Source organism: Indicator indicator, chromosome 6, assembly GCF_027791375.1.
Source record: "Indicator indicator isolate 239-I01 chromosome 6, UM_Iind_1.1, whole genome shotgun sequence".
NCBI lineage: Eukaryota > Metazoa > Chordata > Aves > Piciformes > Indicatoridae > Indicator > Indicator indicator.
In genome coordinates this window covers 32,593,666-32,665,754 of record NC_072015.1, presented here as the reverse complement: position 1 = coordinate 32,665,754, position 72,089 = coordinate 32,593,666, and the positions used below count along the sequence as shown (strand labels likewise).

The following is a 72,089-nucleotide window of genomic DNA, read 5'->3' as shown; positions in this document are numbered from 1 at the left end:
TTTGGGAGAGCACAGTGTTGTTAGCAGCAGTGACTTGAATAGATCAGAGGGAAAAAGTTATGAACTTGGTGGCCAGAGATGACTCTGTAGTAACTGAAAGATAGAAAAGAATGGTTGTCTTCAAGCGAAGAGGAGAGAAAGGACAGGAGGAGGCACTTGAGCTTGTACAGGAATGTCCTGGTAAACAAGGAGACAGTGAGCAGGGACTAAAGATGTCCAAGTAAGGGAGAGCCCAAAAGAAGGAATTAGTCATGAAGGGCCCAAACAGGTTTGAGAGGAGAAGGAGGTCAGGGTGCCTCTGGAAGAAGCAGAAGGATTGGGGAAAACTGAGGTAGCAGGGCTGAAGAGCAAGAAGACAGAAAAGGGAAGAATGGGGCAGAGAAGTGGCCTTTAAACTGTGTCTGTGGGATAATAATGGTCAAGAAGGACTGCATGCCTGGCAGCTCCCTGCAGGTGATCCAGAAGGGATCTGACAGGCTGGCTGTGTGTGTGTATAGCTGGGGCTTGGAGGCATGGTGGTGATGGAGGTGGGGTGGAGCTGGGTAGGAGAATGGAAGGAAGGAGGTCAGTGCCTCAGGACTGGTGTGGCTGTGAGTGGGATGGATGGGGACATGGGCTGTGGCAGAAGATGAAGTGACGCGTATACACTAATGACAGTGTGTTGAGTTCTCTGTTGTGAGGAGCATGTGAGAGAGGAGGATGTTGGTGTGTATAGACCCTTTTCTTTGAAAGGAAAAATGAAGTCTAACTATAGTATTTGGTAATGCAAACAGATTTATATTCTTTGTGTGTGTAATTGATGTTTGTATTACAAGGTGATAGATTTGTCTTGCAAGTTGTAGTGTATGGAAGAATAAACAAACGGGCAACGGCTTGTGCAGCAGACCTTTCTTTCTTGCAGACTTGTTTGTTTGCTATCCAATGAGAGAGAATTTCAGGGGCTTTGCTTTGGTTTGTTTTTAAGTAGTTGCTCAGCATTTGTGTGCTGAGGCTGTACAAGAGTTTCTGAGCAAAGCACAGGTTTTGTTCCTTCGCTTTTTTTCTGCTCTTAGTTCTACCTTCTTGTTCCCAAGGCAGCAATGAGATCATTTATGTTTTTGGCGATGGATGTCCATCCAGGTGCTTCTCTTTCATGGAGGTTGTAACACAAAATAATTTTCTGCACTTGGGGAAATTTCTGCCTGCCTTTGGATTTTTGGGGAAACGACTTGTTCGCTGTAGGTGAGGGATTGGCCCAAAGGTTCAAAGTCTCTGGTTAAATGGCAAGGGGAGGGGAAACTACATGTACTTGTTTGTAAAGAAGGTGCAGTAGTTCTGAACAGAGTCGTCAGGGTTTATCCAGTGATATCCACAATGTCCTGACCTGCCAAAATCTGAAGCATTGTGTTGTAATGAGAGCGAAGTTAACAGGGTTGGTAAAATGTGCCTTGAAATCACATTTCTAAGCAGTGGATAGAATATTTGTCTCCTTAGATGATACGTTGCAGTGATGTTGCACAGAGACAGTTCAGCACTTCATACCAAAATAAGCCAGACCAACTGACAGCTGAAAGATTTGATTTGGGGGTTTAGTTTCTCTTCTGTTGGCTGGAAGCTTTGAAATGCAGAGTAAGTGATCTATTGCTTCGTATTAATTTGGTAGACAAGACTATTGCTTTCTTTCCTTTGTGTTAAAAAAAGTAAATAAATAAAAAGAGGAGAAAAACAGTTACCTTACTGTGTAAGTCAGTTCATACTTTAAGGTAATGTCACTTTTGGTGCACTGGCTGTACCTGTTTGGTATGGCAAAACAGTGATGGGCCAGTACAAGATTCATTATCTGTCAAAGTTGGATTTATCACATGTACTGGAATTGGCTTTTAACGATGAGAACTACAGAAAACTCTGAAATGAGTGAATGGAGTAATGAAGCAACAACAGACATCTCATCTTTAAAACTGATGGTGAACTTAGAAATTTGTGATTCTTCACTTAAACTATCAGTGATCTGTCTTTTTGCTAAGTGGAAGATAAGCACGTTATTAGAAATCAGGTTTGTGGATGTTCAGGGGTTCTATGTACCTTAATGAAAAGAAAGTGAAATTAAGATATTTCTGAGACACTGGCTATCTGCAGATTGGCCTCCAGCCCTCTGTCCTGTGCTGATTTGGGTCTGGTGGCACCAAGCCAAACCTGTGTGCAGTTCAAGCAGCACAGTGGGTCCTGAGTCTCAGCTAGTGCAAAATGAGCTTGGCCTTTGCTAGTTTGGGATCTGTGATGTGCAGATCAACACTTCGACCTGAACATAGTCTGCATGCTTGACATTCAGCAATGTTGCAGAGAGTGGAAAAACTGTGATTGAAAGTCTTAATTACCTGCTCAAGTTCTTAAACGTTTAAGAAAGCTTCCTAAAATAGAGCTTGTCTTTGCTATTTTGTGCTTTGCTTTGCAAGAGCATACAGTGGAATACTTGTATGTATAATACATAAAAATAAGTAACCCAACAACTGAAACTGAGATTTTGGTGGTGTGTTTTGTGAGTTCCTTGTGCCTTCTCAGTGCTAAACAGTGCTTTCTGAGAAGGTAATGTTTAACAGAATGCTTTTATGGCTTATTGCATATGATTATCCCTCCTTGTATTTCAGGGCACACTTCCTCTCCCTTTTGCCCCTCTGCCCTTTTTCTTCCCCTCTCTTTTTGATTCTTCTTTTTTTCCTGTTCTTTATGTTTTGTTTTGTTTTGTTTTTTTTTTTTTTAATGTAATCTTTGTACTCTTAAGAAGTGCTTTTGAAAGGAGATGAGGAAGTATAGCCCAAAAACTTGATTCAGTGCTTCACAATTCCTTCATAATACTGGGGAGGGGGAAGTAAGCAAACAGCTTGCCAGTGTTGCTTCAGAAATATTTTTTTATTACAGTAAGGCTTTAATAGTTAAACAACAATGCTGTAATTCTAAATCTGTTAACAGGTTAATGCTTGGCAACACTTATATTTATAAGGTAATGATTTTACTATAGCAGTTTGAACAGTAGGATATATTAGGTATAAGAGAAACAAATTTATTACCTTGAATTTCTTAGTTCTCCACACGGCTTATTTCTTGTCAATGTACCGTAGAAATAATCTTTACCTTCCACTGACCTGCTGAACAAATAACTCTGGCTAGTAAATTTGCTTGGTATTAAACCTACAACATTTTGCATTTGAAGTATGCTGTGGCCAAGTCACCATACTGCTGTGTGAATGTACTGAAGCACTGAAGTTTGTTCCTCACTGGTGTAATTGTTAGTTGTGACAGAGAGGAATTTGGGCACATAGAACAACATTGCTCGGTGTAACCTTTGCTGGGGTAGGAGATTCACAATTCAAAATGTTTACTTTTAATTATGCTCATGTTTTTCTTCCATTCAGGTCTTCATTTACGCAGCACAAAGGCATGCTGGTTTTAGCCAGGGGTATAGCTTCTCATTTGATACAAATTGATCTCATGGCACTGTGTGTGCTTATGGCAGCTGAGGATGTGGTTTGTGTGCAACTTGTATTGACGGTGCAGATGAAAGGGGCGGTAAAAGGGGGTGGGAGCATATGTGTGAGATGTACTGTGGTCTAATCTTCTATATCAGCTGACAATCCAGTCTTCATTCTTCTGTAGGTGATGTGAAAATAATAAAACTAAGTATTTGCTTGTCATGACACTGCAAATAAAAACATTTTGAGGTGCACAGTGAGCAGAACGTAACGGAGGATATTAGCAGGAAAATGCCCTGTCCATACAGTGTGAAATCAGCCCCTATGCTGTGGATTTAAAATGGCCACGTTACAACTCCATGTGAATTGGTTTGTGGTGGAAACCCTAACAAGATCATTAAATATAAAAGCACTGTTGGATGTTGGGAAAATACAGTGCTGCCCATGTATATGTGCATCTCCGCAGACATGCATGAGTAGACAGTGTCAATGCCATTGATTTGAATAAGGAGGTAATGTACAGTATTGAGGTGACTCTGCTTGAATTTGTAACAGTTATTTTGTTGGTTTGATACTATAAAAATGTGGATGTTGCTTCCACTTTTAATTTTTAATACCTGAGAATATCAGGATGCTAAGTAACTCACTTGATGGGTGTGGCCAAATAGGAAAACATTACTGTTATGTAGAAGTAAAATTGAGAGGGTTTTTTGTTTGTCCTTCAAAGATATTTTTTTTAACCTTAGATGATGCTCATATTCAGAATTGGTGATACTCTGTGAAAATAAGGGCTTTTGACTTTCCAACATATTCCATTAATGACCTTAGGAAAAAAAAAAATCAGATCTGCCCTAGTGCAGTTCTTTTCTTTTCTAGGACTGATCAATAATCACATTGTGTATTCATTCCCCCTCCCCCCTGAACTCTTCGAGGTCAACTTTAACTACTAGTCTTTATATTTCAGAAAAAGAACATAGACTTCCTTATGCATTAATATTATTTGTCTCAGTATTTCCTTTGGATCTAATCTACCATTACCTACAAAAATATTAGTTAACTTTTTTTTTTCTCTCTTATTTTTTTTAATGTAAATACTATATTTGTCATTTTACAGGAGAGCTTTTCTCCTGTCTTCTGGTGCTTTGTTGAGGTGCTGTGTTAAGATGTCTAGGCAGGAACTGGACAGAGGATTCTGAGTTTTGTGAGGGTTGTGCTATTTAAATGGATCCTCTCTTGATTGTATGGTAGCACGTGACAGTGACAATGGGAGAACAACAATTTCAGGGCCTCATGTTTGGATGGTAACACAGCTGCTGCAATAAAGTCCTGTTATGGTTGACCGGTTGGTCACATTTGGACAGTTATTTCTAATTAGAAGTTCTTATTTATGTTGCATTAGAAGAAAATAGTTTGACGCAAACTGGTAGATAGTGTGCTTGAAGTTTGTTCATTCTCTCCTCCTTGCCTTGAAAGATTAATGTTACTTTTTTTGGTTTTGTCCTGCAGTCAGAATAAATAGTCTCAAAAGAACATTGCTTTAAAAATAAGCTTTAAAAAAAAAATCACTGTAATATAATGGTCAGCAGCAACTGCTGTAAAATAAAGGATTATTGTGGGTAGCTCTGTCAGTGTTAGACAACACCACTAGTTTAAGTCGTGTGATGGTGGAATTTTGTGATTTCTACATTGTTGTGTTTTTTTTTTTTTCATGAAAGTACTGGTGATACTGGTTCCCTTTTATTCATTTCTTCATATTAGAGGGGAAATGTAGTTTGTTCATAATGGATTATTGATTGGTCTGCAAACAGCAGAAGCCCCAAGGCCTTGTCATCAATGGTACTTACTCTCCCAATAGTGAATGCATCGCTTCATGCAGCTATTTGCAACCCCAGTCTGTAGAATATAAGCCTGTAATTGTTACTCTTGTGCAGTGCAGTTTTTAGGGAGAGGAACTCTTCATTGTCATTATGGGATTTTCCCCCTCAATTTGTTCAAAGAATAGTCCCTTTGTTTTGGTAGCAAGATAAAGCTTGTCCTGGATGTTAATGATATATTTCAATTCATTGCCTAGAATACTACAGTGTAACTAATAAAGTACATTTCTTTGTCTCCCTGAAGACAAACATGCACAGTATGCTAAAACACAAAATATGTACTGAGTGGGTGACAGCTCTGTGTTTCTCAGCACGCCCCGTAGCAGTGCAAAAGCAAACAACCCCCTCCTTGCTCCTGAACTCTTTCTTGAAGAGCCACAGAAAAATCTTTGAGAGAGATCCCTTTGCTGCAAATGCCTACCTCCAGCTTTCCCAGCATTAGTGTCTTTATAATTTTTTCAGTGTATTCTTTCCCCTGCTACAAGGGTGTGGCACGGGTTGAGAAAGGCCTGACTCTGCTCTCCCAGCCTTGGCTGCTGCTCTGAAGCCTGCTGCAAAGTGTCATTAGCTCATGGAGGGAGAAAGACAGAAAAACATATGATGTATTTGGAGAAGCTCAAAATAATATCTCAGGGTTCAGACAGCAAACTTTTTAAATGGGAAGAGCTTCCCCAGCTGCAGGGAAAGGCTGGTTTAAAATAATTAAACAAAAAAATAGTATTGCAAAATGCTGCTGAGGGATTTTACAAAGCCTAAATGGAAATAGATTACTAGAAATTCCTTGTTTGTTTTTTTCCAAGAGCTTTCTATTTCTCCTTTCCAGTCCTGTCAGTTTTGGCAGGCTTAAACCAACTTCAGGAGGTCTGTTGTCAAGATTGTCACTTTTAATAGGGGAATACATTTGAAAATCTTGACAGTCTTCTACAACTGACTCAGGATTTTTGGGTAGCATTCTACTGGATTAATTTGGATTGCTCTCAGAAAATCAGTTTACAGCTGTGCTACCTTGACCTAATGGCAGGCTTAGTCTATAGGTTGCAGAATGCTGGGATTTCCTCCAAACTATGGGTGTACTATTTAAAGACAGAGATTGCTCTTCTACCCTCTGGTGTAGTCTGAAGGATGCTATCAGCCTAAGGCACTAGAGGAATTTGGGTGGGACTGGTGCTTAAAAGAGGACAGCAGGATCAAACCTTGAATCAGAGTGGTGGACTCTGATCCCGATGGGATCCAGGCTTTCAGAAGAACCCATGTCCCCTCACAAAGCAAGGAGAAGGATGTGTAGGTAGAGCAAGGCTGATGTATGTAGAAGATGGTGTCTGCAGCCTGGGAAGAAGACAGGGAGGAGAAGAAAAATCTCCATGGTTCAATGAGCATGAAGGCTGGTGAGGCAGTTATAAAAACTTCTGTCTTTTTGTCCTCCTTTTTCCCACATTTTGTTCTCTTCTGGTGTCTTCATTCTGAGCAGCAAAGTCCAGCTCTGGGACTACCAGATCCTTCTCAGAAGAAGAGACATCAGCTCTCTAGGTTGCCATTCTTTGAAAGCTGCAGCTTTTCTCAAGTACACCTAGATCATGTGCTTTGTCCTATCGTTTCATCATCGAGAAGGAATTTCAATAAGATATTTTTTCCACAAGATCATGTCTCACAGTGTTTGTTTTGTTTTGTTTTGTTTTAAGTCATTGTAGCTTTTGGCAGAAGAACATGGTGGAATGATTACAGTGTATATTCAAAATCTTGGAGATTAGAAAAGTGATATTTTTCCAGCGCATTTGTCTTTCAGATGGGACTTGAAATACTCACAGCCAAACTGAAAGCAGTTTGTTCTAAAATACACACTGGGCTATTTGAACAGGCCTGTGTAGCTTCCCAGATTGTATGTTCTTGTTCATTACTTACTGAAGAGTTCTCTCTTCTTCATCTACAGCCCATGCAATAGGATTTTTAAAGTCAAGTTTAACTGAAGATAAAGTAAAAAAAAATGTATAGTCTTCTGTATGATTAAATGGGAATAATACTCTGCAGCTCAGTCTGCACTGCACAGGATATTTGTATGTAAGAAACGATTTTTCAGATACTTTTTCAGTGTGGAATCACATTCTCTTTTCCAATTTTCTTGTGTTGCTTATTTTCAATTCCTTTTTTATTACTTGTTTTCCAAGAGGCACAAAAGATCCTTAAGAGTGCCTATCTCACCCTGTGGGGAGTCCTCACAGCATACCTCATTCTCTTCCAATGCATCCAGGTTGCAGGAAGAGAAGAGTAGTAGGTTCTCCTTTTCTATTTGAAGTGCTGTTGCAAGTACTTGGTATGCCTGCTTCGCTTCAAGACTATGTGAAGGTCTTGCAGAAGTTGTGAGGATGATGCAGTCATGCCACTGGTCTACCTGCTGCACTGCAGGGCTACCATGGCCTTGCTGGTGAAGCTGTGCCTTATGCTGGGTAAGGTCCCTCGGCTCTGTGGTGAGAGCAGGTTGCTTTGACCAAACATGTTTTCTCTTAAGCAGAGAACTCAAACGTCTGTTGTTTTAAAACAGGAGAAGTTTTGATGCCTAAATGTTTGAATTAGAGTTGACTGACAAATATGTGGTTTAATCTTGCAGGAAAGCTTGATTTCCCTCCTCAAGGGGGGGATAAAAAAATTTGTTTGTATTTGTTCCCATGTGGGTCAAGGCAAAGACCTGTGTGAGACAGTGGGTGGAGGAACAAGCCTTACAACTGAAATAATTGACTAAACAAAGGCATTTCTTGGCATGCCATCCCTCCTGGTTTGAGTCTTTGTTCATGTTTCTCTTGCACCTTGCTTTATATAGCAAACCTAGTTGTAAACAGTGATGATGTTAAGTGCCTCAGTGTATTTTAGAGCGGCTGAAAATGCTTCCTGGACACTGACAAGTAACTTCTTACATGAATTTGAATACTTTCAAATTTGTCACTTTGTCAAAATACAAACATTTTTATCATTGCAGTCAGCCAGAAGGAAGTAAAAATAGCTAGGGCAAGATTTTACTCGCACCAGAAGAGCTATCAGTATAGTTTGATTTACCAGTTGGCATCTTCCATCCTTTGCACCATCTTTGATGTTGAAATTGTTTAACAATTAATACTAAGGAGAAAGTTATTAAGCCAAAATATTATTTTCTGTTGATGGGATTCTTGACAAGTGTCATTTTCCTCATTTTGCATGTTCAGTCTTCTGAATTGAATCTCTTTTCAGTTATACTTTTTGGGTTTGCTGCTTCTTTCTGATGAACACTGGTTTTGCTGTTCTGCGAAAAGCCCCTATAAGCCCCTATAATACAAGAACTGTGTTTTTAAGTAGTACTCAAATGATGTGAGAAGGAAGTTCTAAGTTGTTTGTGTATGTTTGTGTCAGTCAATTTACCAAAGCCTAAGGGAGACCTGCACGCACTGTGTAAAGCAAACTCAGATTGGGTGAGGATGTGTCTTCCCCTTGGAATTTCTGTCTGTGGAAAATCAGACTTGAAATTTTGTGACTCTTGCATGTGTATGAATTCAAATAATTCAAACCTGGCAATACTTTATGTAAACTTTTAAAGCTGCAAATTGCAGTGCATTGACCAAGCTAATGTAATAAAGATGAAGCAATTTTCCTCAGAATATTTTGGCAAAGATGATAACACTTCCATTAAGTATTTTAGACTAATAAAATAATTTGGTAATTTTTTAACTCTTGACATTTCCCCCTTCAGGCCTAATTTAATACAGGACTGAGGGGATCTTCTGTGAGTGGCTAATACCCCCCTTCTAAGTAATGCTTTCTTTGTATCCTCATTTTCATAACTAAGTTTCATTAATGAAAATGTTATAAATAGTTAAAGTGGAATATGTCAAGACTAAGCACAGGGAAGCTGTGGCCAAGTAAACAAAGGGACTGTGAAGTTTTGGGTTTATATGTGCCTGAACTATTCTTTTGAACTTTCAGAGAGGAAACACTGTAGAAAGTTGAGTTAAAATGGAACTTACATCTTAAAAAAAACCCCAAGTTAGTCTACCAATAAGCAGTATTCTCACTGCTACAAACTGTAGAAAGTGCAAAACGTGGAAAACATTGTATAAAATACCTGGAAAAATCTGTTCCCAAAGCTTGCTATCTTTTTTTTACAGTGGTGCAAAACATTTCAGAAGAAGCTGTTTGTAAGTGTTAAATGCAAGAAGTTATCCTGGTGTTTCTTTTTATGATGTAATGAGTTTTAGAGTAAGTCTTTGATTGTAAGACAATGTGGGTTGTTACTTGGCAGATTTAGATTATGGGCCAAAAAAGCAGAATATTTCTCTAAATTGTTTCATCCATCAGTATGCAGCGTAAACTACATTTATATCTGCTGGTTTGGCTTGTTCATACCTTCTGGTACAGCCACAGCTTCTAGTGGATGCCGTTCTTTATATACTCAAGGGAGTTTCTTACACTGCCCCTCAAATTGGTTTTAAATGACTAATTTCAGAGACTAATTTAGATACTCTTGTTTGTAAACTTCCTGCTTCTATGTACTTCTGAATTTGCGATCTGATACTTTTTTTTTTAATCATCGTAAATTAGTCATAAAAATGCTTCATTCAAGAAAATAAATTACATTTGTAATGTATCCCTTAGGTATTATTGTCAGCTCTCTGAGGAAAAGGTAGTTTGGCTAAATGCTGTTGATAAGTCTTAATGTGCTGAATGGATATTAGAGATGCAGAAAATTAAACCCAGGTCTTGTAGTATATAAGAGGGCTAGATTAACTAAAACATAATGAAGTTATTTTATAGTGTGTAACTGAGATGAGCACTGCATCAGCTTTACCTTGTGTTTTGTTCAGCTCATGCTGGTGATGTGGTTAGACTGTTTATTTACATACCAAAGGGATCTGAGAAACCTTAAAATTTGCAGCTGTAGATACCTATTTCTATTTATTGAGTCGTAGATGTCAAGTGATGGATGTGTGAATGTACGGTCTTGTTATTGCTCTGCGTATTTTTAGCTGTGTTTTAGAAGCTGATGTTTTCTTAATGAAGTAATAGATTGGTTCTCTTTATTAGAGGATACACTATTCTTTGATCTTAGTCATGTGGTGTTTGTAGTACTTAAAGAGGATAGGAAGTGGGGGGAGATTTTTGTTTTACAGTGTAGTCATTGGAAAAGGAACAGGCTGTGGAGATCTTAACCATTGGCTTTTACTGTGTTCAAGGTGAAGAATTGCTGCTGTGTTGCATCTTGCATTGTTGAGGCAAATATTGACTCTTAGATTTAATCATGACAAAATACAAAAGCCTTTAAACTTTTATGAATGATTTTGTTAAGCAAAGTTGTTTCTTGTTTTGTTTGTTTGTTTATGGTTAAGACTCTGTTTCATTGAGGTGGGTGGGGCTGTGGTTTCCCCTCTATCTTGTTGACATAAATGACTCCCTTTTAAGATCATTTGATACTTAGACACATTATTGTTACTTTGTTAGATTGAGACTAAATACTATACTTCAAGGGCCTTTTTCTTTGTTGTCCATCAGGAAATAACTTTTAGTTTTCCTGAATGCTTTTCTCAGGCGTTGGATGCTTGTTTTCTTTCTAATCAAAGTACTGAGCGTCCTCAGCCTCTGCGCCTGCTCTGTGCATGCCACATCAAGCACAGCAGAGCTGTCTGAGATGCAAAGTAATGCAGTTGCCAGCAGGAATATGATACTTGCTAAAGTCTTTAGGAGAGCCTTTTATCTTTGGCAAGTAAGTATTTTACATGAAATTACACATGCTGGTAAAGCCACAGATTTAAAGTGTAATAACCCCCTCAAGAAATGTCTTTCTCATTTAAGATATATTTTTAGCCACTTCTGTCTGGTTTTGAAACAAAAAATATTTTTAAAGTTTGCACTTTTTAAAAGCCACTGTGATGTCAGTTTATGGAAATGAATGTTTGCTCTTTTGGGGATTTTACTTGTTTATTAATGATGCTTGCCGTTGAAGTCAGCAAAAGGAGAAGCTGCTGCTTTTTGGTGCAGCAATCTGTAGTATGGTATGCTTCTGAGTGCAGAGTGAGTGATGGAAGCTGTTGAATTAAAAATATGAATAGTTTTAAATATATTTAAGAATCTGTATTTAAGAATCTATTTACACAATTCCTGTACATTTGTGTGATTTTGTTCTTGTTTCAGGTGATGTATGCCAGCCGCTTACAGAGCACAGAGAAATAAATCAGTGCTTTGGACTCTGTCGAGCAGGTGAAAGGAGAAACATTACCCCAAGAATGAAGCAATAAAACATCTCTCTGCAAAACCGTATGATTGAGAACGCGGTCCTGCCCTCTTCTGCTGCCGGACATACTTTTGTCCTCCTGCCCCTCTCGCCCAATGTTGCTGTAATACGGATGGATCGTACTAGAGAGGCAGCAATGGAGTTGCGGAGATCCTCCAGCCCAGGCAGGCTAAGCAAGAGTGACATGGATACTGAGAAGACCATGTGCCACAGCTGCTGCATCTGCGGTAAAAGTTTCCCTTTTCAGAGCTCCTTGTCGCAGCACATGAGGAAGCACACGGGTGAGAAACCCTACAAATGCCCATACTGTGATCACAGAGCGTCTCAAAAGGGCAACCTGAAGATCCACATCCGTAGTCACAGAACAGGCACTTTAAGTCAAGGGCATGAGGCAGAGATGGGAGAGGCACAGCTAGGGGAGATGGGTGTTTCGGAGGGCCTTGGTGGGTGCACCAGCCCCACTAAAAGTACATCCGCCTGCAACAAGATCTTGAACGGTACTGCTCAGGTGGATAGCAGCAAGATCTTGTTGAGAAGCAGCAAGAAGGAGGTCATGGAGATGGTGCCAGCTGAGGAGGGTGGCAAGCTGACCTCTTACCAGTGCACATTCTGCAAAAACAAATTTGAAAGGAAGAAGGATCTGGAGCAGCACCTGCATCAGGTCCACAAGCCATTCAAGTGCAGGTTGTGTAGCTATATGACTCTGAGGGAGGAGTCACTGTTAAGCCACATAGAGAAGGACCATATAACAGCTCAGGTCCCAAATGGGGAGGCCTACACTGAGAACTGCAAGAGTGAGCTGAGCGCAGGCGAGTTTCCCTGTGAAGTCTGTGGTCAGGCCTTTAGTCAAACCTGGTTCCTGAAAGCTCACATGAAAAAGCACAGGGGGTCATTTGATCACGGGTGCCACATTTGTGGTAGGAGATTCAAAGAGCCCTGGTTTCTCAAAAACCACATGAAGTCACATGGTCCCAAGACTGGGAGCAAAAACAAACCAAAAAATGATTTGGAGCTGATAGCCACTATCAATGATGTGATACAGGAGGAGATGATTGTGACAGGCCTGTCTCTGTATGAAGTTTGCACCAAGTGTGGGAATCTGTTTACAAATATGGAAAGCCTGAAAGCACATAACGCTGTTCACTACCGGGCACAGCGCGGCAGTGCTGGGGATAAAGCCGAGGGCTTAACTGATGGGAGCCTAAGCTCCTCGGTAACGAAGCAGTTTTTCTTGCAGTGTCTCAATCTGAGGCCATCTATGGGGCCGGATAGAGTTACTAGAGGACAGCCTGGGAAAAGAGTAGCTGAGCTGGATCCAGTCAGTAGCTACCAAGCTTGGCAGCTGGCTACCAAAGGAAAAGTTGTAGAGCCTTCAGAGTACGTGAAATATCTGGGATGGGATGAGGCCTTGGCAGATGCGGATGTGACTTATGACAAGGATAAGAAAGAGTACATCCTCGTCAACCAAGAGAAGCGCAAACGAGACCAGGACTCACCCAGCTCCTCCAGTAACCCCAAGAAGAAGAGCTGCAGCAGCGGGCGCCCAGAGAAAACTGCGGTCGCCCCACCAGGGGAGAGCTGCCCACTCCCCCAGGGAGACCTGGACTACCGCCCTGCCTCACGGCAGAGCCGGCGAGGCACCCAGAACAAGTCCACCGAATGCTTTGAGTGCGGGAAGATCTTCCGCACCTACCACCAAATGGTGCTGCATTCCCGGGTGCACCGCAAGGAGCGGAGGAGCTGCAGCGAGGGCGGGGCGGCCACCCAGCCTGACCGCTATGGCTCCAGCAGCGAGGAAGGAGACTCAGGGTCTGTCAGCGGGCCCAGCACACCTGGCTCTGCGTCTGCCCCAGAGGATTCAGCCACCTCTGGCCTAGGAGAGGAGGCAGCTGAGGAGAGCTCAGAAGAGGGAGCAGCTAACCCCTCACTAGGTAAGATTGCTCCTAGCCTTGCCCTTGTCACTATCACTTCTCTCTGCATCTTCTCTTGTGGGACATGGTGATGAGGTCGGGGGAGAGAGATGTGAAAGCACATGAGAGCTTTAAAGGTGATGTAGATGGGGTCCTGTGCCCACTGAGCACTGCTGCTTGTCTCAGCATCGTGACTCATTTCTGGTGCAGGTAACAAAAATAAGGTCAGAGGACATCTTTATAAGGTGCAGGGTGTCTGTGAAGGACACCTGGGAAGTATTTTAGTTGTCTATAGCAATGCTTTAGGGTAAGGTAGTGTTTTCTCTGGACATTTCAGGGGTTTTCCTCAGTTTATGGGTGTCCTGGTACTGTTCTGCCATTGGTGTGCACGTGTAGCAGGGGCAGGACCTGTGTGTTGTAGCCCTGAAGCATGTAAACTTGTTCACTGGCAGTGTTAGAGGTGTCTCTCTTCCTCTCTTCTCTGCTTCACTTCCCAAATTGTGTTTATAACTCCAAAGGTTATAATTAATCTCTCTGGAATAAAGCAGTCCTTTGAGCCCAACACTGCTAAATGGAACAAATTATTCTCCGAATAGAAGCAAAGTAAATATTTAAAAGAACACTGTTAAGCACTTCTGTACCTTCCCCCCCCCCACACAAATGCTTTATTTTTGTTGTTCACCATTATTTGTTTTAATACCCTTTTAGAAATGTGAGATTAACCATTCTTGCCTCACTAGCCTTGCACTGGGTTTTTTTGTTTGTCTTGTGTTTGGCAAACAATAATGTTTTCCTCTCAGTTCTATTCTTTTGTTCTGAGGAACATAGAGTTAAACTAATTTTCAAGACCTGCAGCATTGTGGAAGAGGGTGGGTTTATTCTATTAGCTGTGTTCTTTCGGGGTTTTATATGATGTTACACTTTGTCCTGGCTACAGACCTTGTAGCAGAAAGCAAAATTTCCCAGGTTTGTGTATTGGTAGTTACATGTTTTTCATAAAGTTTTGGAGCAGTGCTGGATACATTCTTTTTTTGTCATTAAGCATCTTTCCTGAAAGTCCCATAGTTTGGGGACACATAAACTTGGGGTTTACACTGCTTGGCAGTATAGTTTTCAAAATACAAGGCACAGAGGGAAGAGAGCTCTGAAGGACTGAAATAGTAAAAAAATTACACCCATCTGTTTGTCCTTAAACCTACAAGAATGGTCCTAAACTGGATTTTGCTACAACTTGGATCAAGTCCTTGATGGGCAAATTGAGTACACACTAGAACGTTAAACCAAAAACTCAATTTTTAATTTTTTTTCATGCTTTCTTGCCCTTTCAATAAACCACAACTCCAGAAAGTTCTAACTACAAGCTGACCTAAATATTTTCACTATGATGATTTGCTCATTTAAAAGACTCAGAATTTGGCTTTCATATCTGCTGTTGAGTTTTGACACTGGAAGTTCCTTATGGGAGTGTACTTACTGACTTTTGTGTGCAAATCCATCAGCTGCTCCCAGAAACACCTTGATACAGTCGATACAAGATGATAAGTGATAAGACTGCACCTTTGCCTGGACTTAAATGGGGCTGCCATGTTTTACCAGAGTAATGTACAGTGCCCTTGTGGGAACTGCTGTAATGGAAAACCATCTCTCTGGAGAAAGGCTAAAAACACCAAAACACATTTTCACATGATGTTCAAATAGGAAAGCTGTTCTTATGCCCTTTCTGTATTAAGCACTTTATTGTTAACAAGAGGAGCCATCTCATCTCTCTGCATATCCTACTTCTTAACTCAAGCTTTGAGCCCTTGTTGCAGGAGTGAAAGGTGAGAGTTAAAGTCACAGTGTTTTCTGTGACAGGAATTAAGGTGACTGGCTGAAATGATTTCACTAGCCAACACTTGGAAACTTTTTTTTGGGTACATGAATTGGTCCTGCTTCAGCTGTAAGAAGCAAACTGATGGGGCCTAAATAAAAGTCCATCTTGGAAAAGGGATGTGTTTGCACTGATGGGCTGGGAGGGTGGCTGCTGCATTTTGTATTCGCTAACATCACAGCTGAAGAGCTCATCAGGTATTTAACTGGCTAAAAAAATTACTTATGGACATGAAATATGTTAGCCTTGTTTCTGATAGAGTTTGTTTAAATAAAATCACTGTGTTAATGAAGCCAACATTTCACACAAGTTTGGTTTTAGAAGAAAGTTGGATTTTTATTTGTTTGTTTCTGTTGTTGTTCCTTCATTTTTGTTGTTTTAAGGAGCTTTCATAGGTCAACGTTCAAGACATGGTTCTGAATTTTCTCTTTTTGCTATGCAGATTTACTTACACTGCCCTTATATTGTTTTCTAAGAGACTGGGATCCTTCTGTCAAGCAGGCTGTAGGATTAGATTCTACTCTTCTGTAGATTGCTGCTTTAATTTGAGAGGCTTTCTTTCCTTCTCCTACAAGCAGAAACTTAAAGTATACAGAATATAGACTGAATTCCACCCTCCTATATGCTCATGCTAGTATCAGGTGGTTTGGTATGTCCTTGAAGCACATTTTGTCCTGGAATCCCTGCAGTTTGCTATGCTCTACTGTGGCTTTTTGTAATTACTCTTGCAGGTGAAGTTTTTCTGTTGAGAGCTGTGCTCCAGCCCCACGGATGGTATCCCTCCCCAGTGGAGGTGGCCAAGTAGAGCTCTTGATTCCCGTTCCTGACATGCCTTCTGTCGTGTTATTTTTACGCAGGAAGTAGTCAGGAAAATAAGGTTATACAATAGCTGTATATTTTTGGTTTTAAACTTTCATATCTTTACTGGTTTTCCTCTCTTTGACACATTAATATGTTATCCTAGGTCAGAAAAAGGCCTTGAGACTGACAGGTATTGAGTGTTGTGGCCTTGGCTTAGCTGAAAATACTTCTTTGTGCATTTGATTGTTAATAATCTGAGTAGTCTTGTTGACACAAAGTGCCTTCTTGCAGCAGGGAGGTTGGCAGTGCACCTCTGTGGTCACTTAGGGCCAACAGATGTTGGAGCTGGGTGTGATGGGGACGGGGAAGCACTGATAGGGCTTATTGAAAGAAGAGCAAGAATTGCACCTTGCATGTGAAATAGGGTTGAGAGCCTCCAGGGTAGTAATTTCTTTGCTCTTAACACAAAGGTAATTTGTCTCTGCTGTTTACGAAGAGTAACACAGTGATTTCTCAAGCATGGGGTAGTGTTTGCAAACCCAACTTGTCAGCTGCCAGAGGGTAAGATAGTGGGTTACAAAGTGGTTTCCATCTTGTTGGAATGGGACTGAAAATTAGTTTCCTAGAGTTACACACCGTGTGCTGTGTGATACCTGTCATACAAAGATGTATGCAGGAGCTGTATGTGCCTTGTGTGACAGCCATATGTGCCTTATGTGACAGCCATGTGGGAAGGAGTGGCCCAGAGTATATTCGCTGTGTTAAGATACATCATAGTATAACCTGGCAGGCAGCTAAACACTACACAGCTGCTTGCTCACTAACTCCCCACCTCGTAGTAGGGGAGGGAAGTGAAATGGAGGGAAAAAAAAAAAAAAGTATTTATGGGTTGAGATAAAAGCAGTTTTAAAAGGACAGAAAAGGAGGGGAAAATAATAATTAAAACAATAATGATGAAAGAATTAGAATATAAAAGTGAGGGATACACAACACAGTTGTTTGCCACCCACTGACCAATGCCCACTGACCAATGCCCACTGATCAGTTCCTCAGCAACAGCCCCCTGCCAGCTTTCCTCCATGTTTATATACTGAGCATGATGCCATAGGGTATGGGATATCCCTTTGGCCAGTTTTAGTCAAATGTTTCTTCTTGTTGCCCTCTCCCCCTCAGCCTACTCATTGATAAGTTGGTATGAGAAGCTAAAAAGTCCTTGACTTAGTGTGAACGCTGCTTAGCAACAACTAAAACATCAATGTATTATCAACATTATTTTCATCCTAAGTCTCAAACAGCAGTGTACCAGCTACTAGGAAGAATAACTCCATGCTGGCAAAATCAGGATGTTATCTACACCTTATCCTATACCATTTACATCATGCCTAGGTCCCACACTCTTCAATACATCCAATCGATGACTACAACGTTTCCTGTCTTTTAATATATACACACAAGTATCATTCCCTTAGTCTATGGGCCATCCCTCTGAAATATCCATTGAGTTCATTTAGTCCATGATTTTGGGCTCCATCTGTCATAACAGTCTTCGAGGGCAGGAGAGATGCTCTGTAGTGTTGGATTGTTGAATGCAGCAGTCAGATCTGGTTCCATCACTGCTGTGCTTGTCTGCTTCTGTCAACACTCAAAATTCATTCTTCACCAGTCTGGGTAATTTTTACTGTAATATCATGACTACGGTATATGGCAACCATAGCAGTGGTGATACAAAGTACTATATAGCAATTAGCATCATACAATTCAGATCATTGGCTATTCTCATCCTCAGTCAGATCCCCTTGAGGAACACATTAGATTTTCCCATCTTTTTGCATTACCCAAGTCCTTGAGCAAAAGCAATCCCATGGATGGCTTTACCTTTTCCTGAAGGAAGAATAACTCAGGTTGTCTTCCCCAGCATATTTTTTATGTGCATGACAGAGACTTTATCCCCTTCTCTAGTACATTAAAGTTTTGTTGGGACAGGGCTGGCTGGACTGCCAGATCCCCTAGTGCTGACTAGCCAGGTGGCTTTTGCTAACTGTGTATCCCAGTATTCAAAGGGCCCACCTCTCAATACTCTCAGTGTAGTCTTCAACTGTCCATATCATCATGGCTGGTGCCTCTGGATGATGGGGAATGTGATATACCTGCTCAGTGCCATGCTCCTTGGCACAGGTGTCTATGAGGTTGGTCTGGAAATGAGTCCTGTTGTCTGACTCTATTTTTAATGGGATGTCTTGTCACCACGGGAGTTGTATTCTGGGCAGTGACATGGGGCATGGAATATATTTCCAGTTATCTGGTGATTGCTTCACCATTGTAAACACATGGTGCGTGCCTCGATGGGATTGTGGGAGCGTGGTATCAATCTGCCAGGCCCTTCCATATTCATATTCAGCCATTATCCTTCCTATCACAGAGGCTCTAACTGCTTGGCTTGCTTGCTTGATGCCTATTTTACATTTATGGATAAACTGTGCAGTAGTATCCGTGGTCAAGTCCACCCCTTGATCACAAGCCCATCTGTCTTCCTTGATGACCTGAAGTATCATGGGCTCGCTGGCCTATAAATAATTGACCCTTATGTTACCAGTCCAAATCTACCTGAGCCACTTCAGTCTTAGCAGCCTGATCCACTCTTTGGTTGTTTTGCTGTTTCTCAGTGTCCTGACTTTTGGGTATGTGAGCATCTAAGTGATACACTTTTAGAACAAGGACCTCTACCCAAGAAGCAATATCTTGCCATAATTTAGCAACCCAGGTGAGTTTACCTCTGTGCTGCCAGTTGGTCTGTTTCCATTGCTGCAGCCACCCCCACAGGGCATTTGCCACCATCCAGTCCTTGCATGCTGGGTATCTTGCACTGAAGCTATGAGGTCTCCTGAAGCTCTGCACTGGAAGGTGGGTAACTTCAAGTGGATTTCCATGTGAAAAGCAGAAGATCTGAGCAGTCACAGGAATGGGAGACAGCAGCAGAAGCTTGCCTTTTCCACGCTTGCCAGTTGACCCACTGACTTCTTACTGAACTGCTGTTTTGGAGCTCTTTGTATTTGTTTCATTATAAAAACACTTAGAAATTAATGGACAGACATTAATTTAGCATCTTTTATCAGTAAATTGAAGGAAAAGAGACTGCTGGCTGTGGATTGCAAGTTATACGAACTAGAAGATGTAACATAAACTGTTTATCCCAGGTATGGTGTAAGAAAATCCTATATGTAAATTTGAATGCTGGAATGGAAACATAAGGACATCAATAATTTTTGTGAAAGAAGAATGGGAGACATTTGTGAACCATAAATTTGGACCTTTTTTTTTTTTTTCCTCAGATACAAATTAAATCCAAGAGCTGGAGCTTTTAACAAAAAGTGCCCAATTTCACAAGGCTTTTGAATTCAAACAAATAAAATGTAGATATTGTCCAAAGTTGCTTTAATTTTCCAGTAAAATGGTGAGGCTGTAAGTCGAGGGAGGAGAGGAACAGTAGGAATAAAATAGCTAATCAAGTGAAAACAGAAAAACAAATATATATAGTAACGCCAAAAAGAGCTAATCCTGGTAAATGTTTTCTGATGCCAAACTGAGTGCATGAAACACAGCTGCCACCATCCACTACCAAGATTTCATTGTTCTTCATATACAAAAGTATGTCCCTCTGTGTGCAAGGGAAGTCCTCTCCACTGTTTAAAAAATCTATAGATCTTAATCAAATAATTACACTTTAGATACTTTTCATAGCAGACTCTCACTTACTGTAAATCTCACAATATGATAGCACTGAAGGCAGTGCTGTTGGGGCATTTTTACACCAAGTGAAGATCTTGTTCTCTGTGTACAGGCTTAAGAATGCTGAAGTTACTTTAAGCATGCAAGAAATTGGAGAATGTCTCAGTGCTGGACAGTCGCTAACTGCTACCCGAGGCTTCCAAGAAATGAGGTAGTTTCAAGGAAGAACAGTGTCTCAGTGGCTTCTGTTAGATCCCTGCCATGAAGATAAAAACAGTACACTGTGATTACACACAGTTAATTTTGGCATCTCCGTGGAGTTGGTGTTGGAATATAAAACCCTCTCAACTTTACAACCCAGACTAATTGTTTTGGTTGTTATTGCCAGTGGGATTAATGCCAGGACTGTCAAATACAGCAAGCTGATATTTTAAACCATAGGGGAAGTTGGACAGGGGCAAGGACCCTGTGCCTGTAGAAGTAAGATCCATTAGGTGTTTGGGATTTTGTGAAGTTCAAACTGTTCTTTAAAGCAAATTCAGTAAACAAAACAGTTATCTAGTTTGGATGTGCCTCATAAGGCCATTCAGAAATTTCTTCTTTAAGTGTGCTTTTTTTTTATAATGCACATAGTCAAATCCCAATGTGTGTAGCAAAGCCACATGGGGTGTGGTGTTTTCACATGATCTGAAGTTTCTCTGCAAAGCACTGCAGGTTGAAGCATAATTTTTTACCAGTATAGGCCTGTGTGTATCTCCACAGCAGCACTTTGTTACCTCTTGCCTCTCCTTTGGACTCTTGTATGTTCCTCTGGACTGCAGAGGATATCTCCTATTCCTGTGGTGCTGCCATCAGCAGCAGCTTTTTTGCTTTCGTGTGTCTTTACCTGTGGGTTGACGTGAATGGGAAGAAGTAGTGAAGGAATAGAACAAAATAGAAATTATGCTGATTGTTCCAAGGACATGGATAACAAGAAAAATGCTGGCAGTCCCAATCACTAAGGTGTGTATCGATGGGAAAGGAAGAAGGAGGAGTTCCAGGACATCTAGAGATGCGACTAAAACCTCCCTTGGCATGTGCACCTCACACACCTGACATTGTTTGGCCCTTCTTTGAGGCTGATTATGGGAGCTGTGCTTCAAGAAGCTCAAGCAAAAAGTGTTGGAACAGGACAGCCAGACTGGAACAGGACAGCAGTTCTATAGGATAATGTAATCTGTACCCTTTAATGCTATACATTTACCCTGACATCATACCAACTAAAGAACGTTTAATGATTGCCCTGTAGGCATTTTGAGTAATTTTGACTGTGCTCCTGATTACCACACTATGCGCTACTACGCTCTGTTTTACTTGGTCTCATGTAATGTGGGTGGCCAGCAGGAGTGTTAAACAGTAATTCCAGTTCCTCTTGCAACAGATCAGGGTGATGAGAAACAGATAACACATAGTTAGCTCAAGTCAGAACTAAGGCTTGCTGGCTGAGCTGTAAATGCTTCAATAGATGAATGACTTCTCATGACAGAGATTGTATTTTTTGTTGCTCAGAGACAACTTCTTTTGCAGCATTTTGAAGTTACTAATCCAGATGTTGCACTGCTTTTATTCCTTACAAGCATTTCAGTCGTGAGTCTTGCTTAAGTACAAAAAAATTTTGTGCAGAGCATTTTGATACAGCATATCAAAGATAATTCTGCTGTCTTTAGTTTTAATTGTTACTGTTCATTTTTTGCAGGTTACTATATACAATAACAAAGCACACAATTATTTTAGTTGTGGGTCTGGGGTACGAGTGACCAAGGCATAGGTCAGCTTGGAAGAACATTTGTACCAAGATGCTAAGGGAGAGATAGGTTTACCCAGCCTTTATTTTGTTAGTTAGAGAGCTAGAAAGTGAGTGTGGTTTCTTGACAGGTGGAGATAGTAGGATAAACTTTGCCCTGAAGCTCATGTAAGATGCATTATACTTATTCCACAGCTTTTGGAAATGTTATCTCAAGAGATGCTTCTAAGGATTGCTTGTATCTATGTTTAGTCCTTCCTGAATTGCCAATCTCCATTTCATGCTTACCAAATACTAGCATTAAAAAAAAAAAATACTTGCAAGGGTGTGAAAAAGTGTCAGCAGGGTTTCCAGCTTTTGTAGTAGGCTTTTATTTCTTAGTCAACAAGTATTATAGACAGCTGCATATATGGACGTGAGCTTGGGAATCCATCTGTACAGTAACTCAGCTTTCTCTAAACCCTCACTTCTTAACACATACCCTGGCCTTGCTGTCTTGTAAAAGACAATTTATCAGTTTGGGTATTTCCTTGTACAGGATGTTTCTATAACATCAAGGTATGGCATGTGAAATACTGCTTTGTGACATTTATAGACGTAAGATCACGTTGTGTAGTGCTTTGACTTTCTAGCAGTTTCTGATTAGTAAGCGAGGACTCCCTTTCCCTCCAGCTAATAAAACAGGAATCAGGCAATGAAAATTGCAATGGTAGTGTTTTTAATCTGATTTCCAAATATTTCAGTAGCACTGCAGCTGTGTTTACTGTGCTATAAACGACTGCTAACCAAGGGACTTTTGTAGCTATCTTTGATGTTAAATCTATTTTCTGGTTTGGTTTTTGCTGTTTTGTTTTGTTTTTTTTCTGCTCTTAACATGGTTCACAGTTTGCCCTTCATCCATCTTAAACTGAGTCACATTTTCTTCGTTAATGCATTGCATTTGGCAGTAGATGCTCTCAGTGGATATGGTTGGTTAAATTCTGCAGGAGCTGAAACCTGGAGGAGTCCCAGGGCTGCACAGGATATAAAAGTAATGCGCAGTTTGGCCTAGTGTTGGTAGATAATTTGTTTTCTGCAGGTGCATTTTACAAATACAAGTTTTACTAGGTCTCACTTGATTTCACTTTATTACTTTTTAACCCAGTAGTCTCATTCAAGCACTGGATTGCTTTATCTTGAATGTGCCTGACTGTGGTACCAGTCATACCAGTAAAAGTCAAGAGCAACTTAGCTACAGTCAAGGGAACCCTTTACAGTGGGAGCATCAATAACTCCTTTTTATTCTCAGTTTTCTTTTGATTGCCTACAAGATTTACCAGCAGCAAACCTGGATTTTTAGGGAGTTAAAAAGCATATAGTGAATTTTATGGAACTGTGGAGAAAAAAAAAATTGAGTTTTTCATTATAGTTTTCAATGCCTTAGTCCTCGAATGAGACTTCTGGATCCTTCTTTCACTTGGCATATGACTGCTACTGTGTCATATTTTTGTGACCAATATCTGGATATTATTTTCAATGCCTGGATGGATTTGTAAATGTGTAGGGAACTTATTTTTATGGTGAATTTGTTTTCCGTGTTTATAGACAGGATGGATTTGAACTGGCAAATTGCTGAATGCTTTGTCCCTGATCCAGCAAAACACCATATCTGCTGGCTTGATTTAAAGCATATGAGCAGTCAGGTTAGAATCATTGTTAACTGCTTTGTTTGAACTTAACACTTGGCACCTAGTAGCTTAAGGTTAGGGAAGAATAGAGAAGTCTTTCTTTTCTGTTATCAATGCCAGTGTAGATTGCATATCCTGAAATGCACTGTAGTGTACAAACTTTACATGGGGTAAGACTAGGGGAGGAGCAAGTCTCAGAACTGTCTTTTGTGGATACTCTGTTAATGGATTTGGTTACGCTTTAGTGATGCTAAGGGCAAAAATCCAGCACTTAGTTCTTTTAAAGTGCAGAAGCTCTATTGAGACAGTGTCCATGTGACAAAAGTACTCTCTCAGTTGATGCTTATTGTAACTTGGATATGGCTACTTACTTAACATGGATTTAGAGCTTAATATATTCCTTATACAGAACTCATGGGCTAAGATTTGCCCTGCAGCTTTTTAGACCTTTGTTTTCCTAGTTGTTAATATCAGACCTCAGCTATTACCTCATTATTTCTATTATTTCAAATAACAGAAAAATATGTAGCCATTGCAATATTGGTGTGTTTTGTTTGTTTGTTTGTTTGTTTTTTAATTTGGTCATACCACAGCTATGGTTTTAGTCATCTTTAGGGTCTGCAAGTTAGAAGGTAGTTACTCTGAGTCACATCTCTTTTCTCCTTTTTTTTTTTTTCCCTGAAATGATACAAAATCCACTGGTTTTATTTATTTTTTTAAGATTAAATTTGGGGTTATTGTGTAATATAAGACACTCCCAAACCTTGTGTTTCTTTGAGATAACAAATTCATCAGGCAGTTGAAGGCATCAGCTACACCTAACAGCACTTCAGAGGTGTGTGTTATCTCAGGATAGCATATGTCTTGTGATGTCTTACTGCTTAAAAAGCATTTCAGGCAAGCTGTTGTCAGCAAAAAGTAAATATTTTGGGGGTGTGTCGAAAACCAGCATAACCACAAGGGAAATACATGGGTTCTTCTGGAAATGTGAACCTCAAGTCTAAACATCTTTTCTTTTCGACCCCACTCCTCCTCCATTTTTTGTGTATTTTGACAACAGAGGTTGGATGTCAATGTTGTGATGGTGACAAACTGAGTGCAGTGAATCGGGATGATGATGGGATGTTAAAGACTTCCTCTTTTCCCATCCCTGATGTACCCCAAGGTAGTGGAGCAGATACTGCACTTGCTGTTTGCCATTTGCATGTTTTTCTAGGTGTTTAGCATCATTGAAACAAAGGTTTGTTCAGTTTTTCTGTGATTTAGCCTTTATTTAGTAGGTAGTAAAGCCTTTTTTACTAGATAATGAAGCAAATAGATCCTTCTCTTCCCTTAAAAGAAAATTCGGGAAGTACAGCTTACACTGCACATGGAACCCATTAATCTTATACCCCTTAGAATACTTTGCAGAAGTTTCTTGCCTTTGCACGTGCCTGTATCCACATGCACAGCAATTTCCCAGAAATGTCTTAGCCTTAAGTACTGTTGAATCCTGGAGAAGCTTAGAAAAAGAATCAAACACAGAATGGCAAGTAAAGTTGTACAGAAAAAGAATCAATCTTGGATTGTTCTGGGACAGCAAAATGGGTACATGTAAGTGAACATCACTTACTTGCTGCTGTAGTGCTAAGTGTGTTTGACAAGGAAACACACTGAATACTGTAATTTGTGTGGAAACAGTGTTGCTTTTTTTTCATTCATTTATACACATAGACATGACATATTAGTTATAATTAAAACATAATCACTTTATTTTGCAAGTGAAGTTGTTAGGGTTTTTTAACTCTGATATTATCAGCATGCAAGTGCCTAATATTAAGGCTCGTAATGGAAATGAAGTGTTAGTAATGCATAATGAAATTTTTATGTGCTAGTAAAATTTTCTGCTAGACTGACCTTTCTTGGCCAGTTATAGTAGAGAAAGGTTTAAAAAAAAAATCTCCTAGGGTATATTCAGTAAGTTGAAATGCTGAGTTTGCTCAATCAAGTCGTCATGGAAAGTACTCTTCATACAGTATTTACTCAAATTCCAGTTTTGCAACTTTCTCTGAAGCCTTCAGAAGCCAAAAGGAAAGAAACGTGATACCTGAGGGAGTGAGTGTTGGAGTGGTCCAAAAACATAATGTAATTAAAAGCTCTGTCAAGCTGAAAAAGGATTGAAAAAGGCAAGGTAAAACTTCAGAAACTGTGTGAGTGTATATAGCAAGTAAAGGTTAATCCATATAAATGGGACAGGGCTGATGTGTTACTGTTAGAGTTGCATCCAAATGACGTAAACCAACTTATTTTGGAAGCTCATGATACTTCCAAGCCGACCTCTGATGCTGACAGTCCTCCAGAAATCCCTGTTGTAGTGGGAAGCAGAGGACATGCAAAAGCACAAACCAGAAATTTGGTCTGCAATAGCAGCCGTGTCTGTGAATTTGCTTTCTAAGATACGTTTGGTCTGATGTATAGCATCTAAAGTATCATGCAACATATGCATTAGAAAATGACCAATGTACACTTCTGTTATTGAGGGTCTGAATTTAGAGTGAGACAAAGTGGTGCTGTGAGTAACCTTGGGCTGGCACTCCTGAGAGTGGGGTGCTATGAGGCAGTGGACAGGACCTGGGTGGGGGGCATTTCCCTTTGATCCAGCTTGTTGCAATGATCATGCGGTTGTGAACTGAAGTGATAGAAGTCTTTTGTCTTGAAGGGGCTGGACTGGATTTGGGCTACTGTCAGCTACAAACCAGGTGGTTTATGTAGGAATGGGAGCAAATGGGATCCTTAGGAGCAGCCCTGACAAAAAAAAAAAAAAGCTGAAACAATGGCATAAGCAAGTAAGGTGGAAGTAAGCGTTCTCTGTGTAAGCAGTGTCATGGTGTTAGCTTACTAATGGGTGAAGGGCCAGGACAGTGTCCGAGGCCTGGAGCAGCACATGCCAGGAAGGATGGTGTGCTGTGAGGAGTCAGCCCGTGCGGGCCCAGATGATGCTTGAAAAATGAGCGTTGTTTAAAGGAAGGGAATGAGTGACCGCTGAGTGCAAGTGGAGAGACGGTGCAGCACTGAGGAAGGAGGTGCTGTAGCTGGGTGTCATCCTCTTCATGTTAAAGTGTGGAAGTGTGCCAGAGCAGGAGGTTATGCAGTGCCTCGGCTACTACCCTGCAGGAGCAGTCCCAGTGCTCAAGTGCTCTGCACAGTGGCAGAGCAGGTGAAAGAAAAACAGGTAAAAGTTTCTTTCAGATCCTGAGAACAGCAGAAATTGACAAAGTAAAAAAGTTATAACAATGAAGCCACAAATAAGGGACTCCATTTGGATGCTTTGTGAATCTTAGTGTTTCAGCTGGTAAATCACAAGGATGACTATATTTCTTTGTAACTTTTCAGCTGAGTGCTTGAGTGTTGGGAGATAATCATTAATTGGGAGAAATACTTTGAAAGAAGACATTTGCAGTTCTTCTACATCTGTTTCACCTTCCTGGTGTGCAGGGCAGAGGAATAAATACATTTTAATTGGAAGTATCGTTGAATGGGATGATTCAAAATGAGACATTGCTGGATTTTGAAAACATGACTGTTAGAATTGGTGTGGCTGGACCTCTTGGCTTAAGCATAGCATGTCATTTTGAAGGCACTGAAGCCAGATACATAACTTGCCCCATATGTTTACATACAGTGGAGCAGTTACATGTGGTGTTTTGAATGCAGTTGCTTATACCCTAGTAATGGATATTTTATGAATAGTACTGTAGCTCCAGGTGCCTTTCTTTGCCTTTTATTTTCACACTGATAAATTGGCAACCATGGCAATCACTGTGTTTGTCAAACCAGCTTCAAAATGTTAATGTCTTGTTTTCTTGTTACAGACACTTGAAAGTACTTGCTGTATTTCTTTCCTTTAATGAAAAGAACAGCTCGTTGAGAGCTAAGGTTGTACATTAGGTTCATAATCAGTTTTGCTTATACGGAATATTTTATTTTCTGCCTTTCTTTCATTTTGTGAGTATTTATATGCTAACAGAACTTCCATTAACTCCTGCTGTTTATTCTGTACCCTTAAGCTATATAGCTCTTTGTTGCAGCATCACAGTGTTGACCCTGGAATCAATTACTGGGCATAACAACCAGAATATGATGAGGCTTATTCTGTAGCTGTTGTTCTCCAGTGGTGCTGCTGTATGCGAGTCTCTTGCAGTACATGAAGCAGTAGGATAAATCTGTCTAAGAACTTCCTAACACTACCTGGCCAAAAACAACAGCAGAAGCTATACGGGAGAAAATAGGCTCCTTTGCCGATCTCTTGTCTTACAGTCCCGGGGGTGCATCTGGGAAGGCTACATCATTCTTCCTGCATTTGGAGATTTGAGATGTTCTCCATTAGTTTTGATGTCTGTCTCTTCCCTGGAAGTGAGTGCATGTGTGCGTGTGCAAATGTGATACAGATGTTGTATGAAAGTTTAATTACGCCTCTCTTTAAGTTGTGGTGCTGGTCTCTTTTGACCCCCACTCCAAAAGCCTTTTGCTGAGAACCATTTTCCCATTCTTATCCTCACTTAGGGGTTAATTATATTTTGTACTGTGACTGTACTTCAACAAAAGCTGAGTGGAAAAACAAGACTATTGAGAAAAAGGCAGAAGTTTTTAGGCTAGCTTAGATTTTCTGTTCTTTTTTTAGGAATTAGAAGTCCTTACCGATTTCAGCCAAAAGAAGAAATGCCACCCTGAGGTTAAATCTCTCTGCTGTTTCCTCATGTTTGGTTACTGGTTGTTGACAGCCAGCTCAGTTAAATTCTCACAGGTGCAACTGTAAGCAGCTAGCAGAAACTGAAGAAACACAAGTAAGCTCACTTAGGAAATCCCCTAGTAGCTTGGTGCTCATTTGAAGCAGAAGACCAGAAATACAGTTAGTGGCAGTTAGAAAAAAGGAAGAAAAAAGTAGTAATCTTAACTTAAATTAAAAAGTAATATTAACTTAAAAAGTTAAGTAATCTTAACTTAAGAAAAAAATTAAAAGTAACTTAAATTAAAGGAATATTCTCTGCTCTAATTTCTGGGGTTAATATGTTACCACAACTCTTCTGATAGAATCTTCTGTATCCTGGCCTCCTGAAACCAATGAGGAGATCACTTCAGGACACTAATACTGTACTCTGTGGTTTTGGGATGCCAGATAGGCAATCAGATTGGATAAACACATTTCTTTTTATTTTGGTGTTATTTATATACCTTCATGCTCATTGTTTGTGCTTTCACAATTGCCAGTCTTTCCCCCCTTTATTTTTAAACACCCCTTAAAATAAAACAAAATGAAACAAGCCATTCTTTCAAGATGACTGAGACCTGATTTGTTTATATTTTCAGATAACAAGAATAGTCTCATAATTTTTATGACCAAATGTAACATGGAATTATTTTATTTTTAGTCATCTGAATCATGAAGTAATGAGATTGTCAGAAGCAGTTTCTAAGCTAACATGGCTTGGAAGTCATGTTTGTGGAGGAAGATAATTGAGCAGATCTGAGCCAATTTTGGTGTGTTTGGGGGTTTTGGGTGGTTCTTTTTCCCCCAAGAAGTGCAGCTTATGGTTTCTTTCTGGAAAAACTGTCAGCTTTTTGGGGGAGGAGAAATATGTAAAATGCATTATTTCACATGCCATTTTAAAGAAAAAATATCATCCCCTTGTCCATCAGCTCTGTTGGCTAAAAATACGTCTCCCCCCCCCCACCCCCCCCCCGGGTTCCTTTAAGGAAACAGCTTGCATTGTCACAAAATTGTATATGTGATATTTTCTATTAGAAAGAAGCCAAGCAACAATGTCACGGAATCATTTTTGACTGGAATAGTTGGCAAAGTCCTCAAAAAAAAAAAGAAAAGAAAAGAAAAGAAAAGAGATGTAAGGATTAGATAATGGTATATCTGAGAACTATGAAAGTGTTTATGACCAAAATCTTCCAGCAGGATTTCCCACTGGATGTTACTATTTTCAAGCATCCAGCTGTGTCTAATTCTCTAAAGCTGCTGCACGGCGCAATCAGCATTACGCATCTGAAGAGCCAGGTAGCAGGGCAGCTGACTGCCTGTGTGAACAAACAGCCTCGTGGCATGTGCAATGCGCACAGATGTGCGAGGAGCAGATTCAGATGTTCACAAACCTTTGCAGGCCCAGCTTGTGGGACAGTATCACCCACCGCACTCAGCGTGGGCGCAGGAAGGTGGAAGTCAAGTGAGAAAACGGCAGAGAGACAAGACGGTCAGTTGGGAATGTAGTGCTTAAAGTTCAGAGAAAGCATTTCTGAATTCAGTTTCAAGCCATAAATACAGACAATCCAGCAAATGGTTACTGCAAAATTAGAGGCATGGTGACTTTTAAAAATTTCTGAACAGCTGATACCATGACCCCATATCCTTCGTTATTTATGGAAATGTGTTGCTTGCCAGACTGTGAAACTGGCTGCCTGCTTGTATGTGTATTATTTTTTAATTGCTTATAAGTCAGCAGCTGCATTTTCACCAAAAGCTTACTAAAAATATAAAAGATGGAAAAGGCAACATCTCTTTATTAATACCTAGATGTGAAATACCTTAAGTGCATTAAATCTTCAAGTAATCTGTGTGAAACAAAAAGGCTGGAAAAGCTTTCCCAAATAAATGACTGTCATCAAAGCTGCTTTCTGTTTAAAGGCTCACATTTCAGATACAAGCCTATCTAAAAAGAACAGAAATACACAATCATCACATATTAATAAATAGCTGCCTCCTGATTCTGCAGTGATTTTCCTAGGCTTTCCTTAAAGGACAATTATTTTTCTTTCCTACATTATGAAGTCCATTTGAGCTTCAGATCTTGTATTTTGCTCAAGTGTTGTAAAACAAAGCTAATCTTCATAATTGATTTACTAAATGTTGCTGTTTGTGTTTGCCTGTCCATGTGAAATATTGTACAGGCATTTAGACTTTCTGACTAGCTGAGGAATTTTCTCGAAATGACAGTTAGGTTGGTGATAAATTTTCCGTGTGCAATCAAATTTGTTTCCCTCTTTGTCTTCCCCTCTCCCCAGCCTGCCACCATAGCAAGGGCTCAGACAACTCAGCTGTAAATTTCTTAGTGGAAACTGTTCAGTCCCTTCAACTGTCCTGTTGCCAAAACGGTGTTTCAAACCCATTTCATCCACTTGCCTGGAAGTCTATATCCATAAGCCTCAGGAGTGGGATAGCTGAGAATCTGACCCATCAAAGCCAACCACTGACTGTACATGTACAAGGAGCCTGCAGCCTGACAACTAAGCACAAGCTGTTGTAAAAGAGCTCAGTGTGAGAAAAATATTGAATGAAGATGGGAGTGGGATTGGGTTTTGTTGAAATGTAAGAGAAGGGGTGCTGCTGTTCTGTTCAGGCAGGATGTTAATTAGTTTCTGGTTAAAATGTGGCGCCATGGTGTTGGTCAAAATGATGAGTGGGAGATGAGTGGTGCTTTTTGCAAGAAAGGTTGGACGAGGTCATCTTTGAGGTCCTTGCTCTTCTATGATTCTGTGATTCTAAGTATCAAATCGATATTACTGACCCTTGGAGGCCACAAGACCGAAGTGTGCAGGCTCCAAAACTTAGTCAGAATGGACAACATTTATCTCCTGGTAGGAGAAAGTGAATATTTGAACAAAACCTTCTTCAGGCTAGTTTCCTAACAGGCTGAGCAGGAGGAAGGACAGCTTTTGGCAAGGAAAGTTTGAGTTTGTCAGAAAGAGTGTAGTGTTTTCTTGCTTATGTCTGACACATAAGCCTAAGAAGTGTGCTGTCTACAGAATATATAATATTAATTTGCCAAAGCCCAAACAGGTTTTTTGACAGTCCTTACACAGGCAGCATAGCCTGGCCTGCCTTATATGCAAAGAGAGTGCCTTAAGGCTGCTGTCTAGACAGGGCCTTGTGCTTCAGCAAAGGGAATTAAAAGCAGGCTCTGACGTCCCTAAATTTTCAGAGCAATCTTTCTTTTGACTACCTGCCTCTCATAAGTGATGAAAAAAAATGTTACGTTCTGTTTTGCCCTGGAATGCATGAAGATAAGGGAGGTGCTTTAGGTGTTGCTTGTCAAAGAATGTCCTATATTGTGGCTTGTTCAAATGCCACTTGTGAGCCGCTGTTACAAGGATGAAACAGTGGGGCTGCTGTTCTTCAACAATCCCATTCAATGTCTCAGGCTGTCGTTGTAGTCAAGGATTATTCTGACATTATGAACTGTACAAAGGCAACTCAGTGAGCCTGACCTTCTTAAACCTAAGATGAAATTGTGATCATGTTTTGCACCCTTCAGTATGGACTTAAGAGTCCAAGATGTTGATTCTTCAGTCGTGGTGAACTGTAAATAAATCACCCTATCTTACAAGGCAGTAGGTAGCAGGACTATTAGCAGTTAGCAGATTCTTACCTTGCTTTGAGTTTCAAAGGTGTGCTGCCATTTACTACCATTGGCGGTAATGCTATCATGGAGTAAGTTACTCAGGTAATGGCTGTGTTAAGATTAAGACAAATGTAGGTCACGTTGCAAGTCTTAGTTCCTCAGGCACCGGGTGTAGTTTGTAAATATAGCTATGCCTGGTTTATGATTTTTTTTTTTTTTTAAAGTAACACCAAAAACTTGTTTTGTAATGGAAAGGCTTTTTTTTCTTTGATTGTAGGTCAAAGTCACTTTATCAGGAAGATGTATTCTAGATGCTCAGTGTAAAGTATGTAAGAGAATGTGAGACAAATGCACTTTTCAGCCTTCAACTCAAACAACTGAGCTTCTAAGAGATTTAAGACTGAATCCTCAAGTTCAGATTTAGCTGGTGTATTTTATTCTTGACAGTAAATTGTACAGAATAGGTAGGCATGAAATGCTCTTTTGCTTTTTCACAAAGCATAGTGCCTTGGGTCTCAGAAAAATTCAGCTTTTTGTTTTCAGATAATTTGCATTCCCCTCATCAGTGCTGGCATCACTGAAAATAGTTCCCTGTAGTGCCCCTCCATCCTTCATCTGCAGTGCTCTTTGCTGTTGGTGAACGGTAAGTTTAGAGCTTTGAATAATAGTCTGGGACTCAAATGGATAACCTCTATCAATTATTAATGGTAGATCTTAGAGTAGCCAGTGTACAACACTGACAACGTTCATACCTTTCTATTGTAATATGAACTGTAAACGAGAGAGTGATTGATAGACTACAGATGACCTTTGGTCATTTTTATTAATTCCTGCTGCTGAGTTCTGTAACCTGTTTTTCATTGCTTATGCCATAGAGACACTGGGTTTTTAAGAACTCCAGCTGTTCAGAGCTGGGAGAGGCTCTGAATTTACTGCTTATTGTGTATTTACGTTCTTTGGACCAGTTCTTCTTCCTTTGAGGTTAATAGTTGTGTCATCAGTGATTTCATCAGCATCATTGCAGGCTTCTTATACACGTTTAGAATAATGATAGATGAATGGAAAGAAAATGTGGTTGGGGGATTCTGTGCTGTGGCTGATGGTGAGTAGATATAAGAAGAGCTGTGGGAAGCTGTCCTCAACAGAAGGAGAGAAAAGAAGCAATACTTGCCCTTTTCTCATGGCCTGTTTCTGTTTGTCAGATAGAGTAATACACAAAAAACCAAATTGAAATAATATGAGGCTCGAGGTGTTTTGCTTCCTAGCTGTCTGCTTAAGGGATTTCCATTGTATAATCATACATTATGTATATTTTGCTCTGAAGAGCCTCAGATGAAATTTTGGTGTTACAGAATAAGCTGAAGTTTTAAGAGCATTTAAATCAATTCACTCACTGTCCTACTGGTGAAGTGATTTCTGAAGCCCAAAATGACAAAAGGCAATTTAATTTTACTTTTGTATCTGGAGTACCTTGTCTATAAGTGCAGTAATTTGGGGTTTTGCTAATTTGTTTGAGAATATGCTCTAGGTACAGATTTACAGAGACTTAGATCTGCCTTTCAACTTGCTGCTTACCAGGAGCTCACACAGGAAAGGACATACTTAGAAGATAACAACAAAATTCGGCCATGCTTAAGAGAAGTCCACACTGAGGCCTCTACTGGATGAGACAGAAGGGGGTGAAAGGGAGTCCTAGTCCATGACAATAGTAAAAAGTTAACTCCCAAAAGGAAGATGAGCAAGAAACATCTCCTTTGCAGGAGATCAAGATGCACTCTGTTGCAGGCTCTCCCAGCAGAATTGTCTGTGTTAGGCTTTATAGAGATACCACTCCCAGTATAGTCTGATGGAAGGGAACCCTACTGCAGATGCAACAATGTTACCCAAGTGGCACTTTTAACTGGGGTTTGTGTAGAGCCAGAAGGGTTTGGGCTGCAGTATAACACAAGTAGTAGCCTTGCCGGAATAGCTGCATCGATGTCAACAGTGCTGTGGGTGTCCAGTTTTGGCTGCTGGCAGAGATGTTGCTTTGGGACCCTTGGCATGAAAATCCTTGCAGTGGCACCACAGCTGCTCTCCCCATAAGACCTGTGAGGCAGGGCTTCTTGGTGAGGGATGATAGGGATGGTGGTGGCTTGTGTTAAAGCTGTGCCCCAACTCTGGTGTGGACAAGGGTGCTGTTGCACTTCGTGTTTGCATGAGCAGGGAACAAGAAGTGTTTAGAAACCCCCTTAGCTGTGCTTATAAAGTCTCTTCAGTCACAGACTAGGAACAGGCTAGGAAATCTCTTCAGCTTAATTCCAGTGCAAGAGCTGTGGCAGGCTCTTGCTGTACATGGTACAGGCGTTCAGGAGACTCAACCTGATCTGTTAGGTTACCAAGCAGTCCTGCCAACACACCTGAATCCTTATCCAGCTGCACCATGCTCTTCTCCTCAGGGAATGTCACTGCTGCTTATGCTGTACTCCCTTGTAGTCATAGAGGTTCTTTAGCTAAAAGTCGGACTGTTCTTCACTCACCAGTCCACCTTAACAGAGCGTTAGTAGCCAACATATTTTGTTGATCAGTGTGATTCCAAGTCTGCAATAATATGTAGACTAACCAGATGGAGGCTTGTACCTCTTGTGATTGTAAAATTAACCAGAAATCATTGATAGTTACGAGAGTGATGACGGAGACCCAGGCGCTGTCAGAACAATGTGCTTTGAGGCATGCTTAAATCTGTTAGGACAATATTTCGTGTTGGTGCATGCTCAGTACACAATTCAACATCATGACATAGTGTGTCTGCCTCGCTGTCAGCTGTGAGGGTGGGTAAGGGATGAAGGCTTCTGAATTTGACTCTGCAAAGAAGGGGCAAGTCCTGCTTGCTTCAGAGGCACATCCGGAACATTTTTATTCATGGGTCCGGGTGTCTGTATTTTTAGATTTTGTTTCTTTGGGGGTTTTTAATAGGTCAAATAAGATTCTCTAACTTTCTGAATAGAAGTTTTTTTAATTGGAACCTTGTGTAAAAAAATCAAGAGAATCTGAAATTTGTAAGCAACAGCTGGAAATAACAGCAGAGAAGGCAGTGCTATCTCTATTCTCTTCCTGCCACAAAGCCCAGACATACTGTAGATCCCTGTTCATTTACGTCACTGACTAAAGGACCTATTTAAATGAATGAACTTCATGAATTAATAAGTGAGGGAGAGGGGAAGGAGGGGGAGAGAAAAACCTGCATTACAAAAAGTACTTTGTTCTTAGATGTCGAGAGTAAGAGCTTGGTTTGATATTTCATAACACAGCGCTGACTGCTGTTTGCTGTATTTCTTAATGCAGCCCTAGTAACATGAGATTGTAACCACAGATTCCTGCTATTAAATGGTTATTCAGATGTGTTGTGCTACCAGCAGCTTTCTGCTTGCAAGTGAATTATTAGGTGTTTGAATTAGGAAAATGTGGATTAGCAAAGTTTTTTCTTCACTAATGGTGCAACAGACACTTTAGCCATTTGGTCGTCAGCTACAGTCGTTCTATATTTGACCTTCCCAAATAATGCCTGCTAGTGCTTCTGTAATTAAACATCTGTCAGGGTTTTCAAAATGCCCTATGGGTTTTCTTTTTTTGGGGAGGTGGCGAACAAACCCCTGCTTTTAGTGGGAAAAAATGGTGTGTGTGTACCAGGAAAATGTATTTTGTCCTTTGCAGAAGGGCAGGCTTAGGGAGATCAGCAGCTTTTTTTCTCCATTTTGGCTGATGTAAATAAGCAGTAAATTTATTGAGACATCCGGTGCAAAACTGGTGTGAGAACAGAACTTTGGGCCTTGTGTGGCAGCTTGAGCAGATGGGTGCTTCTTACTATTTCTTAAAAACTGAAATGACAGGGAGATTAAGGTTGAAAAATTGCAGCTTCTGTTGCACGCATTAATTAAAGGGTTTTAGTGTAATAATTGTATCTTATTGTTCTAAAGCATATGGTCAGCTACTTTCAATTTTAAAAAGTACTCAGCCCTTCTCTGGGAGCCACGGCTGTTTGTTCAGTTAAATTCCTTCTGATTAAAGCTCCCTGAGCAGTCATTGCCTTCATATACTGAGTCCAGCTCTGTTTTCTCTATGCTACACTGATAATGGGGTCACTGGGAGATTTCTGAATTAGAAGTTCCAACCAAAGTTATAGTGCTTCAGGGAGGCTTCACTGCTTAGCACAGTCTGATGTGCCTCAGAGTACCACTGGAGCACTTGGGGCAGTGGCTCATACATTTCTATTCCTGACTTGTTTTGCTCACAGGGGAAGCACTGTAGCAATTTTGGTTATTTTGGTTATACTGTCACATTTTTTAATATGGAAAGAAGTAAGTTGGAAGCCAATTTCTGTCATGATCTAGCAGTACTAGCGTTTTTATTTTTATTTTTTCAGATATACCTGCAATAGCCTGTCTTTTATTACTTTTTCCCTGCAAAACATAAACCCACAGATTCTTCAGATCTGAAGATGGCATCAAGCATGCTGATTTAGCAGCCTTGGATAAGACAGGTGGGCCTGCACTGGGATCTTAAACTGATGGGCAGTGGCAAGGTTGCTTAATGAAAAAAATCCCTTATTGTAACTGCAAGTTTTATTTTAAAATGTCAGTCTTATGGAAGCTGCGGATTTGTTTCTGGTTTTGCTTCTTGCCACAAAATTTGACATTCCCTGGAAGAGCAGATGTTCATGGAATGAAGCCCTTCTGGGGAATTAACTAATTAAGAAGGTCGAGCTTCTGCGTTCTTCCAAACTGTGTATCCTGAGGCTGCAGTGTGGTGTCAGGGCCTTTCCTTGGCAGTGCTTTATGGACATGTAGGTTAAGGCTGGGTGAAGACCTGTAGCTATCTGCCAAGCTGGTGATCATTGCTGGAGTTCAGCAAGGGAAAGGGGAAGAGCTGCCAGTCCAACACATTTCCTTTAAACTGATGATCAGGAGATGTGGTAGAGATGGCATCTGTTTCCAGCAATTTGTGGGAGAGCCTGTCCTGGTACCAGTTCAGTGAGTGAGCAGGCAAAGGTGATTTATGCTTTGCATCTCCAACCAGCATCACCTGGTAAACAAGGGCTTTGCATCAGGGATACGAAGATACCATCATCAACTCAGATTGACTTGGTGATAAGTAGTAAAATGATGATGAACACAAGTTGTGTGTGTGTGTCTCTCTCTCTCTTTTTTTCTCTTTCTTTTTTTTTTTTTGGAGGAGTTTTGTTTTTCCAGTTTGCATCTTTGGCCAAGCTGGGAAGTGCTACTCCCAGCAGTAGGCAGCAGCACCTCACAGGAGTTGAGTTGTTCTTTGCCTTATTAAGCACTACAACTCCCTGTAACAAGCTATTAAGCTCTTAGGGCAGACTGATCTATCTTTAGGCTGTATTGACCCATTATCACCCTGAGTCTTCATGTCTTAGAGGACAGGCCACACCATGTAAAGGATTTCTTAGATCCTCTTAGATGCAGAAAGGAGCTTGGTAGAAGAGGTAGGTTGGCACCCACCCCTAACATGGCAATCACAGTAAAAGGGGCTGTTGATAGTGTGTTTCTGGCTTTGGGAGAATGGAAAACCTGCTCAGAAGTTGTTTCAGAGAGAGGTGAGCCTTGTGCAGTGGTGGATCTTCATTTTGAGGCTGCAACCATCTCTTGCAGAGAGAGTCTGCAGGATGGAGAAAGCTAAATCGGCAAGGATTTGGGTTTGAGAAGACTGGCAGAGGAACAGAGAAACTCTTTACAACCCCTCCTGCTGTCTTTCAACTTGGGTTATAGAACCTATCAGCCTAGAATTCGGAAGCAACTTTAACGGAGCCTATGCTGATTCGTTGAATTTTGTATACTTAATTTTAAAATGAAAGCTAGAAAATTTCATGACAGCTACTTAAAATGGGTCTAAGATGCAAATACATGTATTTTGAACGTACCGTTTGTAACAGTGTGATATTATAATGTTTAAATCACTGCTTTCCATGGAAAATAATTAATTTCTTGTGATTCAGTAATATGAGATAAAGTATTGCTTTGTTCTTTGTGTTTTTGGGTTTTTTTGGTTGTGTGGGGTTTTTTTTTTTGTTGGTTTGGTTTTGGGGTTTTTTTTTTTAGCCTAGTAACGAGATGACTCAGATAGTAACCTGGATAATTAGGTTACACGGAAACAATTTCTATTAAAAATTTAGTGTTATGTTCTTAACATTGCAGCTAAAGTTTGCTGTCAATAGTAGTGGATCCATTTTGAAACAAAATAGGGTGTGTTTAGAACAGTCAGCTCAATTTTAAAGATACTTCTCATTGTAACTACAGGAGTACAGCACCGCAGTAGCAATGCGTTTTTTAGGTAAACAGAATGAAAACGGTTTTTAGAAGAGCTGGTATGGTACTTGCATTTTTGATATGCTTGAAAAAAAAGGATTGTATTTTACCATGATATTAAAAGTATTCCATAATCTTAAATGTTTTAAGTTTCTTCTGTTGAGAGGATTTCCAGGATAAAACTCTAATTCACTTTTAAGTCCAACACTAAGCAGCAAGAAGACATGTAGCACAACGCAAGTGCCAGTAATGCTCAGCTGTATGAAATTATTGGTAGTTTAAATGAAGTCTGAATTTTATATTTAAATTGAGGGAACATGAATTTCTTGGATAAGAGTTACTGCCTAAAGGAAGCTTTTTGACTTTCCATTTTGATTGAATAACTTTCTCATGGTCATTTATGGGACTTAAGTATATGGTAATACAGAAAACTGTAAGTTAAAATGTCTTTGGATGCCTTTAGCTACAAAACCATCCACTCTCTGAGATACATATTTTTCTTGTGAACCAGAGAATGGAGGAAGACAAAAGTACAGAGAAAGTACTGTGAGTAGGAAGAAAGATGTGTTCTTGAGATACTGGAAGGGTATGGAGGAAAGGACTAAGGCAAAACTAGGTGTATGAAGCTTATCCATAGGCAGGGTAATAAAAAAAGATTGATAAAAACATTCAAACAAGAAGGCCAAGGTAGAAAAGCATGAGGGTAAAGCCCTTTTGTGGAAGGGCTTTTCCTTCAGTGGAAGTAGGAAGGCTGACTGCTTTACTTTCACCAGAAGTCACTTGCTGCTGAATTCTGCATGCTGCCTTGCAAGGTGGCTTTCACACCTTCGACCTTATTAAACATAGACCACTGCAATCTAGAGACCATGCTAAGGATTCCCTTCTGATGGTCAGTCCACTTGCAAACCACAAACAACATGAAAAGAGGTACCTCATGGCATTGAATTTCTTAATTATAGACCAAAGAAAACTTTAAAGACTCTTAAAAAAAAAAAAGAGAGAGAAAGAAAAGGGGAAGGAAAATGGTCAATAGTGAGCTTGGGAAAGCCAGTATTTCATCAACAAAGATGCAAAATTAAGCCTTGGAAAGTCCTTGGTAAGCTCTCTGTTCATTTATACTCTGATATTTTACAGGGAACTTTTATGCTGAGTAAATGAAAGAATTCTGTGAATTAAACCTAAATCTTTATACCAGGCAATTTTTAAAAGAATTCCCTTTGAAAGTGCTGCTTCTCATTAAACTTTCAGAAAACATTTTTAACATGTGTGTTCTGACTCCGCTACTGTTGCTCTCTCTATTGCCAAACAATTAAATGGAGAAGTGCAGCATCAGGGACGAGTCGGTGGTTTGCTCTCGGTCCTCGATAGGCTGAAAGGGAGAAGAGATGGCAATCAGAATACCAAGTGCAGTTGGGTGCCTAGTGACAGGCAGTGTTGCCATGTTTTGTGGAGCATGTTGAAATACACTTGTCTTCTGAAAGCTGTGAATGAAAGCATACAAAGTATGATTTAATGCTAAAAAAACTAGGAGTCCTCAAAATCCTGCATTGCTTTAACAAACATAGGCCTTTGTCTCGGAGACTCCTCCCCCTAAATCCATGATTTCTTCCCTGAGAATATAGACTTGGCTCCATTTATCCTGCTGCTGGTCTTTGTCTTAGGCTCGAAATTGAATTCAGAACATAAAAGGTACTTTTTTTTCTCTTCCTCACTACATTTGGCAAAATCTGAAGTTTTTTATCCACATGCCCTTTTCCAAATACTTCAAATTTAATGATGTATTGCTGTGGCATGTTAGCTTATGGTCCTCTGACCATAAACCAGCAGTCCAGAGTAGTTTAAAACTGACCCAGTTGCAAATATTGGATACCATCTCCATAGATACCTGTTTTCTTGTGGGCATTATTGCTCACTGATTTACTTTCCTGTTAGCTGTATGTAAGTGAAGCTTCTCCCATTCCTACAGCACATTTTAAATCTGCATGAATGTTCTCTCAATTAGTGCTCGACACATATTTGTGAGGTCTTTGTATTTTCTTCTCCCACATTTCTGTATTTTCCCCAGTGGCTGCGCTAGGAAAGTTCAAGCAATCCTTTCCTGCAGAGAGATGCATGTGGGCTGATTACCATCCATCAAGAAGGATTCTCTGAAAAGAAGGATAGAAATTGGCATTACCTCATCCTACTGCTGACTGCCCAAACTCCGGCTTGTTTTGTCAGGCATCTTTCTACATAGCAGGAGCAGTGAACAAAAGTCAAAACTGCTGTGTTGGAGGTTTTGTTTCCCCTAAAATGGATGCTTTTCTGCCATTGGTGAACATGGTGCTTCCTGTAAAGTAGCCTATATTAATGTATATTAGGGACTGTGTATTTCAAGAGAGTTTTGGTTTGGGAAACAAAACCACAAACAAAAAAACAAAGCCAAAGAAACAACAACAACAAACCCCCACAAACAGAAAACAATAACAAAACCAGCAACAACAACCAAACCAAAACAACACAACAAAACCAAACAAAAAGGTACAACGTAGCAAATCATGTAGAAAGCTCCATCAAAATACTGTATTTAGTCTCTGCTCCTGGTGTTTCTGTAATTACACCCCAGGTCACTGGACCAGACACAGCTTCAGCTGTGAAGTTTTCATTGTCTGCTAACACTTTGACCTAGGGTGAGTTGCTCTTCATTGTTAAGTACATGGGAAGTGTTTGTCGTTTGAGAGGATGGAGCCCCCTCTGCTCTGGAGCAATGGGAAGAACCCTGCACTTACTCAGTCACTGAATGACTTGGGATCTCCATCACACAGCATGTATGGTTTCTGTTTGTGCATGGCAGGGTCCTCTGCTCAGAGACGTCCCTACAGTGGGGACCAGAGTTCCAAATTTACAGTTGGTGGAAAGTGTTGTAATGGGAATATCTGTGGGATGCTGTGTGCCCCTCCCTGGTCCCGTGGCTAGTGATCTTTTGAGACTGCAATCCCCATCCTGTAGCTAGTTCTCTTTCAAGGCTGCGAAAGCCTGAAGGTCCTCTGACCTTCAGAAGCATGATGGTAGGCTCTGACACTATCCCAATGTCTTGACCTGCACAGTCCCTGTAATCAGCTCACATTCAGTGTAGGAATGGGGGCTGCCCCAGGTGGGAGGTGGAGCAGGGAGGAATCCCACTGAGGACTGCTTTATCCTGGCATTGTTTTCCTGCATGGCATTCCTGTCACCTGGGGATGTTTCCGTGGTGTAAATCCTTTTATATTCTGCTTTGTTTGTGGTTTTTTTTGGTGTGTTTTTTTTTTTTTCTCTCCCTTTCCCCCCTCCTCCCCCCTGTTGTTGTTTGGATTGGGTTTTTGTTTGTTTGTTTTTAATACTATGATTTTCTCCCCCCCATGACTTCCCAGTATTCCTCAGTGCAGAGGACTGAGGCCACAGGTGCTAATGGCTACTGGAGGAGTGCCTACGTGTGGAAGGGAGGTTTCTGTCTGTGCTGGGTCCCCCATGCATAATTAGCAGCAGCACTGTCACCCGGGGGGTATTTCTTTGGTGGAGAATTTCTGTTCTCTTTTGTTTGCTGTGGTTGGGTTTTTTGTTTGTTTGGGGATGGTTTTGTGCTGTGGGGAGGGTTCTGGGGCAGGAGGCCCCGGCAGCACACGGATTTCCCGACGCAAAGACAACATGACGCTTTTGCAAGGGTCGGGCGTGAGAAGTTGGCTTTAGAAGCGGGCTACCGGCTCCGGCTCCGGCTCCGGGGGGAGCGGGCGGCGGCGGCGGGCGGCTCATCCGCTGGGCGGCAGCGCCACCGGGCGGTGGCAGTTGGAACAGCCAGAGCACAAGCTTCCCACCTCTCCGGCCTCCGCCTCCTCCCACCTCCCCTTCCTCGTCCTCCGCCTCCTCCTCCTGGCCTGCTCGCCAGTTCTGCAGTTCACAGCTGCCCGGTGGCTGCCGGCTGCGTAGCCAGGGACAGGCATTGGCATGGAGGGGAAATAGCAGTGCCTGTAATGATAGTGAAAACACCAGAGTTGCTGTGTAGGGTACCTATGACACCAAAATCTGATTTAACTGCACTTTTTGGAACACTGAAGTCATGATGATGTGTTCGTAGCAGCAAAAGGTCAAATGTGCTGCACATGATAGCAAATTCATAGGGTGGGATTTTAACTGAAAGCATTACCTGTATGCAGATGAAGGTGCCAAGATGAAGTACACCTTAGGGGGTACCAAGAGTGTATTACTTAATTCATGGGGGATAGGTAACTCTGTTAGCTACATCATCTCTGTAAGTGCTTTGAGTCACTTTGGAAGCTATGTGTTTCTTTTGATTAAAGAACTAAAATTGAAATTGGCTTGATGCAATGCCTGTGCCATAGAGACTACTCGTCCCTTTGTAGCCAGGTGTGCAGGTAGATTAAGCCATGGATTAAATTCATTTTAGTGGACAGATTTAACATTATTCTGACTTTGAGGAAGAGAATTTTCAAAACCCTTTGTTTTCCTGAATTTGGCTTAATCTGTATCTTTGCCAGAGTAGTTGTGGTAATAAGTACTTCTTTGTGTGATGCTACTGGAGACACATATACACACACAATGGTTTACCTTTCTATTTTTGGAAATATCTGGGCAAACATACATTTTTTTGTATGACTTTCTGCTGTTTAAGGATCTGAATTATCCAGATTAATTTTGGAGGCCCATTCTTCTTTAGGGAAGTTTTATTTCTGTTTGGAAGTGTCATGGGCTTAACTGTGGTTGGCATGGGGGATGTCCTGCTTTTTGTACTAGGAGGGTATAGTTAAATGACAAGTAAGTGATGTAGAGTGATGTAAGTGATCTGAGGAGCTTTGTCTTTATTGATAACTTAAATCCTTTTTTTTTTCCCTTTTTTTTTCTTTTCTTTTTCTTTTTTCTTCTTTTCCCTTTGGAGTTTTATGTGCATAGCAACCATACCTGCAAATGGCATACAGCTTGGTGGTGGGGAGGTGGTTTGGTTACCTCAGTTCCCCTCATCCCTCCTCAGTGCATTGTTTAACCCTGCTGGAATTGCTCTGGCCAGACCTGTTGTGTGCTGCTGGGAAAGCAGATGGCCTTACTGAGTTTCCAAAAAATCACTTCCCCTGTTAAGACCTGAACGCTGGGGAATAATTAACACTTAAGCTCCTCAGGAGGAGAGGTGTCAGTATTGCTTCTTGCAGAAATGCACCAAGCCACAGCCTTTACCCAAGAACTGATGCAACTTGTTCTTTGTTCCCAGTGAGGTGCTTCTCCATCCTGCCAGGTCTGCATGCCTGAGGAGAGATGCTTTGCACTGCAGTGGCAAGCATCTTTCCTTTTAAGGACACCTTGTATAGATAGCTGGTCATCAACATTTTAAAGTCTTCCTTCATTAATCCTGCAGGAGGCACAGGGATTTCTTCATGATGCTTTCCTAGGGGGTCTCAGTATGGAGGTGAGAGACATCAGTGAGGTTAACTGAGCCTTTTTACCCCAAATAGTGTTTGCAGGCTGTTTTAGGTAGCAGCTTTTTTTCTATCACACCAGATTCGTAAGTTGCCCTTAAACTTTCCTACTTGTTAGTAAGGTATGTTACAGAATGTGGGGTGGGGAAAGGGAATAAAATCCGAAGCACTTTCCAGCCCTTCTGGATTTTTTGGGCTTTTTGTTAGGTTTCTGTTTTGTTTTTTTTTAAATCTTTTAAAAAAGGAGAAATTCCAAATTAAGCCAGCCTGTGGCAGTGTTTTTCAGCGTTTCTTTGGCTTGTGCTGCATTTAAAGCTTAAGCCTTGGTGTTAATTTTAAAAGTTGGGGAGCTTCCTATGCACTGTATGTGGTAGTTAGTTTCAGTATTTAATAACATTTTAGCATTTTAACACATCTGTTCTTAAAATGTGATACACATAGTAATGACTCATGGGTGCAGAATTACTGCTTCATTGTCTGTGATGCTTATTTTAAAAGTGATGTGTTGCTATTGCCATTTTTTCGAAGGGGTTTGATTCTTCCCACCCCATTCTCCTTTAGCATAACAATGTTTCTGTTATTTGAAAGATTTACTAAAAAACCCCAAACATTTACATCTGCTGCAGCTTTTTTTTCAATGCATCTTTGAGACATCCCCTTGTTTCCTGACCTTTCTGAGCTACATCATGCAGCATGGGATGATTCTCATCTGACCTTCCTCCCAAACAGAAGGCCTCCTATTCTTTGAATTGGGAAGCCTTTACACCACATATGAATAGGTGCTGGAATTTATTTTGTCTCTTAATTACATCTTAAAAGGTTTTTGTTGTTGGGTTTTTGTTTATGCTTTTTTTCTTTCTTTCTTTCTTTCCTTACTCTTTTTCCAGACTAGTAAGAATTTTAAAAGTAAGGATTTAAGTGAGCCCAGAACTTTGGTGTTCTTGAGAGCTCATAGTTTACCTTTGGTATAAAAGTGTCAGGAAAAATGCTAAAACTGCAAATCTCTTTTAGAGCACATTTCAGCCACAGACAGCTGCTTTTTCTGCTGCCATGCTGGTGGCTATAGGTTCCAGCCTGCTTTGTGTATTAGCTCTTCAAGGGGATTATGGAAGTTGCCGGTAAATGGCTGATGTCTTTAGTGATCTGCTGTAAGGCTGTCACAGAATTGTTTCAAGCCAGGTCTGAAAGGCCACTTACTTTGCTGGAAGTGCCTCCCGTAGTTAAGTTTCCTCTGTTCCTATGCAAAGGAGCAGGAGAAGACACTGGAAAGAAAGGGAGGGGGAAAGGAAAGGCTACTTACCTAGCAATTAGCCAGCCTGCAAATACCCATGCCCTGTGTAGTCATCAGGAGCAGAGGCTGCTGATGGTGAGCTGGAGGCGAGGTGGAGGGGAGCTGGGCTTGGCAAGCAGACTCTTGAGCTGCTTCTCTTGAGGCTTTTGCTCAGGGTTGCAAGTCGTGCAGCACGTTCACAGCACATTTAGTGCAGTTCAGCTGCCATTGATACTGAGTTGGAGGCCTTGGCCAAGAGGCTAGAGGCTGCCTTTGTGCCTGTAGCCATATCCTTCCCAGATATGGAGCTGAGGTTTTCAAATAAATTTTTGATCTATCAGTACCTTACAGCCTTCCTGCACCTTGAGGAAACTGCACATCTCATACTCTGCTGGGCTGAGTCCTTCTGTCTTGCTGCATCCTTGTGGCACCATGTAACAGTGCTAATTAACTGGCAAATTCCTCCTCATCAAGTGCATCCGATTTCCAGTGATGTTAGTTCAGTCTGTCCTGCTTGTATCTTGGATGTGATCTGGATTGCTTCTTTTCCTATACCACAGTTATTTTCTTCCGATGTCTTTCCAAAGACCTTTTTTATCTGAAATCCTGAATAGAATTACTAACACAAAGAAGTTGATTTTCTGCCCAAGTAGTGTATATCTAGTGAATCTTCAAATACTTGTAGTACTTGTAATCTAAGTTCACCTTTCTGTGACGTGTACTGTATTTGATGTGACTGACTTGCACAGTAGACATCTTTGACTGCTTTAGGTCTGTGAACAGAGCCACCAGCCATGGTAGCATGGCCTTGAGCAGGAGACACAAGGTAAATTAGGTCATGGAGAGCTCTTATTTCTGTAACTGAGCTACCTTTGTTACCATGCTGGGCTTGCTGGCTGTAGTTTAGGTATTTCTGCAGAATGCTAGCCTACAGCACAGCTGCACCCTCTGTTTTTAGACTGAGCAGCTCTAGTAAAGGACTTCATGATGTATGGCAGTACACTACCCACACTTAACAAATGATAGGAGAAATGAAATATTGGATGGGGAATGTTAATCTGTATGGGGTGGCTGCCAGTCCACAGTCCTGGCTTGGAAAGTCTTTCTCCTTAATGCACTTGAAGGAGGAGGAACAGGTGGTGGTTAAGAAGATACTCTGGAGCAGACATTGTGGCAAGTCTGACTGTTGGAACAAAAGGGAAGATCTTCAGGAAGATTTACAACTGTTTGGTTCTATGTTTGGTTTGGAGTGGCTGATCAGGCAGGCTGCCACTTGCTTTGAAAAAATTGAGTCAGACTTTTCCGTGTCCTCTGCAAATAGTTTTGACAGATAAAGAACAATTGTGCTTCTCTTTAAATAAACAAACAAAAACCCCAAATCACAACAGCTCCTACCCAAATCCAAGCCTCTCAAATTTAATTATGTATCCTGCTGTATTAATGGCCTTATGCCCTTTCTTTTTCCTCCTTCTACCTGCACCAGGCAGGGCCACACATGGAGAAATGCCTAGCAGCTAGAGAGCGTATTGGAAGTACTCTGCTAGGTTTTGGACCAGTTCATACTGTATTGCTATTAACTCTGGAATTACGACAAAGCTGTGATAGTCAAATTGGTATCATCTAGCCTAATCACTTCCTAATTTTTCAGAGCATTCCAGGGGTTTTATATGCCATAATTTTTTTTAGTGTTGTTTTTTTTTTTTTAAAGTATATTATGAGCAGCAAGATTCAAGGCAATGCCAAACTGTACAATTGTAATTCTGGCAAGCAGTCCCTGCAAGTATTTTTGTATTGGTCCTGTGCGTGCATTCGTCTTTCCCTCTGTTTTATTTGCAATTTATAGATAAGTACTTGCTGTTCCCTCACCACTTCCCAGGATCCAGGCAGTGATCTGGAACTGTGAAGATGCCTGTATGTTTTAAGCTGCTGTAGTACCTTTGCTCCAGTTCAGTCCATGAGTGGGAGTGATACACCCTTTCTTCTACATTGACTTTGCTGTTATTTTTCCCAAAGAAAGAAAAGCAGGTTTGAAGTTTTGTGAGTTGGGGACAGAGATGCGAAAGCCATGCATAACATGGACAACTTGCTTTGCTTTCTTAGCACTCTGCTTTGCCTGGCTGTAGCTGGAGAAACCCATGTGTGTGATGGAAAGACATCAGGATGTTCTTGAACTTCACTGGTCAAAGATTAGGCTGTGGGGCAAACTGGGAAGTTCAATGCCCAGTTCAGAAAGGGACCATGCTGAGTATGCAAACAGGATGTGTCAGCAGCAAGGGATTGGATTTTAGTTGCTGCCTTGCTGTGTGAGGCTGGCAAACAGGTGTCACCTCCCCTCATCTTTATTTAAAGGAGAAGCTTTTTTTTCTCAAAGCAACAAAGTCTTAACTCCCCTTGGGTCAAGCTGGTGTTGATAAAGATTGGAAAAGGCACTTGGAAGTACTCTGATAAAAGGAGCTACATCTTTGCCTGCACATAAGTAGCTGTATTTTGAGGGGCTTTTCCCCTGCTGCAGAGATTGCCCTCACCGAGCTCTGTGAGAAATACAGAGGTGAAAGGATTGGTAAATCATCACTAGTTCTGCCACTGCCTGGAATTCCCATGCACCACATATATAATGACTTATAAAACCAAAACAAACAAAACAAAACCAAACCCCAAACCAACAAACACCCAAGTACTATCCCCCCCAAAGAAAAAAACAACCAACCAACCAACCAAACCCACTGAGGAGGTGCAGAGAGATGTGATGAACACTGGAAATGTCATGTCTAGGGAAAGCTGCCAGCAGCAGCCATTTTTACCCACATGTACACTTTCACTTCATTAAGTGCTCTGCTGTGGATGCTTTCCTTCCCTCATCTTCAAATAAAGACTGTATTGACTCTGGAAGGACTGATACCTGGGAGATAGATCCCAAAGTACCCAACACTAGAAGAGAGTTTGCGCTTGAGCTTCAGCACAAAGCCTTTTGCACCTGTGCAAAGCGGAGGGTGATGAAAAGATACTACACAAGGGGAGAGTGGAGTAATTTGCACATGGAGCTGCTCTTGCAGCCAGTTGGCCTTTGGGAGGCTTGTAGCGTCAGTACTCTAGATCACAACAAAGCCAAATATTCTTCAAAGAAGAGAAAAATATTCTTCAGGAGAGAAAAAGTTCACTGTGAACTTTCAGGCTTGTTTTGCATCATACCTCTGGTACCTAACAACACTCCGGACAGATTCTGGACCTGGTACCTTTTCCCATCTACTTCCTCAGTTGCTTTGTTGGTGCCTATTCTCTGATTGTGCTTAAAATAACCTTGCTAGCATTTGCATCTGTGGTTGTGTGGGTGGGGGATGGTTTCAGGTCTCTATCTTAAAAAAAAAAAAAAGAAAAAAAAAGTGATCCATGAAGTGTGACATAATTAAAGCATTTCTGCTGTGCAACTGAATTTGTAAATTTATAGAGAATACCTTGTAGAAAAGGGGTTTTTTTTGTGTGTGTGTGCTGTACCATAACTGTTTTCAAACTCAGATTTCATTCACCTTAAATGTTTAAGTTTCAAACATAATCAACTAAAGTTTTGGTGCTTTTTTTCCCCCCCCCAATCACTTCAGTGACCTTTCAGACTCTTTTCAAAATGCAAAACTAATGCAATCAGTATCTCTGATATTACAACAATAATAATATAAAATAATTCAAAAACCTCAACATGTGCAGTCCAGAACTGAACAAACTTCATTGAATTAGTTTGGTGGTTGCCTATTCATGTGTTTTGCTGCCTAGATTGTAAGAGCTCAGTGGGTTTTATTTTCACAAGCAGCAGGTGTCCTCCCAGACAATGTCAGAGAGATTAGTCAAATGGAGACCAAGGAGTGTCAGGGTGGGTTTGCTTGCCTGTGCCACTTCCATCCCCTGCAGTGTCCCCTGGTTGGGCAAAGAGAAGGAGATGAACGGTGTAACATGGGTAACATGGGCAGTGAGGGTAAAAAGTATCTTGAGGGAAAAGTTAGAAATTGCAAAGGGTAAAGTTAGAGAAATGAAGCAGACAGGACTTTGGAATAAATCCATACATTGTTGTTCTAGGAATAGAGGGGGAAAAATATGCAAGAAAAACAGCTGAAAAATGGCACGGCCATAAAAAAAGTTGAATTTAGGGCTCCAAGCATCAGTCACATAATCTTGTGGCAATAGCAGTAGTACTGTTTGAGAGGAGAAGATTGGAAGGAAAAAAAAAAAAAAAAACCAACCAAAATTTTGTTATTCTAAAGTGCCTAAAAGAGTTAAAATTGCTTTGTTCAGATATTTGTTTCCCTTCCCGGAACACCTGCTCCTCAAAACCAAGGATATAAACCTTATTGTCTCTCTACTTGTGTTGTAGTCAGTAACCTTTTTCCAAGAAATGCTTGGTTGAACGCTGACAGTTGCTATCATGCATCCTTGTCCTGAAACTGATGGCAATTGAGGTTGAAAAGTCAATGAGAAGTCATTTGGGGAACTATCAGATTTAGATGTAGAAAAGGAGAATGGAGACTGTGAATGCAAACTATACCAAGAGGCAGCTAGTTCTGATTGATAAACTCATGATCTGGGTTTGTTTGCTAATGCAAAATGGTAACGCCCTCACTTCTAGCCACCGTAAAAGTAAAATAAGTAAGTAAATAAATAAATATGAGACGTAATAAGGAAAAGCAGTGTGGTATAAACCAGAAACATCTCACTCCTGACCAGACGAAGGCTGGGACAGGGCAGGGTGAGCTGGCTGGCTGATGAACCATCTGTATCAGCCAGCAGCTCGATCTCAAGAGCTTTGTTGGGTTTCTGTCCCATTAAAAACCGCAAACCTCGCACTCACTGTCGATTCTAAAATTAGTCTGAGAGGAAGCAGGGGTGTTAGTTGATCGTGTGCTTTGTACCCTTCATTATCACATTCAACTGCTAGCCTGCCCCATCCTGCAGTACTGAGTACTCTAATCCTTGGTCAACTCTTTTTCTGAATTATTGAGGAGCTGGTGTGGCTGCATCTGAAAACATCTAACAATGTGTACAGCAAGATGAGCTTTGCAGATGAGAGGATGGATCTTGTATCAAAACAGCATAACCTTTTCCCCCCAGTATCTCATTGTGACATGTGGCTTTGTGGTCTAAGAAAACCTAAGAGGGTTTGTAGCAGTTGTCTCTCACCTGATGCCTGCTTTGCTAACATGTTGTGAATCTGCTGAGTGGTGTAGCCAGAGCAGGAAACAGGAGAGATGGCAAATAGCATGTGGAGCATACAAGCTAGACATGCAGGCAGCTGGAACAGTGATCATGGCTGGGGTAAAACACATCATGCTCTGCAGAACAGATACCAGGTCTTTTGAACAGCCTGTCACAGGCTCAAATGATAAACTTGCTGCTATGGAGATTCATAGGCTCACCATTGAATGTTCCAGGAGTCCTTTCTTTAGCTAACCACACAGGGAATTAGTGTGAAAGGAAAGCTGCTTTGGCATATGTGTACAATGCAGTTATAGTGTATGAATATCAGCTTATGAGGGATTTTGATTTGTGTGCTGCTAGAGCAAAGGGAAGGAGTAAGTGATGCTTTCTGCCTCCACTTGAAAAGGATGAATTTTTATCATATGTTGATAAATCCATGTTTTGGCCATGTATGTTTTACAGTTGAAGTGGTGTGCCACCTCTTCCCTTGGTAGTTATTCAGTAAGCTGCAAATACACAGAATTGCTGGGTTTTTCCCTGTTCATCAGGACTTTTCCTGTCTTGGGATAAACTCCAGTGGTCAGGATGCCATAATTCTCTCTTGAAGCTTGGAACTCCTAGGGAGGCTGCAGGCATTGGCCAATCACCTTCCCATCTTCCCTCACCATGTGAAGGAGACTTAACTCTTCATCTTTATTTTCTGGTCAGTTACTTTTCTGTTGCAGTTCTCTAAACTCCTGACTTGTAGATGTGCACCGATATTCTGAAGGCATGGAGTAGTTCTGTTGGACCTTCCTTTCACAGGATAAAGATTTTAATTTTCTGCTGCAGACCTGCTTTTTGCCTTTTTCCTCTCTTGTGTCCCGTTGCATTGCTCTTACTGTGGGCTTTTACATAGTGCCCATTATTACTGTATATATATTTTGGTTTATATTAAATATCTGTATATTTTTAAAGCATAAATATTACGTGATCAGTATGACCATCATCTAAGTGGGATGGTTTTGGTTTTTTTTTTACAATGCATACTTTTATTTGTGAAAGCTAAGATGAACCACCTCACTAGTACACTAGGACTTGCTGTCTATTGTAAAATCTGTTATTTTCATAGGATCATAGGATGTTAGGGGTTGAAGATCATCGAGTCCAACCCCCCTGCCAGAGCAGGGCCATAGAATCTAGCACAGGTCACATAGGAACACATCCAGATGGGTCCTGAAAGTCTCCAGAGAAGAAGACTCCACAATCTCTCTGGGCAGCCTGTTCCAGTGCTCTGTCACCCTCACAGTGACGAAGATCCTCCTCATACTGAGGAGTATGTAAACTACTGTGCTGTAGTTTATATCCATTACCCCTTGTCCTATCACAGGGTGCAACTGAGCAGAGCCTGTCCCCTCCCTCTTGACCCCTCTCAGATATTTATAAGCATTTATTAAATCCCCTCTCAGTCTTCTCTTCTCCAGACTAAAAAGCCCCAGGGCTCTCAGCCCCTCCTTATAGGACATATGTTCCAGTCCCTCAGTCATCCTGGTGTTGTCTGCTGGAATCCAGGGAAAAGAATTCACTCTTGCAGAACTTTTTTCTTGTTGTTGTTGTTAAAACTTAGTATTTTGATCTGAAAAGCACAGATTTTTCCCACCAAGCAAAATGATAATTACGGCAAGATTTTATTGTAATAGCCACCACTGTGCTTTATTTTATGAAGTATTGGTGGGTTTGCTCTTTTTGCATGGAGGCAAAGCAAACCATGAACTGCAGTTGTACATTATGGAAGATTTATGGAAAATAAAGTTATTTTAAAATCCCCTTCTTTCACCACCAACTCCCTTCCCCCCCCGCCCCCCCTTCCTCATTATGCCCCTTTTTCCCCTCAAATCCAGAGCACCTGGGCTCTGTTGGAGTCTCCTCCCATCCCAGGTGTGGCCACATGTGGCCACTTTGCCCTCCCCACCCACTCCCCTATTTAATCCCTGCCAGGAAAAGCAGAAGCCCCAAGCTGAGCCCCTCTGGGCTGAGGAATCCTCCTCTCATCACTGGTGAGTCCCCATGGTGCACACCGGGTGACTGGTGGTGGGGGATTCAAAGGCTGGGGGGCCTGGTGGCCCCCCGGTTCAGGTAGGAAGAGAATTGATGACTGCTCCAATATCATCCACGGGTGCTGGCTGGGCCTCCTTATTGGGGGCTGAGATTCTCTGTGTGGTATCTTGGCTGGTTCAGGGTCTTGGCCCTGGCTCTGGGATGGGTGCAAAAATGGTGGTGGTAGAGCAGAAGCTGTTTTGGTAGGTTGGAGGGTGGTGTAGAGGGAGCAAGAGCTGTTTTGGGAAGATGCAGGAAGAGTTAAGCTGATTTCATGCTACTACTTGGGAAACTATGGATTCAAACAGTTGTATTAGTCTGAGCTGCAGTCTTCCTAATCATTGCTTGATATTGAAAATTTGGTGATTAAACTATTTGCTGTGAGTGACAGGGTCAAGCTCCTGGCAGCACCCCAGCCTTGGGCCCACATTTTAAGCACAGAATCAAGTTCTTGTCTTTCCCTCCCTGACTCACAAGCGTGATGGACATGTAAGTGTTATGGTAAAGTAGATGGAAGTGAGATCTTCCTGCCAAGTAACTAAAAGGCTGCAATTTTTCCTGAGTGGAAGCTCTAACACCAGAGAAAGCAACTGAAGCATTACACAACCCATTCGTCCTTGCCTTCACCAGCTCCTGCAGAAGTGCAATACTACAGGAAAACAGGCTCTCCAGCAAGAAAAGGTAGTACAGACCTCCATCCTCATCCAACAACTTCCCTCCCCCACATCCTTGGTTTCCAAGCTCCCTCTTAGCTTTTTTAGTTATTAATGTACTCCTTGTTGCAGATGCAGCTGTTGCCAAAATCATAGAATGGCTTGGTTTGGAAGGGACCTTAAAGATCATCCAGTTAACCCCCCTGCCAGGTGCAGGGCCACCTTCCACTAGATCAGATTGCTCAAAGCCCATCCAACCTGGCCCTGACCACTCTCAGGGATGGGGCATCCACAACATCTCTGGACAACCTGTGCAAAAATCCACCTTTTTGCTGGGTGCTTCCCAGATTTCTCCCACACACTGCATTGGGTTTTTTGGCTTGTTTCCCTTCACTTGTCTGTATTTTTTTTTTTCCAGAATAAATCTCATTTGATTCTTTTCAGACTGCATTTCTGTTCTCTTGAAGTCCCTGTGCCCTTTCCTTGTCCCAGTTATTTTTGCAGCGCCTCCAAATGCGACATTTCCTGGAGATTTAAGCTCACAGGCTGTCTGGAGTCTCTTCTGGATTGTTAAAGAAAACACCAAGTGAAATAGGACCTAATACAGCTCTTTGCAATATTGCACCTTCTTCCAATGTTACCCTTCGCTTTTATCATGATTTATTTGCAGGCAGTTTTCAAACTGAGCCACAGCATTCATCTCTTAAGTGCAAATCACTATCAAATGTTTACTAAAATCAAACACATCACATCTGCTCCTTTCCCTTCAGCTCCTGGTGCTGTAATGCTAGCCAGAAGAGGGGCCAATTTCTAGCCAGTTCTGCTCTTTTGAATAGAAATCACAGTTTTATTGTCCTCAGGCTTGTAGCCTGGTTTACTTTATAGGAAGCCTCATGAATTAAAACAGCTGCCCAACCCATTCTGAAATTTGGTTTTGTGGAGAAACAAAGCCAGGGAAGAAACAAGTGGAGTTTATGCATGTGAGGGGGTGACAAAGGAGGGATACATGTATGTGGAGAGAAGGGGAGTCACTTCTATCTGCCTCTGTAATGCATGTAAATAAGTGATGGCAATTAGATGTATTTCCAAAGAGCTGGTCAGATCCCTGAATGTTCCTGTGTTTCTAGACCATGGCTTCCTGTATGGTTAGTGTTTCTCACTCTCCTGCAATCTGCAGTGCCAGTAGTTGAAGCTATGGCCAAATTGAAAGCATGAGATGGCAAGAGCAGCCACCTCCTAGCTAGGCACCTTGTAAAATTCCTCCACTTCAGCTGTTGGTGGGTATCCGTGACAGAAAAACTGTAACATTCCAGAGATGCAGTAAAAGAACCTTTCTCACTCTCAGTACAACTGTTAAACAGCTGTTTGGAGTAAGAAACAAAGGAATTGAGACAAACATGAAGAGATGACAGGGACTGTAGGAGAAAAAGCAAGAGCATACATGGCCAAGAACTCTTTCAATGGGGAATGTGAGTTATAGTCCCTGGAGATCATGCACAAGGCATCCCCTTCATGGCTTTATGCTTTGACCTGGCCATAATAAAATCTAGAAAGTTTCTAGTGACAGTAATGCCTGCTCTGCACTGATTTGAGTAATAGTTTATGCCAGTGATTTAAAAGGATTGTTAGTACCTGTTTTCAGCTGGGCAAGTGGCTGGGAGCAGACCAATAAAATATGTTTTCTTAAAAAGGCTCTGCCTGTGTAATTGGGTTGCACACCCTCTCCTCTTCCATCCCCTTTTAGCCCCTGGCTTTTGCTACCTGATTGCAGCCCTGCCTGGATCACCAACCATGACAGGAAGGATGGCACATGGCAGCTTTTCATCTGGCTTTTTGTCCCTGGTAGGGAGCAGGATGGGGCTAGGGAAAAGCTTAAGCTCTGCTTTTTGCTGGTGAAGAAGTATGAGTTGGCCTGTGAATGAAAAAGCACGTCCACCCACATCTTGGGGAAGTTGGGGCAGGAGTGTGGTTTTGTTAGGGTTTTTCTTTTGCAGTAAGTGCATCTGAGCATTTAACACAGATATTACTACTGAGCTTTCTAATCTAAGCTTGAAAAAATTTCCTAGTTTGCTCAGTACTGTTCATGTGAGACTCAGAGGAACTGAATCTAGCAGGATGCTGTGAAGAGATGTTAGAAGCTCTGTTTTGTGATAGCCCTACAAATTTTCATGTATGGTGCTGACAGCATGTGCCTTCAGCATTATGGCAACTGCAGGCCTAGATATACCTCAGAAATGCCTTTGTAGGTTTCCTACCCTGTGCTACATTTCCCACCTGGAGAATCACTTTGATGCCTGCAGTGAAGCAAGAGGGCTAAAAGGATTGTAGTCACCTTGAGGCTTGCAGTCACGGGCTTTATACCCATGGTTATTGGTGCACAGTAGTGTCTGAGGTATGCAGGGCAACCTGAAAGTCACCAATATCATAGAATGGTTTGGGTTGGAGGGGACCTCAAAGATCATCTAGCTCCAAAACCCCAGCCATGGATAGGAACACGTTCCACTAAAACAGGTTGCTCAAGGCCCCATCCAACCTGGCTTTGAATGCTTCCAGAGAGAGGAGAGCCACAATTTCTCTAGGCAGCCCATTCCACATGTGCTGATCTGCTCCTTCATCACAGCTGCACAGGTGGACCAAGGAGGGGATGGAGCCTTCTGGTTCCCCAGGCCCTGGCTCCCTCCTCCTTTCTCTGCCCCTCTTCTCAGCATGGCCAGTAGGTTGGCTGAGTACTGCTGTGACCAAATGATTTGTTTCTACTGTGCTTTTTTATTTACTATGATGATCAAAGGAACCACTCCTTGGAATCATAAAGAGAAGACTTAAAATCTTATTTAAGAGCACAAATATTTTGGGCTGTGACAGACGTGCTTTGGAAATAACACAGATGTGGAGTGTCAGATTTCACTGCTGTATCCAGTGTCTTTGTTTCAAACTGTAAATTTGGCTAGCAGTGCTTTTCCAAAACCTTGCCCCTGCAACACAGGAAAAATAAGTTCCTGTGTTGTGGATTTCTGACACTCCCTTCCACCCCACCTCCTGAATTTACCCCCTAAGAAAGTCTGCAAGGAAAATTACCTTAGCAGAGAGAGCACTCGACCCTGCAAGGCTGCAAATCTAGAGGTTCTTTTTAACCTAATTACCTTGAATTAAAAGTTTAAGATTTTTTTGCTTGAGTTGAAGTAGAGTTTTTTTGCGGTGAAACTGCAGCTGAAGCCATGATTCTTCCATTGCCTCGTGCAGAATAATGCCCATGGCACTGTGCTGTGCTAAAGAACAGCACTTGAGTTTCTGCAGCCCTGGCTTTTAGGAGTTGATGTGAGAGGATATGCAGCTCTAGAGCAGTTCACTCCTTTCCCACTCTCACCTCTCCTACATATGTGGTGATCACTTTGGACTGGTGACATTTTAGGTGGAGCATGGTCTCCTTACACTTGCCTGGCAGTGGCTCATTAACTGCATGCTAATTGAAACTGAAAGTTTGTCAGGTGATTCAATTCAGGTACATGTTAAATGCATTCAGTGCAGTAAGCATTGATGCTGTGGTGAACGTCTCAGTGGAATTGATTTGTTAACTGATTTGGAGAGATTCAATGGCTTCAGCAGTGGCTCAGAGGTTGGCATTGGGAGAGGGGGCAGAGGTAGCCACACTCCCAGCAAAACAAATCCTACTCTTCTCCTTTCACCCTAAATGGCTTTAATTACTGCCCAGTATGTTCCCTTTCCAGGATGTGTTAAGAAGATAAATTTACTCTGGAGAGATGAGAAGCAAAGAAGAAAATGAGAAAAATAGGAAGTCTGGTTTCAATTCTCTAATCCAACTGGCTGAAAATGTTGAATTCCTTATCTCTCTGTGGATCAAGCAGTCATAAAATTTTCCTAAAGTTTGACTCGAACATGAGCCTAAGTATCTGCTTTAAAATAATCAGTAGAAATTCAAAACTTACATTCTTAACTCATAGTCTAGATTTTTGCCACTGCAAAAGTCCCTCTTTAGTGAACAATATATTGTGTATGCTGTACCTGCTTACATGCTTTGTTTCTATGTGGAGCCAATTTTCATTGCTGAGTTATATACCCTTTGAAAATAGGGGCTTATAATGGAAGTGCTGACAGACCTTTAACTATCTGGCTCCATTGTCTTTGCTTTTTTAAAAGGCATTAAGTGGTTGCATGTTTGTTTATTTTTCTCACAGTCCCAGAATTTAAACAGGAGTATATTATTGAATTGTTCTTTCTTTAAAATGTCATGAACATGCAGCATTAGACAGTTTATTCAGACTTCGCAGTCATCTTTAAAAGTAAATTGAACTGTTGTATTTTCTTTCAAGATTTTCTTGCTTATACAGTACATTTAGTCCACAGCATGTCATTGCAATAATAATACCAAGTTTGTTTTTTCAATTGGTATCTTTTTTCTGATCTTGAATTCTACCCTGTCTTTTGGGCTTCTTTCTGCACAAAGTGACAACGATGTTTCTTTTTGCTTGTCCCAATCAGATGAAAAGCCATACCACTGCAACTTTTCTGAAGAGGAAACCCCCATGGTAACATCTCAGCTGGATGATCTCCCAAAGCTGGGAAGCTGCAATGCTAGAGAAAACAAGGCCAAGGATCTTAAACCAGAGATTCCTGCCCTGGTGTCAGCACTGGAGAGTGTCATCAAAGAGCCCTTTTCGAGATACCAAGATGTAAAAGGTTCTGCAGACATAAAGATGCCAGCATTCCACCACAGCCAAGGGCTTCCTTGCTCCAGTCACATTGCTAGCTTTGCTTCAGGTTTGAGCCAGGCATCTTCAAACATGGTCATGGACTTGAAAACATCACTTGAAGTGCAGGCTAGTTGTGCTAGAGAAAATTTGCTAGACTTGCACAGAGAGCATCCCCTAGAAAAAGGTGCTGAAGCTCGAGAAGTAGTTCCACTCGATTTGAGTGAAAAATCAACAAGGGATAAATCATGCAATAAAAATCTGACTACATCCTTGCAGGCTACTTTAATTGTCTACCCGTGTCCTTTTTGCAGTCACAAGACCTACTACCCTGAAGTCCTGTGGATGCACAAAAGAATTTTGCACAAAATCAGCTGTAACTCGATGGCCCCCCCTTGGGTTCAGCAGAATGGATTCAAGAGTATTAAAAACAACCTGGTCTTTCTGGCAAGGAGTGGGCGTACTGGCCCCCCTCCCGTTCTCGGCGGCAAGGAGTGCCAGCCTTTGCCTATTGCCAGATTTACGCGCACTCAAGTGCCAAGTGCATTGCCAGGCTCCAAAAGCAGCTCTCTTTCTCTTGGGATAACTGCGAAGTCTGGGAGCATGTATCAGTCCAAGGACAGTCACGCCTTCAGCCACTGTGGTCCACGCTTATCAGGTCTGGATGGGTACAGACAGCCCAAGATAAACCATTCCCAGGAGCAGTACAGCATAGCGGCGCAACAGAAAAGTAAATACGAGGCAAATTCCAAACTTGTGCAAATGGGAGCCTATAGCAGAAGTGTAACACCTACTCAGACGGTCATATCTAGGCCTAGCACACAGCCCACCAACAGTAAGCAAGTGGAAAAGTATGTGGTTTCCCAAGGAAGTACTAGTTTTGCCCCTCCAGGTAAGCACTGTGCATCCGACTCCATGAAGGCCAAATTCAGCCCACCGCCGCAGTATCAACCTCTGTGTAAAAGTGAGCAGTACACTAAACATGAAGAGCCACTGGTGCCTCAGAGGGAGTCTCACGTGAAGGCTGGGAGTGAGATGAGGACATTGGCGAACTGCACAGCAGTAGCAAGAGCAAGTCCACTGCTGCAGCCCCAGCCTACTGCTGCAGGAGTTTCTCCAGCTTTACACTTCAGCAAACAGGATCTGGGATCAGATGGGCATGAGAAACATTTGGACGTTTTAAATATCTTTAAAACATACATTCCAAAGGACCTTGCTTCGTTGTACCAAACCTGTGGTGCCAACAGCCCTGTCCTGGATCACACAGGTAAGATTTTCACAAGCCCTCATAGCTGAGGATGTAGCTTGCTTGTTCTTGCATTGTTCAGAGCCATGACACACTGTTTCAGTTTCTTCCTTTCTCTCACTTTAATGGTTGGGATTGCAAGTTCCTTGTTTTTATCATTTCAGGATAGGCTTGAATAGGTTTGTTTACTGATCTCTAACACTGCAGCATCCCACCTCATGCACTGTGTGACATTTCTGTCGCAGGTTAAATGTATCCGGTTCCACCTGGAGTATTGCTGTTCCTTTCTCTCTGCGCTTCAAGCACACTAAAGTTACACAGATGCGCTGTCACAGGAAGATCCCCCTGATATGCTGATGCTAGCACACATCATCATCTTTTTGCTTCTGGCAAAATAAACATCCTCTGGGGCTGTTCTGTGATGTTATTTTGGAGGTTTTGTTCAATTTTGTCTGCAAACATGTCTTGCAACAACAGTGAGAGATAATCAGCTGTCGGTGTCCTGTGTCGTTCTTGAGAAAAGTCTTAAGATCTTCCTTGTCCATATCAAAGACTGCTATTGTATTTTTCAAATATTTCTTTTGATCTGTTTGTATCTTTATAATTAAAAGGAGGGAAGGCTGAATATGTGCCTGTGAGTTTACAAAAGCAGGAAAGGCAGTTGTGCAAATAGCCAATTTAGAAGTTCAGGGACTACAAAATTATCAGAGGTCTTTCACCAGTCAATGGCCATGCAGAGAGAAGAGAAAAAAAAAAACAACAACAAAAAAACACAAACCCACAAACCCCAACCAAACACAAAGAAACCTCTTTGATTTTTTTTATTTTGAAACCATACTCTTCAGATGATCTGCCAGAATGAATTTTTCAATGGAAACTGAAAAAGTACACTGATTTATTGCTCTTAAGATGGGAAGATGTGGGTAGGGTCAAAGAAGTGGAGTCATAGTCCCACCTCTCCCTGTTTGTGACCTATCCCATTTTTTCATATGCATCTTCTCTTTGTAGAAGTTGTGCAAGAACTGAACTCCAGGGGGAAAGGGCATGCATTCCAGACACATGTTTTCTAGTGCCCTCACCTGGCATAATGCTCTGTTCTGTCAAAATCATGTGTGAAATCCCATTTTACAAGTGGGATGAAACACAGAACATTTGGAAGCTAGTGGTCTACGCACAGTTATGGTCTACTGCCCAGAAGATGTGTGCCCGTGTTGGCCACTCTGGCAGCTGTGAAGCAAGGAAGGAGCCATAGTGTTTGGTCAGGTCATGGTGGAAAGCCTTTTGAAGAAGAGAGGAAAGCAAAACTCTACCTGAAGTAGTCCATGAGGTGCACCTTTCAGCCACTCCATTGCCAGTTTTGCTCAATTGTATAAATGTAATGCAGTATAGGGCTGACTTATTTATTGTGTAGAACATTTCACAGGTGGTTAGAGGCTACAGTGATGATTGTAACTAACATCAGACTCCTGGGTTTTAGTTAGGAAAGGACACTCTCTGTTCTTCTAAAACTGCAGAGCCAGTGTTCCTGTTTTCATTTGGTCAACTTTGCTTTTGCCATTCCAGCACCTAGAGAAGTTTCATCCTGCCTGCTTTCTTCTCTAAATACCAGTTAATTGTTCCACCATAATTTTGAGGCACCTGCACATGGGTACCTTCGTTGATGTTATTTAATTCTACGTTGTGTTAGCCTGCTCAGAGAAATCTTTCTGATCCTAGTGAGCTCCCAGACATGGTAAGAGGAATGGAAATAGTGAAAGCCAGGAAGTTGAAACTGGTTTAGTGAGTGCAGGCACCAGAAAAAAACATGAGGACACTGGGGCAAAGTAAAGTAGGGGCAGGGTTTCCAAGGAGGTCTCTATCTACCTGCTTTTTAAATGGGGGATTTTATTGACAAAATGTTTCTACTGGGCAGTGATTTCTAGAGACACTTGAACTAGAAGTTTAGTGCCCACCTCTGGTTTGAAATCTCTTCTTCCATTCCAAATGTTTTACAGCAATCAAGTTTTCAGAATTTGAAAGTTTTTTTTTTAATGTAGCTTGCCTTCATTTTATATCAGCTTCCAGGTTATTCATCGTTCTCCAAACCAATTGGCATGATGGCTGTTTTTCATAGCACTAAAATAAAAAGCTGCTGCAGGCAACAAGAGCAAGATCCTACCAACTGCAAATAGAGTAGGGTAAATGAACTTTGTCTGAAGGAACACAGATTGGAAGAACATAGACTGAGCCCTTTGAGTCAGGAGGCATCATACGATGTAGTCTTACTATGACAATGTGAATATGGCAGTCATGGCATAAAGGACACCCAAAAATCCCACTGAGTATACTGTTTGTCACAGATTTTTCCCGGTTGAGTATTCCCAGTAGACTTGGGTGTTTGGTATATGACCTCATACTGGATCACACTAGACTATTCTAATGTGGTAGTGCAGTGTTCCAACTTCCTTTAGGGCGACTGGATTTATTTTTGGGATGCTTTCTTTTTCATTTGTGTTTATTCCAGTGTGTCCTTGGGAAGGAGAGCTGTACCTACTGTTGTGTTACAGCTGCAAACACAAAGCTTGCTGCGCCCAGGCAAGGTTTGCTTCACACTGGCTAATCTCCCAAACGCTTGTAGAGAGAATCTTATTGTTATATTTAATAGTGGTTATTTATTTTATTCATCATATTTACATGATTTGCCATATTAGGAAGGGATGGGTTATGGCAGCAGATGCACTCTTTCCCTAGGGCTCCTTTGAGACCAGTTTTGAGCACCAGTTTTGCTGGAGCTCTCCTATTCATGTAGTTGTGTTCATTTACCTTAATTTGCTAACACCTGTAGTCATCCACCCTCTTGTTCATATATAGGATAACCTGAATGATGACTCATAGGGGCATAGCCTATAGCCTTGCAGCAGTGATGCCCTGTTGCTCAAAGCTCTGAACTATCAAAAGCCTTATGGTGCTCCTTAAGAAATGCAGCAGTGGCAAGTATAGCTGGAAGCAATCCATTTCCACCTGCTTTTCAAGTAACTACTGTAAAGTGAGTGCCAGGGAGGAGTTAGGTGAAAGTCCTGACTTGCTTACCTTTGGAGCTTGTATAGGGTACATTGGCTTACAACAGCATCCTCAACCTTCCATCATGCAGTACTCAAGTGGGAGCAGTGCTTCCATGAAGGCTGCCAGATGGCTGCCAAGACAAGTGTATTCACCTTTCACAGAGGGAAACTTGGGATACGTAGAGATTAAATGTCTTCCAGAGATGGCAGAAAAACACCTGAGGAAGCCAGGTCTCACAGGCTACACAGGAACTACTCTGCTGGTAGCAGCACCCTGCTCTGCCTATACGATTGCCAGCAAAGGCCACATCTGGTCCCTCAACACACGTTGCTCAACTTCTGAGCTTGCAGCAGTGGTTCTGGCCAGTGAGGGGTAGTAACAGCCCTGAAAATCTACTTTAATCTTGACCGCCTTACAAGGCAAGTCCATCACATTTTAGTACAGCGAAGCTCTCATTTAAACTTTTATGATTAGTTTTCTTGTGTGTGTGTATGGGGGAGGTATATGTGATCTAAATTTGCCCTTACACCGTGATCTTGTGTTTGACTGCCGGGAACTTTATTGTTGGAGTGAGCTTGTTGCAGGCCCATTATACAGCCTGTGCTGCCATCTGCAGGAGGTGCTGTTACAGAAAGAGAAAACCAGAGTGAGGTTTGGGGTTTTTTGGCCAGACATTTCTCTTCAGTATAGGCTGTGGTTAAAACCATTGCACTTCATGCTGTACCAGCAGAGTGAATGGCAGCCTGTCTTCTTTTCCTGTTCATTTTCAGGTACAGCATCTGTATCTCACACGAGCCCTCTGACATCCTGCAGTTGATTTTTCACTTGATGTTGCCACTTTCTTCTTCACGATCTTATTATTTTAAAATGCTGTAACAGGGTGGGGGAGTGAAATAAAAGCTGAAATTTCACTTTCACTGACAACCTTCTGAGAAATTCCTTAAAAGCCAAAGTATTCCAGTGGTATTCCATCAAGCCTTTCCATCTGAGAAGAGCATTTTACCAAAACAGAAAAGATGATGTTCAGATTTTTTTAAATTTTATTTTAATAATAAAAATGCCCAATAAAAGTCAGATGTGTCCTTTTTGATCAGCAGCAAAAAGACAAAGACCAGCCCTTTAAGTCAGATGCTGTAAACTGACCTTTGGAGAAAAAGGAGAGGTTTGAGCGGTTTTCCACAAATGCTAATGGCCTAGAAAACATGTTTACCCAAGGCTGGGGGAAGGCTGCTGTGCTGCTACCAGCTCAAAATGTCCGGAATGACACTTTCATTCACAGATGTCTTTCGTCTGTGCCTCAGAGGTCTGGGGTCAAAGCAGCACCGACAGGCAGGTAGGCAGGGGCGAAAGGTTTGATCAGTCTGTGATGGCTCCGCTCGCTCTGCATTTGTCTCTGAGGTATTGCTGCCCGGGGGGGACAGTCGGGCTCTGGTCCTACTCACTTCCTATTATCCATGTGACTTGTCTCCGCCACGCTGGAGTCACTTTGATTTGCCTGATGTACTGCTTGACAAAGCTGGGTGATGGCTGAGAAGTGGATCCAGCTGCTCTGAAAAGCGCACACCTGACATGCCAGTCCTGGTGCGGGCACATCATGGGGAGCATTTTTTAATTCAATGTAATTTATGCATTCTTGCAGTCCTGTGTGTGCCTGGCCTGTCAGCCAGTGCCTAGATGAAGGCTGACAGTTGTCATCCAGGGCCTGAAGGTAGCCTCACATAATGACACATTAGACATACTAATGATGTTTTCTTCTGGCATAATGTTTTCTTCTCAACTTTCCTCTCCCCCTCACCCCCTCCTCCCTCTCTCCCTCCCTCCTGACTACAGGGATGCTCAGGACACAAACACGCCAAGGAGACTGCGTCTGCAGAGAATGTGGAAAATGCTTTACCCAACCCAGTCACCTCAGGACTCATCAGAGGTCCCACGCAGGTATCTTTTCACAATGTCTTTCCTCTTTTCCCACTTGCCTACTTTCAGATCTGGCTAGCAAAACGCCAAGAATTACATTTCGCAGAGAGCGTTAACCTAAGTAATTCCAGTACCTAAATCTAATGGACAGGTTTTTTATTTTTACGACTATTGCTCTTGTTCTCCGGATATTGCTTACCTGATCCCTGCCCGATCTCCATAAAACCGCAATGCATTTAAGATAAGTCTCTTTGCAAATGTTTTATTTTAATTAGAGAGTAGGGTACTCAGAAATGAATATGCTAATGAATTCTGTTGCCACCAGCACAAATTGAAATCAAAGTACCCCTTTCAGCACAACATAAGGCTTTGTTTTGCCTCATCGTTGCTGTTGACAGGAACATTTTTTGTGGGAAACAAGATTTTTCCACATACCGGTCAGCCCTAAAATGGGAAATCCAGCCCTTTCTACCCTGGCAAAGTCTGTTGTTAAGGCTGTAGGAGGCTAAAGCCACCGGTGTTGAGACACCTCCTGAGCATTGCACGAGACAGTAAGACTAGCAGGTTCCTGCTGAAAAGTGTGAATGATGCATACATAAGCCAGTCTGATGCAAAATGACAGAGGCCAAATGGTAAGTAATGCAAGAAGAGGGTCCCTTCACACATACACTGATAATTAATGTTGTCAGTGATTGCTTTCTTCAGTGCCGAAGTCTGAATTAAAAAGGGCAGTGGCCCTAGGCTGCCATTAGCACACTCTCTTACAGTAAGTGTTACGGTAAATTGGTATTTTCCGGCCACAGGCTAGTAGCTGGTGTCTTTTTTTGAACGTGGTTAATCTGTAATGGTCTCAAATAATGTACACACACTAACGAAGCTTGAATGTTCATCTGTTAACAAGCCCCCTTGTTCCCACAGTGGTATTTGAGTCTAATGGACTCCGAGGTACTGAAGTTCACACCACCTCCGCAGATGCCCCAAAACAAGTATGTTTTACAATTAATTGGATGTTTGGTTTTTAATGTGGTAGCTGGGAAAAAAGTTGCACAGTGATACACATCACTGAAGCGCTGGTTTATAACATGTATAAATAATAATGGTGTTTCTTTTTTTTTTTCAGCTCTTAAATTTTTTAAGTGTTTTATCAAAGTCTGTTATATGGAGAGTCAGTTAATTGTAAAGCAGGTAGTTAGTGTTTAAATAAACATGTTACCAGCTTACTGGGGACTGGGTGGAATAGACAGCTCTGTAATGCACAGTGAAGCGTAATAGTGAGATAGTACATAAAGAATTCCTAGAAATAATCTGCTTATACAGCTAACACATTTTCTGCTGCAGCAATACAATTAATGCTTAGTTGGTATTTTTTCTGAAGGGGATTCATACCTCGATGTCCTGTATCTGGCCTTTGACAGGCTCTAATCCTCCAGTTTCTGTGGACTCGATGTGGCAGGGTGCTTTCCTGTTTCTAGTGTACAGATTCCTGTATTAAAAAAGCAGTTCTCAACACTCTGAATTATAAATTGCAAAGCTGTTACATAGAAAACTATTAAATCAAGTTTGTTGCATAGATCTTAGATCTTTGGAGACTAGCTTCATAATCTGGACCTTTCCACTCCATCTTCCTTCTTGGCAAGTGGGTTTCAGGGCATGCCTTATCATGGGCAGTTTCCTTTCATTATGAAACTGCCTCCAGCATCACTCACTTTTCTTTTCTTCCATAACTTTTAGTTGGATTTGGACTATAGCACTTTTCCTGTCCTCTGGTCTCTTACTAAATGATTGCACATGGTTTCAGCCATGCTCAGAGTGTGCATCTTTGTGCTGCATACTCTTTAAGTTTAGGAGCTGGTTTCTGCTTGCTCTGTGAATATTCTCACTGGTCACCACCACATCACATAGTTCATATGCTGCACCCTTTGTGGAACCTCTTAGGACCTTCTGTGTTGCACATGCATCTTTCTGACCCAAAGACTACATGGAGAGCCCCAGCCACTGCCAGCAGGTCCACATTGCAATCAAGCCATAGGAGTGGTTAACAACTCTTCTCATAAAGTTTTCAAGATGGCATAGCACTACAGTAGTTCTTCTGTTCAATGTTTGCTTTACTTTTTTTTGGACAGAAGCAGCAAAGTCATGCTATAGTCGGAGAACCAGATGAAAGTACTCTCCTTATGATGCTTATTTAATAAAATTGTGCAAAGATATACCTCTCAGTAGAAGTGTGTGACAGAGTGAAACACTGCAGATCTGCAAACTAACTCAACTAATCTTTGCTTCTCATAATTTAATTAATGTAGATTTAGTAAACATAAAATTGTTAAAATGCTCTTTAATCTTGTCATGCTCATGATTTTATTTCATGTGTAGGCAAGACTGGATTATGAAGGCATCTGGGCTGTTTTCCTCTAAAAGACAATGTAAGGTCAAAGCTGGACATACATTTTCAAAAATCTTGAAATGACCATGGCTATCCAAAAGAGATATGGCAGCTCAGTCAGTGTCTGCACTCTTTGTAATTCAGGTTATATTACTGCACAATAAATTTACTGTAAACAACAGCCATGCCAGTATTTGACTGACCGCTTTCAGAGCAAATGTAGCTTGCTCTGAAGTTTCAGTCTGTGTCAATCTTCAAAGTATTTGATTAAATTATAACATCTCTCAATACAGTAGAATACTGAGTAGGGAATAGCTTCCTGAACCACTTTTTCTTTTGCCAGTATTTCTTTCACAGAAGCTGTGTTATGATCACTTCTCTAGGAGATAGTTCCTTTTCTTTCGTCTTGTTTGCTTCTCAGCATCAACCTTTGTCTCAGTTTGTCAGCATCTGTGTCAGTTATGATTATTCAGTTGTCTGCTGTTTTGCATGTTCTTATGGTGAGCAGGCTTTGTGCTCCCCCAGAAGATTCCACCTGCACAGTCCCTGGGTGTTAAGAGAGGCAATACTCTCACTTCTACCTGCAGCTGTAGGGGCCTTCAGAAGCACAGGAATGAGCTCACACTGAGAACAATGCCTGCAGCATTCTAGTAACATTATGATTTCCCGCTTTAAACATTGTCACTCTGTGTCTTCATTTCATTTCTTAATTGGGGACAGATCTATTCATGAGAGTTTATGGTGTAAAGTCAGTTCAAGTTACAGAAGTGCTATACACATGCTCCAAGCAAGAAACAATAGTTACCATGTACAGCAGCTTGAGAATGAAAAGCCTTTATTTTAATGTTAAGTGGAAATGATTCACTTTACATAATGTTTCCTTCTCACAGGTAAAATATCTTCCCCCGAGTAGTCTGCTGAAGAGTAAAAATATTAACATTAGTATTTCACAGTTCCCCCATTCCCTTCAGTAGTCAACCAGAAGATCATCTCTAAAAGTTGCCTTTGTGAAAGAATGTTAGGTAGGGCTTTTAAAATCCCCCGGCATAGTAACTTTTACAACAGTCAGTGCTACATTATATAGCTGTTTTCTCAGAGAGTAATTCTAATTCCACATGTTAAAAATAGGTTCCTCAGCCAGGCTTTTTCAAAAATGAGCCAGTTGAATCTATATTTAGGTGTCTAAATAGGAAACCTACTTTCAGGTAGTGAATCACCAACAGGAGATGCAGGTGTTCAGCATCACTGGAAAGTAGGCCATATATAGGGGTGCATACAGAAGATCATACACACCCAGTTTTGATAATATTAGCACTGAGCTGTGTTTCATGCTTTGTTATACGCAGCAATGAAATATAAACAAGATGTAGGAAACAAGATTATTTACTGTGGTTTCTCACTTCTATATGAAAACTTTAAAAAAGAAAGGACATTTTACATCAAATTCATTTCCCTGGAGCTCTGGGAATATTTCCTACTTTTCTTTATCCAAAGGACAAAAAAATGCTCATTATGTACCCCAAGTCAATACAATCTGTGCAAAGTCATGTAGATTCTCTTGAAATGCTGCCATATTAAACGTACTGAATATTCTGAATACTTTCATAAATGCTAAATATCCCAATATATCCATAATTAAGCTTGCTTATCATCAATGAATATGTATCTTAATTTGGAATACACTAAGCAACATCTAAAGACCTGATTTAGTAAGCGTGAATTCAGGGAGTGCACTTCAGTGGCTTATACACAGCAAGACACAAGCTGGCTTCCCTTTGGAAGGGTCTTTGTGACCTCTTGTACCTTGAAGATGCTGCAACTCTCAAAACAGAGCTCTCCTAAACTGCAGGGTGATTTCAGAGACACTGCAGAGATGCTGCAATATTGCAGCCAGAAGCCCAATTCCTCAGTGCATTCAGTGGCACAGGAGTCAGTCTGTAGTGTGCGTTTGCAAAATGGTGACAGCAGTGGTAGCAATTTCTAACGCAGATGCCTTGTGTTTAAATTCTGCTGCTGCATTTTTAAAAACAAGGAGAAACTTGGCCTGCTTTAGGAATCCAGTTTATTCTCTGTCAGTGCCATGTCAAACATTATGCTCTAAAACTTTTAAGGGAAAATAAATTGGATGTTCAAACGGCACCATTTACTGGTTATTAATGAGGAAGAATTCTGTCTAATTGAGAGTATGTGTGAAGTATATTTGCAGTGCTGGAGACAGAGAAACCAAGTTCTCTGCCTTTTGTGTGAGTGAAAAAATCAAAACTCCCTAAACTCCAGCCTTTGCTCTCGCTAGAAAAATATCCTTGTATCCTTGTACTCACAGAAAATAAATTAAAAGCTACAGCCCGGAAAAAAATTAAACTGTTTGTATGAAGGATGTATCTGCCAGAAAGCAGTGATGGTCATTTTCTGTGAAAGTGCTGTGGACACCACAGGTCTTGTGCCTCCTTCACTGAAAAGAGAGGTGTGCTGCAGGTCATGTGTGATGGAGTAAACCACCCTCAGTAAGGTCTGTACACCTTAATTTTCTCCACTGGAAGTATTTTTAAATAGTTCTTGAAGTGTTCAATACTTGAGATGGTGTAAATGTGAATACTCAGAATTTGGGAGGTAGATTAGAAAGAACCATCAAGAAAATGCTACATGTACAATACACATATAGAGCAAAGGAGCTTGGGGAAAAGGCTGTGGACATGTCACCTCTAATATTTTTACATCCCAGCAACACTACAGCCCTGCTTGTCATAAAGCAACTTTGGAGAGAAGAGGAGGAGCAAAAAAAATCCAACCAAACAGATTAAAAAGTTACTTGGAGCATTGGTTTCTGAGTTTGATTGGGTTGGGTTTTTTTTGCATTTGAAATTTTAGCACTGCTTGTTAGAAGTCCTGTTTATGACATTCGTACATAGGAATAGTCTTGCCCCAGTTCCTTGCAGAGTTTCGTCTAAAGATCATGATTAATAGTTCAGTCCTCATTATTGCAAATGTTATTTTTAAATAGTTATTCTGAGAACAAGAATTCCATTAATCAAAATAATAGATAATGAACAAATAAATGGCAACCTAATTTGTCTCGTTCATACATATGGAGATTATAATGCAAACAATCAAGGAATCATGGAGACTGTTGTGCTGGCATCTGAGAAATATGCGTGTACTGTATGTCTGTTAGTTTATGAGCATTACAGACAGGTTTAGCAGCTGTAGGTCTTGTCCCAACACTCTCCCTTGCCAGCAAACTGGAGTAGTATCAGTGCTCCAAACTGATCATCTCAACTTATTTCCGTGTTGTGCAATAACGTGTCTCTGATATGTTAACGCGGACATAAACGGATGTTTTCCTCTTAACGCTCGAAGCTGGTATGAAAACGGCTTTTGGCATGGAAGCTATAGTTTTCACTTGAAAAAATATCTGTTCTTTCTCCCCTTCAAAATGATGAAAGTGAAGAAAGCCAGCTGTTTAAAATAGAAAACATTTCACTTCAGGAACAGTTCGATCCGGTTATTTATCAGCTAGGTCAAAGTCCAGCAGCCCCCTTGGGCCAGTGCAAGCACAAGGGGGTGAGCCACTGAGTGGGTTTTGTCACGCATGAAGCTCAGATGCTGTTTACCTCTGAAAATGGGAGGACAGTGGTGCATCAGAGGGGTCCACCCACTGCCCTGACACCTCTGCACCTCTGCCAGATGGGAATAAAATAGATTAGCTTTTTCATGCTTCCTGGTGCTTCACGGCCCATGGTTGGATGGTGTCCAGACCCACAGGGCATGCCTCTGCTACCCAGCACCCCACAGGCGATCCATCTCAAAAATGTGCCCCTAATTACACCCCTTTTTTCAGTTCTTACCCAGGGAAACTGGGACAAGACGCCTGCTGTCTCCTCCCCTCTCTCCCTCCCTCCTCCCCGGCTTGGCAAAACCCTGCTGTGCTCCCCCGTGTACATAGAGCCGGTTCGATACGAGACATTTTAATGATGAATGCCTCCTCCCGGAATTGTGGCTCTGTCTCTCAGGCATGATGCAGCTGGGCAAAAATGTAAAGCATCTTTCTTGGTTTACTGCAGGAAATTCAGCATCCAACTAAGGAAGTTTTATCACATCTCTCATTCAGTTACTGTTTCCTACATTTCAAATATACTGTGCTCTGTACAGCTGCTTTTTTTTTCTTTAATTTTGTTGCAAATCTTTCCGACTTTAAACCAAACTTTGACTGGTAAATGTCATGAATCTCGGGCCAGGTTTAATTAGGAATTTTCTAAATCTATTAACAAAAGAGATGCACTTAATACATTATGTCAACCAGAGCTGGGCTTTCTTTAGCTATTTCGAGGGCTGCCATAGGCACAGCTTGAAACTTGCTTGGATTTCACATGGGTGCCGTATTTTATGTTGCATTAATTTAAAATGGTCTGTTTCACTTCATCAAGACTTTAGCTTAAGGATAATGCATTTATGTAAGATTAATCTTGCCATGTTGTTTTAGGATCAGGATTGTAAACTGCATTGTTCCGACAGTGATGTTCTAAATGTCATTTTAAAGCTTTTCTTGGGAGCTGCAGGCTCCCACTTATTCATGATGTTATCTTTAATTTCACTTGATTTTAGAATGTCCCTGCTATTTTTTTCAATATGGTAATTATTCATTAAAACTGGCTAAAAAAAAATTAAAGGAAGATGACAAAGGGGGAAGAGAGCTGCCTTGGCACTTGACAGACCTGCACAAGAATTCAGTTTTTCTTCTTTTTGCTGCCTCTGTGACTTCAGACTTTCTAAAACGCTGATCCAGTTATGAATCCCTTTTGGCTAGCACAAAATTCCACTTTTTGGAAGCCTCTTCTTCCCCTTCTTGTTCTCAGCCTTTTCTGAACTGCTCTATCAGACAGCATTACTTGCTCTTCTAGTCCGTGAGGGACTTTATATGGAACTGACACACTTTGCTCACCTTGGAGATGCTAGAAAATAAATCCCCAAAATTTACGATGAGATGGGCCAAAACGAATGTACATGACGCTAATAAAGAGTAACGAACGCCAGCAGGGCTTGCTGGAGGGTTGCGCATGGGAGCAGTGGCGAGAATGAGCTTTTCCTTATGTCATCCTTCTTGCAGGGGAGAGACCACGGCGGTGCAGAGGTCACCCACACGCTGCCTCTCCGGAAGGGAACCTAGAGCTGCAGTGGAGGAGCCCCCAGGCTGGCGGGCAGGGCGGGCAGCTCCCCGCACAGGGCTGCAGAGCAGCCTCTTTGCCAGCAGTCGCCTTGCCTGGAGCTGCTGCACCAGACCGAGACCAGCGCTCTGCGAGGAGGGGGGTGCCGCTGCGCTGTTAATCTTTTTTAAATAAATGAAGATGCTACACAAGATATATATAAATTGACGTACTAATCAGTCCCATGGTTCCTTATTTCCTTTATAATAAACAGTGGAGTTGGCAAGCACTGTGGCAGCACAAGGCATCTATATTAATCAAGAGAAGTTTGAGACACTGGAAAAATTAAACTTTATGTGATTTGGACAGCATGAAGAAGTTAAGCACTGTAACAAAAACCTCCCTGATGCTCACAATGACTATTTGATACATTTGAAAAACAGCAGTGGATTCAAGGTCTGCAGAAGTATTAATTAATGAAACTGCCACTGCCTGTCATGCTGAAAAGCAAACTAAAAAAAAAAAAAACAAAACCAACAAGCAAAGTAGAGGAAGAATGGGGGGTGCAGGGAAAAGGTGGCATTCGGTGCTGAGAAAGCAATGCTTGATGAAGGATTAAAGGGACTAAAGAGAAAGACCATCATTCTGCAATGGTTTGTTTCATTACAGTTTGGGGACCACTTGCATTTCTAGTGCTCTTGCTCTTGACTACACACCATTAATAGTATGTGAATATGGAAATTGAAACACTTCCAGAGAAAAGCTTCTGTTCTGCTTTGGAAAAGAAAAGCTAGTCGAACACTAAGAAAAACAAAAACCCAACAGGCTTCTGTGTTTTACTCTCAGGACCTTTTTTTTTTTTTTTTTTTTTTTTTTGTAACAGGGCTACTTTCTTTGACCTGGTCACAAAGGAAGTCTTCACATTTAAGGAAAAAAAAAAAAAAAAGAAGTAATAAAATGCTCAGCTGTCTAATGCCGCTGATCTGTATGGTTAGAAGAGAAAAGGTGTCACTGAACAAGTTTAGGCAG

The 72,089-nt window shown here is 41.4% G+C and overlaps 1 protein-coding gene across 1 annotated transcript; it reads left to right on the top strand.

The window, feature by feature from the left end:
- The first annotated feature begins 11,592 nt into the window (after positions 1–11,592).
- On the top strand, positions 11,593–71,083 carry ZNF516 (zinc finger protein 516). Its single transcript, XM_054381894.1, has 5 exons — positions 11,593–13,498; positions 57,129–58,604; positions 63,456–63,560; positions 64,458–64,525; positions 71,024–71,083. Exons 1-5 carry the CDS (start codon positions 11,593–11,595, stop codon positions 71,081–71,083), a joined length of 3,615 nt encoding a protein of 1,204 aa, XP_054237869.1.
- Positions 71,084–72,089: the final 1,006 nt, after the last annotated feature.

Bases quoted from the DNA above. Each gene is read 5' to 3' on its own strand.
- ZNF516 (XM_054381894.1), top strand. From the start codon at position 11,593: ATGATTGAGAACGCGGTCCTGCCCTCTTCTGCTGCCGGACATACTTTT. The intron at 58,605-63,455 runs GTAAGATTTTCA...TCCTGACTACAG, and splicing joins CCCTGTCCTGGATCACACAG to GGATGCTCAGGACACAAACA. The intron at 63,561-64,457 runs GTATCTTTTCAC...TTGTTCCCACAG, and splicing joins TCATCAGAGGTCCCACGCAG to TGGTATTTGAGTCTAATGGA.